Consider the following 60,948-nt stretch of genomic DNA (forward strand, 5'->3'; position numbering starts at 1 on the left):
TAGACTCTCTTCCTCCCAAGTCGTGGACCTACCTCTCTACCTCTCTCTCTCTCTCTCTTGCCCCTCTCTTTTCTCCACACTGTTCCCCTTTATATCGCCCCTCGCTATCTCTTTTCCCTTGATCTTTCTCTCATCTTTTGGTCCACCTCCATACACATGTCCAGAACAGTGATAATTGGTCTAAAAGTATGATGGTTAAGGAGTTAAAACTACAGTTTTGGGCTCTTATCACCAGAACTGTAGTTTTAACCCCTTAACCATCATACTTTTAGACCAATATGAGTAATAATTAAGAGTTAATACCGATTACGTGTTTTGTGCATTTCAGGCTTCAAAGTCCATTATGTGCATAAATGTGCCACTTTAGCGAGATAAAGGAGCAAAGGTCGGTTGCTAAGGAGTTCTGTGAATAAAGGCCAAGATTCAAGGAGACAAAGCCTTTGTAAAGCCCACCAAAAGCTGAAAAGTCAACACAGAAACAAAGGATTGCACAAGTCGGTGAGAACTTCCGAAGGCCGTATCTTTGGACTCAGACCTCAGAATTGGGAGTATCTTATGTCAAAACGACCGGCTCGGAAAGAGCTTTCCAATGGTCCAAGCCTTGACGCAATCAGAGAAGCAAAAGTGGACAAAATATCTATCAAAGCCAACTGCAGCTGAAGAGCCCATTTTGGACTAAAGAAATTGGGTTTTGGTCCGATTTTCCGCCCAAAACATGGCTCCAAGCCCATGCACGATTTTGGATCTGAAAGTATAAAACAAAAGTTTGACTCTTTGTTAAAAAAAGGCGTTAGGTAGTTAAATTAGGTTAGGTAGAAAGTAGCCATTAGAGATTAGTTTTAGATCCGTGGATCTAGTTTTACATTAATTAATTAGTTTATTTCTTGAGTATTGAATCATTGTTTTTATTGTTCATTAGATTAATAAGTAGTTGTTATTCATTCAATCATATCTTGTTCTTATTGTTCTATTAGATTTATAAAGTTAATTACTTATTCTATAATGACATGTTCTTATTATTGTTCTTGTGTTGGGAATGGTAGTATAGAAATTTCACATCAAATCATTACTCTCACCATTGTTCCTTTTGGGTTTGATTAGTTGAATTTAATTTAAGTCTAGACAGTTAAAGAGTGGAACGAATCCTTACTCATTATATTGCATGATTATGTTTTGAGAGTAAGAAGAATTGATTTAAACGTAAGAATGGTAGGATTACGTATTAGTGTTGTTAACATTAATATTTAGAATTCTACTATTTTTACGGTTATCAAATGGCGCCGCTGCCATCTTAATCTCGTTCAAGACAAGAATTCAATTGCTTGAATCCAAGGGGCAATCCCCCATTAAACCCACCCACCCTTGTTCGATTCTAACTGTGGTTGTCTTTTTCAGCATTAAACTTCCTCGAAAAAATTGCCGCGGAGCGCACTCGCGCTTCTAAAGGAGCCTGCGCTAAAGTTCTTTAAGCCGACTCAAAAACATCGTAACTTCGAAGTTTACACCGAGCGCCCCTTCGCGATCTGCGCCAATACGCTGGAAGTTGGCGCCCAGCTTTAAGCAAGCGCACCTGCACTCAAAACACTGGAAGTTGGTAGCGACTGCGCCTTTCATACCGAAGCGACCGGCGCAAAACAAAACACCGAACTTCGAATTTGCGAGACGAACGCAATTTCGCTTCTCCTGATTTTGCCGGATTTCCGAGGTTTGATTCAAATTTTTCAATTTTCAAGTTTTTCAGTGTTCTAACTTGTTATATACAATGAACAACACGCGAACAAGGCGTTATTTATAAAGCGAAGCAAGGGCCTTGTCAATCGTATTCCCTTCTTCCACTCCTCGTTTCTTTTGTCAAAGGAGTTTTAATTCTAGTATAATCGGGCTTGTTTTTCGTAGACATAAATACCACACTTATCTAAGAATTTCACACACACCACCGATATAATGGGTCTGAAGAAAGAGAGACTCCTCTCTCGACTTCTACAAAGCCTTGAAGTGATAGCCCCAAATCTTGCATCGTTCTAGCGGACCCGATTGGGGATTTCGAATCCCCAAAATATTTTAATTTGTTACCCGCTTTTTCATGGTTTAGACCATGAAAAACCTTATCGGCTACATCGAGGGATTGAACAAGTCCTAACAACATTCCACCATCCCACGGTTGGTGCGGAACAAATTAAACCGGAGGGAATTCCCTTTCACCTTAGCCGATAAGGCGGCCTCTTGGTTAATCGCCCAAACGCCAAACTCTGTGGACTCATGGGCTCAACTTGTTCAATTGTTCATGGAACAGTTTTACCCACCACTCAAGACATTTTGAAATGCTTCACAAGATTCATTTCTTCAGCCGTTAATCCTCATGAATCCTTTTCGTGAGGCCCGAATCGCTTTCAAATCTTCTCATTGAATGCCCCCATCATAATCTTGCGAAAAGACATGCTTGTTCGTGTTTTCTTCAAAGGGCTTTCACATTATCATAAGGAGGTTCTAGATATCATGACTGGGGTAGTTTTCTTAGTAAAGGAGCCTTGGAGGCTTATAAATTCTTAGAAGATCAATCTAAGAAGAACAACAATTGGGAGGTAACGATTCCTCCCGGCCCCTCTCTTCTTCTTTTGAGGTTAAATATGATCCCGAAGCTTAAAACTCTTATCGATGCCCTCACTAAAAAGGTAGATGCCATCTCTGTTCAACAACAACCCACTCCAGTCATGAACATTAACTTTACTTCGTTGTAATGTCCATCGGCTGTAATCTTGAGCATTCCGACTTCTATTGTCCTCTTTGTCTATGCACAAACACCACCACAACCATCACACTTCAACCCGCTTAACTCAACATCAAGGACAAGGGAACTTAGGTGACCGTAATAGAGGTTTAGTACCCATAACCCGTAACTATCAACATCAAGACATGAACGCCAACAAGCTTTAATTCCAATACAACCATCTACGCATTAAAGTAGTAGTGACCTTTGTTGGAGAAACAAAATCAAATTATGCAACAAAACTCCAACTTGATGAAAGATCAAAGATGATCAAAACTCTAATATGATGAAACAAACGATGCAAATGATGTAGTCTTTGTGCCAAAAGGTTATTGACATGTCTTCTAACCAAAATAATAACCAAACCGGGCGTTTCAAGTCAAGCAGTGCCTAATCCTAAGTCAACAAACACCGCCTTTGAAATAAAAAAGATTTATTGTAATGGTAATATAAACCAAGGGGACCTCCACAGTGCAACCCTTCGCTCGTATTTAGTAGTTGATAACCAAGTGACTATGCCTAAAGATTACCCGCAAACTAAAAATGATACCATACCAAATACTATAATAGAAACTCAAGACCCTACAACCGTAGAAGTACCGCTTTAAACTACAACCAAAAGTGGAAAACATTACAAGACCTAATAATAGAAAGTGAAGACCCTACACTGTAGAGGTTCCAATATGGACACCTAGATGGAAAACGGCTAGAGATAAAGCAAAGACTAATAATACTTTTATCCCTTCGCTAAAAAATAGCGATAAAAACACCATATCCCCAAAGACTAGTTGTGTTTAAAAAGGACGAGAATTTTGATGAGATTAGGGAAGTGTTTAAAAATTTGACTATAAACCTACCTTTTAAAAAGCTATAAAAAGTCTACCCGACACGCTAAGTTTCTAAAAAAGTTGTGCACCAAGAAGAGGAAAACCAACATACCCCACGAAGCATTCTTAATCAACAATATCCCTCTTTATCTTAACATAACGAATTGTTAAGTACAAGGACCCTCGGTCGCCCTATCAGATAATGCACCTTAGGTGATACCTTCATAACAACCGCTTTATTAGACTGGGGGGCTGTTGTTAACTTACTCCCTTTTTATTTATATAAACAACTAGGTCTAACAAAAAACTTCAACCAACCAAAATGACTTTGCAGTTAAATTTTATCGCTCTATTAAGTATCCCAAAGGTGTAGTTGAAAATATTCTCGTTAAAGTTCGTGATTTTACTATCCAAATTTACTTTGTTATTCTTGACACGTGTTGTTGCTCATGATTCCATTCCCATCATCTTAGGGCTGCCCTTTCTTGGCAACCGCCAATGCCCAAATCAATTGTTGGATGGCTCAATGACTCTTTCTTTTTGGAAATCTTTCCGTAGGTTAACATGTTTAGATAAAAACAGGGACAACTAGGTTTGCCTCAGGTAAGGGAAGTGAAGTCCATTGAGAGTTTTGTACCTCACATTAGTGCGGTGACACTTTAGTCCCCACACTAGTAGATACCCCTCTTATGGAAGAAGACAAGGATCACAATTTCTACTCCCTAGACGAGATAACATCAAGGAGGATTTCCTTCGACTCTTTTTTGCAACCCTTCTTTTGTCAAGAAGTTCTCTCCTATTGACATCCATTCATCTCTTTGACGCCATGACGGAAGAAGAATTTTTCACCCTCTATCCCAAAGGATTCTTCTTACCCACCTATTGAGGAATGTCTTGCATATCTCAAGGCCTCCTCATGATGATATAGACCTAAGAACACTAGTTGAACACCATTCACCCACCTCACATCCTCATGTCACTCATTCACCTTCCATCACTTAATGTTCCTCGCCCTCTACCTTTTCAAAGAACCATTGAGTTTGTACTTGACCTTGGCGTTTCTCCTATGCTTCATAACTATCTAAAACCAACCGTGGTGAAGAAGTAACACCCAAGGACAAGCCACCGACACTTTTTTCATTTTTTTCCATTTTTCCTTCTCAAAATTATCCACATCCTACGATCTTCCACAACCATCAATTTTCCCACGCTCATTTATTTGGCATCCCCTTCAGAGGGAGGACAAAGAAGAAACTAGATGCTCAATTAGGTTTTAGATCTATAAGGCTTTGCTCTCATTCCACTAAGCTACGCCATAGGAAATCTTGGTGCTTAATTCTATTTGATGGTGCATTCCATGTTAATTATTTGTGGAAAGACCCACAACTTTTTCGATTGTTGATATATGGTAAACTACATTTTAATACATATATATTAGATAAAGTCTCGAAAGTATCCGACTATAAAAGACTCATTTTATTCTTCGTGTACTCCATTCCAATCTTATGTTATGGGAGTGCACCATTAAGGCAACCGGACCCTCCTTTTGGAGTGAGTGGTTGTAAGTGTCGATTCTTAGTCTACGCTTCATGTGACTCACGATTTATCTCTTTGCACTTTTCTCGTGGATCGAGTAGTGCTTCTCTATGGAGTGAGTTTCATTTTTATTTCTTTATCGTAATTTTGTTTTGTTTTTCTAAAAATCAAACATATAAAAACTAAATAAAATAAAAACATAAACATATATTAGTAAGTCTAGGGAATCTCGACTTTAAAAGACCCAAGTTTTCGATAATACCAACTTTTTGAGTATAGGCCAAACAAAATTTTCAAACTTAAAAAGAGTTTTCCAATTTTGTTTGGGGGTGGCATATTTTGGTATTCATTTCAAATCATGTTGCCACCCTAAGCCCTGTCATGTTTACTCCAAAGAGAGTTTGTGTTAGTTAGTACGCACTTTTAATTGTGCTTCATATTATCATATCATCTTTACAATATTTCTCAATCACCAATTTTTGCCACGCTTCTATGGTAAATTCTTTCCTTATCTCTTTACACTTTGAGGACAAAGCGTTCGATTGTTTGGGGTGGGATAGAAACATTTGCAAAAATTAGACACTTTTAGGATGTAAATTACGACTTTTATTTATAAAATGTTAAAAATTATAAAAATTAGTTAGTTACATAATTTAATTGTGCTATTGAATTGTTTCATGAACCCCTTCTCCCAAATTGTTTGGGGGTGGTATAGAAACACGATGTAAATGTTAAGCACATATTAGGTTGTATATTACGATTATTTGTCTTAAAAATAATAATAATAAAAATAAAAATAAAAATAAAAATAAAAATAAAAAGTTTATGCTATACACTTAGGAATATTGGTATTGTTTCTTTCTCTATGCTCTTAATAATCTAGAAGTCTCAATGTAGCTTTTTGCATTAGAATAATTTTTTAGAAACTTAGGTTAATATGTAGGTAATAATCTTTGCATCTATCTATAAATATATTACATGAGTATCTATGATTGTTTGGCAAGAAGTTTCTGAAATCTAGGCTAGAGTACTTTATTCTACAAATCCTGTGGAGAATATAGCCTAAAGCCTTATATGAGTGAAACATTTGAGAAATGACACAAGGGAGAAGTATATTCCGAATAGAGAAATCACACGTCCACTTGCTTAACCACTATACCATGTCCTAAGAGAGAATTTAGGCCCTTTTTAGATCGATATAGCTAGAAATTCTGACCTAAGTATATTTTCCGCTAGTCGCCCCACTGAGCCTTTCATTAGCCTTCCATAAACCACAATTCCTTTACCCTGTTACAAAAACAAAACAAAATATAAAAAATATAAAAAAAATCAGCCTACCCATTTTAGAATAAGTCTGAGAATAGGATGAGTGAAGAAAAGAGAAGAGAAAAACCTGTGTAAACATAAATTAGTTAGTTGCTTCAGAAAAGAAAAAGAAAAGAAGTTTCCATCCAAAGAAAAGAAAAGAAAAAGAAAAATAGAAATAAAATAAAAACTCCAAAAATAGAATAAAAGGAGTCTAAAAAGCCAAAAAGAAAAAAGGCTAAGGATGGAAACAAAGTGTAGAAAAAAAAGAACAAGGTTTTCTAGTTACGTAATATGAAGACCCTATTATCTCGGACTTGTCTTTTGAATATCCGCTTCCTTCATTCTTAAACCATCTCCTAATCCCCGCAACACCCTAATAAAGACCTCTAGCCAATTAGGAATAGGTTAGTGGGATAGTAAGTGGCGATGTGTTTGATCAACTTTGGCTTCCTTTGTGTGTCATTGAGATTGTAAGGTAAAGTATGCCCACCGCACACTAGAGTAGCAAAACTTGAGTGGAAAAAATCGAGTGATTTTTGTCTTGACTTTTATGTGAGAACCTACTTAAGGACGCTTATTCCAAAGTTTCAAACGGACCTCATCGTGATTTCATAGCATTACTCATTGTATATATGTTTATTCAGATGATTGATTATTATGCATATATTAGCTTAGGTTTCGGACATGATTATTCTCAGTATTCATTGCTAGTGTGAGATGTATAGATAATTGAGACATAAATAAGGAAACAATAGTTTTATTTCTTAGTCGCCAGTAGTATAGATGAAGTTTGTGAGTACCTTCATGAAAAACTCTCACGAGGCTATAACTTCGTCCACTAGGGAATTCCTAGTGGTTTAAGGCCTTGTTGCATATAGTCAATGCAATCGCACTCAAATAAACGAGAGTAGATAGAACTCCATTTTTGTCACTTATTCTAATTTCTCATCTTTGCTTGAGGACAAGCAAAAATGTGCTGTTTGGGGTGGTTTGATAAGAGCCCAAAACTGTAGTTTTAACCCTTAACCATCATACTTTTAGACCAATTATGTGAGTAATAATTAAGAGTTAATACCGACATTTGTTTTTGTGCATTTCGGGCTTCAAAGTCCATTATGTGCGTAAATGTGCCACTTTAGCGAGATAAAGGAGCAAAGGTCGGTTGCTAAGGAGTTCTGTGAATAAAGGCCAAGATTCAAGGAGACAAAGCCTTTGTAAAGCCCGGTCAAAAGCTGAAAAGTCAACACGGGCGTAAAACAAATAACAAGTCAGAACTTCTCCCGTATCTTTGGACTCGGACACTAATTGGGAGTATCTTATGTCAAAACGACCGCTCGGAAAGAGCTTTCCAATGGTTCAAGCCTTGACCCAATCAGAGGAGCAAAAGTGGACGAAATATCTATCGAAGCCAACTACAGCCGAAGAGCCCATTTTGGACTAAAGAAATTGGGTTTTGGGCCCGATTTTCCGGCCCAAAACATGGCTCCAAGCCCATGCACGATTTTTGGATCTGAAATTATAAAAACAAAAGTTTGACTCTTTGTTAAAAAAGGAGGTTAGGTAGTTAAATTAGGTTAGGTAGAAAGTAGCCATTAGAGATTAGTTTTTAGATCCAGATCTAGTTTACATTATTTAGTTTTACATTAATTAATTTATTTATTTCTTGAGTATTGAATCATTGTTTTTATTGTTCATTAGATTAATAAGTAGTTGTTATTCATTCAATCATATCTTGTTCTTATTGTTCTATTAGATTTATAAAGTTAATTACTTATTCTATAATGACATGTTCTTATTATTGTTCTTGTGTTGGGAATGGTAGTATAGAAATTTCACATCAAATCATTACTCTCACCATTGTTTCTTTTGGGTTTGATTAGTTGAATTCAATTTAAGTCTAGACATTTAAGAGTGGAACGAATCCTTACTCATTATATTGCATGATTATGTTTTGAGAGTAAGAAGAATTGATTTAAACGTAAGAATGGTAGGATTACGTATTAGTGTTGTTAACATTAATATTTAGGATTCTACTATTTTTACGGTTATCACTTACGTTGCCTCTTCTTTGACTCTGACCACTCTGTTCCCACCTACTTCTGTACGGCCTTATCACTTTTACAGAGTTGCGGCCTCGATTCGATGTTTCGCACCTCCCCTTTCTTATACTACTTCGGGCCATCGGACATGCCACCTCAGTAATCCAAAAAGGGGTTAATACAGTTGTAACATCATCATTAGTCTCATAACAAAGCATACAAGTCAAAAAATATTTTGAGAGAACAAATCATTATAATGAAATATGAAAAAACTCGCTGTTGTCCATAATGTTTTTTTATATATATTAATTTGTTACTTGAAATGTCTCACTTATTTGGATTGCTTTATTTTATAGAGATGAGAAAACTACCATTCAAGTCATAGAGTTGAAACTTAACAACCATTCAAGCCATTTAGATAATTTCAACTTAATGGGCGAGGAAATGATAACAAACATCTTGTTAGCTTATATTGTGACCTTTGGATCCGCCTAGTCAAGAGGACTAGAAAGGAAAGCTTATCCTATAAGTGCAAGTCTAATGGAGAGCTGATAAATTGGGCTACTAAAAGGTTCCACACAGGTCTTTTAGTTTGCCCAGTCAAATTTGGCACCCCAAAATAAAAAAACCAATCCAATCGTGTTTTCTGTTTTGAAGTGTTAAATGATACGGGCGGCATAGTTTCTGCCATCCATCCATTATTTTGTAACTTAAGTTGAAATTTTTTTGGATGGACGGCACAGTTTCTGCCGTCCGTCAAAATTTAACACACAGACGACAAAAACTATGTCGTCCGTCTCCCAAACTTATTATAGCCGCTGCTAGCGAAGGTCTTAACTTTGGCTGGGTTTTTTAACTCCTTCCAAATTTAAAACCCTTTTAACAATCATATTTGCCTTTAACAGCCCATATATTTGCCTTAAATAAAGTGACGTACTCACACCCTCATAATGGAAATAAATTAAAAAGTTTGAACAACATCTCAGGAGCAAAGTCTCTTCTCTGCCACGCCATACTATGGAATCAAGCCAACAACTCATTTCATCTTGTGAAATCTCAACTAAAATGTTACAAAATCAGAGTAAAACTCATCTTTTTTCTAAACATCACCTAAACATGAGACATACTTGTCCCTTTTATCTCAAAACTCACCGTCCCTCCAAGTTCTTTTCTACATGGTTTTTGCATTTTATTTTCTTCTTGCTACCATCATCCTCTTTGTCCTCTCCACCTTTTCTTCTTTCTGAAAATCCCTCCAACTCAAGCCATGGCACAACACCATGATCGACTTATCGATCTTGAGGAATCTTTTAAGAGAGTGCTCTCTCTCTTAGGAGCAAAAGTCGCCAAAACTGAGTTCCAAAAAGATGTTTGGGAAGAGCTAGTAGAGCATGGGAGGAACACCATGGCTGTTAGACTATTAGGAAATAGCAAGGCGCACCAAAGAAGGTTATGGAGCTCATAAGAAATTTCTGGGAAATCCCAACAGGTTTGAGGTTGCGATTTTTAGGTCATTATGACAAAAAAGATCTTCTCTTTCTCGCACAATTCCAAGATGAAGCAACACTCTCTGAGGTCGTCAAAAAACAACCTTGGACGGTTATGGGTCATCTCCTTTTAAAGAATTTGGATCCTCTCACTGATGTAGAGAATATCAATTTCGATACTGCCACAGTTTGGGTCCAACTCCATCAACTTCCCCCAGCTCTTGTTGGGAGTAAAAAAACGGTCACTGCAATCGCTGCCAAAGCCGGACAAATCCTCCATGAAACCTACCAAGCTTGCATTGGTTATGCAAGGATAAAGGTTATGATGAACCCTCTTGCACCTCTTGTTCTTGGAAATAACTCCAAACTTCCAAATGGCGAGGAAAAAATGGTGGTTTTTCGCTACGAACAAGTTGAACCTATATGTTTCAAGTGCGCCATGCTAGGACACTATGAAGCTGAGTGCAAAAAACCAGAGGCAACAAACAACCCAAAGGGATGTTTTTGGTTCCTGACAGGAGAACCCACAAACTTGATCCAATCTCCACAAGTCCCTGCATTTCACTGGAAAAAGATGCATGACCAGCAGAATGGCAACAGAAAGGGGTCGCCAGCAACCCAATTGGTGGTCAGAAATCTTCTGATAGATCTAGATGAGGCAGCTAGCAACGAAGGTAGCAAGATAGCAAGAATAGATGTGGAGCACCAAATAGCACCCTTGTCAAAAGAGACGTTGAAGGCATATGCACATGTTAAGAAAACATGCAAAGGCGTCTGTTAAGGATGTTGTGCAGAATCAGGATAATCAAAGAGTCTCACGTGAATTAGTACTTGCTAAAGGGACACACATGGCAAAGGGGGATTCAACACAGAAAAAGTTAGAGAAAAGGTAGCTGACTTGACATAGACTTCTCACAACGTCTCCTTAACAAATGGTGCTCTGACCAAGGAAAAGGTAATGCCAAACCTTCAGGAGAATAGCTGCTTTATCTTCTCTGCAGAGTCTAACAATACCAAGACTCTTAAAATCAAGACTAAGGGCCCTGGTCCCAAATGGCACCAAACCCCAATAAAGATGGGACTTATCCCTGAGCACAGCCCAAATAATCAGGTAAGCCCATTATCTTTCTCAAGTTTGGACTCAAACTCTTTCTCCACATCTCTAGCACAAACCATCGAATCCAAAAAATCTTCACCATTCTCACCTTTTGACTTGCATCATCTCCATCAAACTTTTAAGACACCATCATCAGCACCCCCTAGATTCTTTGTTACTCCGGGCAAGAACAACACATGGGAAATCACCCCGCTTGAGTGTCCAATAGATATGGCTCACACTAGAATAGTGGGCAGTCCAAGCCGTTATAATTATCTTTCGCCAATTGTGAGGGGAGATATGAATAATGGAGATACACATGAGGAGCATATTGGAGCTGACATCACTGTGGGGGTAGGAGAAAAATGAACCCACTTGCAATTAAAGCTAGGACCTCAGGTTTGCTTTCCCTTATTTCCATATTTTATGTCCTCCTTTTTAATGCATACAATTCTACATCTTTATTGAGTTCGTCCATATGCTTTTGGGACATGAATATGTTGTGGCTTATGCTAATAAACGCTCATAATAGACTCACTTTTGACCCTGGCTAAAAAGCTATGGTCCTCTTTACTCAAAGATGCTGCCAAAATTTTTTTAAAGAAGATTTACATTGTCTTTGTCTGGATTATGGTTTGTTTATATGTTGTCCTTTTGTTTCTCAATTCTTTAAGGTATCCCGTTTCTACAACTGAGTTTACTCTAGTGCTAACATGTGACTGTGTAAATAAGCATTTTAATGGTCAATTTGTCGTGTTTGCATGCTGCCGTTTTTCTTCCATATGCAAAAGCTTACTTGAAGCTATTTATCAAAGTTGTAACTCATACACCTCTTGCTTTCATTATCATATCTATTATATGTATAATTCCTCATTTATTTGTAGGTGCTCTTATAATTGTGTATATACCTTTTATTATAATTACACTCTGTTATGCTGTGTAATTTATGTTGCTTGTTCTTTGACATCTAAAATGTTTTTTCAAGTTTGTGTTTCGCTTAGCCCTAAATGCGAGGAACCTTTCGAGATGTCGGTCTTTTTTTCTTATCTTTCTCCTTTTGGTCTCCGCCCGCGAAGGATAAGCATCCTCTTTTGTGGTTTCACCCATTTTGCCTCACCTCATCTTTTTGCACTTTTGGTCTCTCGCGACAATTCGAGAGGTTAAAACCCACATAACCACCCTTAAATCAGATATTTGCTTTCTTTCCGAGACAAGGGTAGATTCTGGTCGGCTTCTCCAAAACACACTTTCGAAATTGTGGAAATCTTTTTATTCTTGTGGATCTTGCCCATTGTAAAAATAATCCACAATTACTTATGGCCACCGTTGTGGCTCATCTTGTCGTTGAAGATCTAAATGAGACCACATGTCAAGCGGAAAAAAGTGGCGGAACTCCTTTCAGCTTTTCTCAAGCAGCCCACTTTCTAGACTTTATGTTCTCTGCAGATTTTGTGGATCTAGGATATGAAGGTGTTCCTTTCACATGGACAAATAAGATATTCAAAAATAATGGAGCTGACCTCATAAAGAAGCGTTTAGACAAAGCTATCTCAAATACAGACTGGAGGACTTTATTTCCGAATGCAAGGACTATAAATCTCCTTATTATTAAATCTGATCATGGACCTATAGTGGTTTACTTGAAGCCTCCTCCTACCCCAACATGGAAGCAATTCCATTTCCAATCGATGTGGGTAAATGAACTAGAATGCAAAAATGTGATATCTAAAGCCTGGAATACCAGATACCGAGGTTCACAATCCTATCACTTTTGCAATAAGCTCAAGAAAGTCAAGAATGACTTAAAAAAATGGAATAGAGATGTGTTTGGAAATATTCACCTCCGCATCCAGAGCATTCGAGAGGAGATTAAAAAGTGTCAGCTCGATCCAAAGACAAAACGAACTGTCGAAAACAATCTAATATAGGATCTTAATCAAGCCTCTCATCTTGAAGAAAAATTATGGAGAGACAAATCTAAAGATATAATGCTCCACTGTGATGGGACCAACTCCCTCTATTTCCATCTATCCACTGTTGTTCGACGAAATCGGATCGAGATCAATAAGATTATAAAATCTTATGGGAATTGGGTTGAAGAGCGAAGTGCTATTAGAGATACAGTTGTGGAGCATTTCAAAACCCTTTTTACCTCTTCAAATCCCCAAACTCATGTTAGAGACCTTAACATTCTTGACACTGTCATCACGGATGAACAAAATAATGACCTCACCAGAGAGGTCACTTTGGAAGAAGTCAAGGAAGCTCTTTTCTTTATGGACCCCCCATAAAGCTCCAGGTCCCGATGGTTTTACCCCTCTTTTCTACCAAAAGTATTAGGATATCATTTCTTCTGACCTCCTTAACACCATCAAGAGCTTTATTAACTCTGATCACATCTTGGCAGAGCTGAACCACACCAACATCACTCTAATACCTAAATGCCAGCGATCGAAAACTCTTGACCAATTTCAACCTATCAGCCTCTGTAATGTAAGCCTCATAATCATCTTCAAAATCCTTGCAAATCGCATAAAACCTCTTCTTGACATTTTTATCTCTCCGTCCCATAGTGCTTTTGTAAAGGGAAGACAGATCTTTGACAACATTGTTCTCGCTCATGAGATAGTCCGTACTCTGAAAAGAAAAAAAAGGTGCATCGGGTTGTATGGCCATCAAGCTAGATTTGAGCAAAGCTTTTGACAAAGTAGAATGGAGTTTCCTTCTAGAAACTATGGAAACCCTTGGTTTCTCCGAGAAATGGAGGAATTGGATTAATCAGTGCATTTCTACTACTTCTCTTTCGTTCAAGATAATGGATCACCCATGGGTTTTCTCAAACCCGAACGAGGTATCTGACAAGGAGATCCTCTGTCACCCTTTATGTTCATTATCTGCATGGAAGTTTTCTCTCGTCTTTTCTCCAAAGCAGAAAAAGAAAAACAAATCCATGGGGTCAAAATCAGTAGGAGTGAGACTCCTATGTCTCACCTTCTTTTTGCAGACGACAGCTTCATTTTCTGTAGAGCAAATATTGCAGAAACACATCATCTCAAGGATATTTTGGAGCTCTTTAAAAATGTTTCAAGTCAAGAGATCAATTTCCAGAAGTCAGGTATTTTTTTTCATTCACAACACCCACCATCGTCATCAACGCATTGTGAAAAGAATTCTGAAAATTTGGAAAACGATCACCCATGAAAAATATTTGGGAGCCCCGTTAATCCTTAGGCGTAAGAGTCGTATTGATTTTGATGAAGTGCTAGAAAGAGTTTTTCAGGGAATGGAAGGGTGGAGAGCCAAGCTTCTCTCCCAAGCCGGAAAATTAATGCTCATTAAAGCAGTTACTTCGGCCATCCCCTCGTACATGATGTCAGTTTTCCAACTACCAACATCTATATGCAACAAGTTGGATTCTCTAAATGCTAGTTTCTTTTGGGGAAGAAAAGAAGACAACACAAATAAGGTGCACTATATCTCCTGGAACAAAATATGCTTACCAAAATCAAGTGGAGGCTTGGGGATAAGGTGTGCATCCCATCACAATATCGCGCTTCAAGCTAAACTTTTTTGGAGAATCCTTAAAAGCCAGACAAACCTTGGGTGGTAAGCCTTCTAAAGAAATACGTTCGTGGAAATTCGATCTTGAGAGTAAAGTGCCATAAACGAGGGGCATCCAAGATATGGCAAGGTATTCTTAAAGCAAGAGATGAGATCCTCCCTAAAATATGCTGCCATATTGGGACTGGAAATAACATTGATATCTGGCTCGATCCTTGGATACCAACTCTACCATACAACAAACCCATGGGACCCCTGCCACCTATAGGCCCATATAGGCGTGTAGCCGACCTCATTGATCAAGAAAACCGCTCATGGAAAAGAAATGTTTTGGATACCATATTTCTCCCAGCCACTGTCAAGGAAATTCTGAAAGTGCCTCTTAGTCGACTAGAACACAAGGACTCTATCAGATGGTTAGAGGAAACAAATGGGGAATTAACAGTGAAGTCTGTTTACAAATACCTCAGTGCAAGCACAAATGCAGATCAAAACCAAAATTGGCAGCTCTAGAAAAGCATCTAGAATCTCAACACAGCGGAGAGAGTCAAATTGTTCTATTGGAAAGCAATCAGAAACAGCTTGCCCACAAGAGAAAATCTGAGAAATCGGAATATCATCTCCTCAGCTACTTGCCCACGTTGTAATAATCAGGTTGAATCTACTCATCATGCACTCTTTCAGTGTGTCATGCTCAGACACATATGGTATGGTTCTAAACTCTCTATCAGAACCAATCATTGGAATAGCGATGATTCTATCATTTCCATCATCACAAATATCACCACTATGCTAAATTTTAAAAATGATATTAAAGACACTCTAAGTGAACTCGCCTCAATCATGTACTTCATATGGACTAGCAGGAATGATATTATCTTCAACAACAAACAAACAAATTTTTTTGGCATCATCTCCAAAGCTTCAACTTTTATCACTAACACTAAGAAGTCGTTTGCTAAAAACAAACATATAAATGTCTGGCCTCATATAACCGATAATTGTTGCTACCTTACTACAGATGCCTCATGGGATAGTAATACTAAACAGGTAGGTCTAGGTTTTGCTATTTGGAACAACTTTAGTTATTGCATTGGTGCAGGACATGACAGAGACAGAAGTGCTGATCTAGAAGAAGCAGAGGCTCGAGCCATCCGAGGAAGCCTAGAGTTTTATAAGCCGCACGCAGATCCGAACATCGCCATTTTGACGGACTGCCAGAGACTTGATAAGATTTTGGAAAGTAAAGGGACAAACCTATCTTGGGGAGCTACTTCGGTGGCTCACGACATTTATGCCAATATTTCTATTTTGGATGATTGTACCTTCTATTATATTAGTAGAAACTCAAACTTTGTAGCTGATGCACTAGCGGAAGGCGACCCCCCCCCTCCCCCCCACACTATAATTTAAACCCTACTACTGCAAAGTCGTTGATTGAATTATGTATGCACTCTCTGGGGAGCACTTCCTAGCTTGGAAGTGTTTCCCTTTTATCTCTAAAAAAAAATGACTCAAGAAGGGAATTATTTCAGTCCTCAAATATTGTGTGACCGTGATAAACGGTGAGATCACCATTCACATGCATGCAGAAACCGTATGAATACATACTACTAGTCTACTACTGTGATATATATATCGTCCTTCCCAACTTATTAAGAATCAAAGCAAGCAAGCAACTCATCCGTCTGTTTGAGCTACTTCCTCTTTTCCTTAAGTTTTAGTCACTTGAGTCACTTCCCTCTCTAAGAGCATCTTTAGGAGAGAAACCAAGAAAACACCAAATTTTTTAACCAAATCAAAAAAACACCAACCAACTTCAAGAGAAACATCAAATATTTGACATCAAATATCGCGATTTTGGATAAACCGTGCCATATAGCCCACATAGCTTTCTCAAAACCGTGCACTAAAGCCCATCTTAAAAGCCCAAGCCCACGCGGTTTTCCAGAAACCGCTGCGTAGTGTTGTTTGCATCACCGCGATGCTATGTCTATATAAACATGACCAAAACCGCATGGTTTATTCATTTTTAACTTTTCTCTCAATTCATAAACCCTCTCCTTAGTAAAAAAAAAAAAAAACCTACCTAAACTCTTGAAATTTTATATGGATCATTTTCAACCTTTTAACGATGATGACGATGAGTATTGGCAAAACAAACGACATTGGCGATGATGTAGAGGTAGAAGAACCCGAGGAAGTACAAGACGGTGGGGGAGAAAAAACCGAGGATGTCATGCCGACTGATAGACATCCCTATGTACTTGAGTATCAATTGAACGACTTTGAATTGATTGGCAATTTAATCCAGATGAAACACTTGATATGCAAGTTGTCTTCTACACGTGATACAAAACACGTGTCGAGTGTAGTGGCTAATTCTCAAGTAATTTAATTAATTTTGATTGAATATTTTGAATATTATTATGCATTAATTAGTTTAGTTGGACCAATTAATTATTTATCTTATATGCATTATTATTTTTTTATAATATCAACAAGTTATTGACTACCGAGTTAGATCGGCTTTACTTGGTGTTAGAGAGTGGTGGAAGGTTCTTAAGAGTTTGGATGAGTTTGTACATATTAGAGATAGTATTTTATGTACACCTTAATTTGGGTCTTTTGGTTGATGTAGATTAAGAGAAGGCTGATTGGGCAGTGGTCATAGCTTTAGTAGAAAGATGGTGGAATACAACTCATACATTTCATTTTCCTTGTACGGAGTTAAGATTCACACCACTAGACTTCATTCACCATGATATTTGGGTTGAGTATCGGTATAGGCCAATCGATACCATTTAATGCAAATTATGAGAACATTGGTAGTATGCTTATAATTTTTCCTCGCTTGGATGCAGATGCTTATGATTCTTCTGGTATTAAGTTATCTCATATTAAGACTGCATACATGGAACCTCTCTTGGATCCTAATACACGAGCGGAGTTAGCTTTGACTATTCTACCTGGTAGTGATGGTGTTGATGTGTATGTTAGGGCTTTTTTTATGTTTTTTATTAGGTATATTTTGTTTCCAAATGGTCATTCTACGGTACGACTTGGATATTATGTTTATGTTTCTGATTTGCATAATATGAGAGATTATGACCTTGGTAGCTTAGTATGCCACATTGATAGCGGCATTAGACAAATCTTCACAGACATTTGGAAGTAGAAGTCCTCAGATTGCAGGATTCACAGGACTTTTGGAGATTTGGTTTTATGAGTACTTTCGTTGTCTTTGTCCTAATATAAACATGATTGTTGATACTCGCCCTAGATTTGCAAGTTGGTCAGGGCCTCACTTGACTCGTAACAAGAGGCAGATTAGAAATAATGTGTGTATGGCTCGTGCTCAGATTGATTTTAGATTATTGTCATCTATTGAGTGGAGACCTTGGCATTTGTCTACTGCCTTTGACGATCCTGTTATGCGGCATGCTTGTGTTTTGTCACGCCACCACGAGTTGTTTTGCCGCATTACGACTATAAGGTTTAGTAATCTTGTGGCGGCATTTGTTGAGAAACTTATTTGGATGTTATGGAGTTTCATGTGCTCCCATACCATATGTTAGTGATGTTAAGTCGTGGAATATAACTCAAGTTCATGAAATTCATGGCAGTGGTGGTCCTTGGCCAAATGTTTCTTCATTTGTTGTTGAGCAGACTACTGATCAGTATTATAGATGGTGGAACCGTGTCTCTATCCGTCCTTATTGCCCCATGTTGGTTGGGTTAGCAATTTCGAGTTTGTGGGCCTAGAAGGGATGAGACGTGAGCTACATATTCCTCATCCGCCACAGCCTATTTACAACCCACAACCTGTGAATGCATATCATCCAGCTCCTGTGTCTGCCACTAATCCTCATATGTTTGCCGTGTGTGGACCTGATGGGGAGGCTACTTACATTTTCCATTCCTGAGGTGCCTCATGCTCGTTTCTATGAGTTAGAGCCACAGATTTATCAATATACCACGGTGAGTTTAGTTGTTTTACTTATCTTCTTCATTATATATATAATATGTACTCATATTGTATTTTCTTGGATTTTCAGGCTGAGGTTCGAAAAGATATATGAGAACCAGATTCTTATGTTTGATGGGATGAGGACTGTCGTATATCATTATAGTCAAGAAAGAGAGGAGGCATATTCTCAAACATATCAACAATTTCAACGTACGTATGACGAGACTCGAAAAGCGTATGAGGATATTCAGCAGTGTACACGCAACAACATCAGGGATATGAGGAACTTCAGGCTGAGGTAGTTAATCTTCGTGCAGACAGAGAATATCTTGGTTCTCAAGTTAGGAACTTAGAGGAGCAGCTTCGGAACATCCAAATAGAAATAGGATAGTCATCAAGTGGTAAGGGGCGTAAGAAGATAACTAAATAAATTTTATGTAATATGATAGGTTTTGGATCATTTTGGATACATAATCATAATCATAGGTTTTGGATCATTTTGGATCATTCTTATCATTTTGGATCATTTTTATCATTTTGTGGTTTTTAGATGTGGGGTTTAACAATTCTTGCTACTGATAGCTATGGAATAATGTAAATACAATGTAGGGGTGTTTTGTTCTTGTTTTATTTTAATTTGTTGGACAACTTGTTTTTGACGATTTCACACTGATGAGTACGTGTATTTTTCACCTTCTTGATCTGTCTCGTTTCTATAATTTTTCGTATTGTGTACAAGAAGATTTGTCTTGGTCTAAGTTAGTTGTTACTTGTTAAACTTAACATCTTGTTTTGATCAATAATATAACACCCCATGTTTTTATTATTTTTTTTTCTATAATAATAATAAAGATAATAATAATAGATAATAGATATAATAAAAATAGGATAAGTGTTAGTGGAAATAGGAGACGTGGATTTATGGGATAAACTCTCGTCCCTATTTCGGGGGGTTTTTTTTTAAACAGAAAAGAAAAAAATAGGGTTGGTAAAAAACAGAGAGTTTTTCATAAAAGAGGGTTTCACAGAGAGGAAAGAGAGAAGTTTCTTGCTGGAGATTTTGCTGGCAACAGGAGCGCGCTACAGGTGAGTAGATAGTTTTCTATTTCACGAAATATGTTAATTATTCTATTAATATTCGATCCTGCCATTGGTAAAACCGCCGTTATTAAAACCGATTAAAATCTGTTGAAAACTCCGAAAAATTGAGATTGAACTTTGGAATCGAGGTTACTAATTAATGGCGGCGAGCCAAAACAAACCGTTGGTCTGTTTCCAATATTGTAGATTATTCAACACTGTTTATATATTAAATTTCGTTGGTTGATGTCGGGTATTGAAGATGGGTCGGATGCTGTCGAAGCTTCAACAAGCGTTAATGGCAGCACACCCCAGTATCGTTTTTGGTATTTTTGTTGATTGTTATGTTGATTGTTTGTTAAATTGTGATTTGGGTCGTGTGTGGTGCTGTTGGGAGTTTGGAAAAGGTAGTTAAGGGAGGCGCGAGCCCCCAATCCTCCTCCTCTGTAGATTTGCATTACTGTGATACTGAGGGTGGATGTTTATGTGATTTTGTTATGGCGAACTATTTTGTTGGTGTTATGGGTTGGTTAATTTAGGTGTGGGGGTAGTGTGGAGGCTTGAGTGTTGATGGAGAGCTTAGAGTAGCCATTAATGGCGGTCGCGTTTTTCCAGATCCAGTTTTGGGTTGACAATTTTAAATTCAAGAATGGAGTTTTAGCTTTTATTAAAGAGGTTGGGTTTTTCTCTAGGAGTCCAACCGCATTCCTCCAGCAACCACCACCAAAACCGGCCACCACCAAGCTCTAATCACCCACCCATTTCAACCATGCGGTTGGACTCCTAGAGAAAAACCCAACCTCTTTAATAAAAGCTAAAACTCCATTCTTGAATTTAAAATAGTCAACCCAAAACTGGATCTGGAAAAACGCGACCGCCATTAATGGCTACTCTAAGCTCTCCATCAACACTCAAGCCTCCACACTACCCCCACACCTAAATTAACCAACCCATAACACCAACAAAACAGTTAATGCATAACAAAATCACATAAACATCCACCCTCAGTATCACAGTAATGCAAATCTACAGAGGAGGAGGATTGGGGGCTCGCGCCTCCCTTAACTGCCTTCTCCAAACTCCCAACAGCACCACACACGACCCAAATCACAATTTAACAAACAATCAACACAACAATCAACAAAATACCAAAACGATATTGGGGTGTGTTTGCCATTAACGCTTTGTCGGCTTCGACGAAGATCCGACCCATCTTCAATAAACATCAACCAACAAAATTTAATATATAAACAATGTTGAATAATCTACAACAGTTCCAACTCAAAAGCAGACCAACGGTTTGTTTTGGCTCGCCGCCATTAACGACCTCGGTCCCAAATGGTTCAATCTCAATTTTTGGAGTTTTCAACAGATTTTAATCATGTTTTAATAACGCCATGTTTTACCAATGACCGGATCTAATATTAATACGGAATAATTAACATATTTAGTGAAATAGAAAACTATCTACTCACCAGAGCCTCATGCCCTGTTGCCCTGGAAAAATCTCCAAAGAAGAAAACTTCTCTCTTTCCTCTCTGTGAAACCCTCTTTTCTGAAAAACTCTCTGTTTTTTACCAACCCTATTTTTTTCTTTTCTGTTTAAAAAAATCTTTTCCCGAAATAGGGACGAGAGTTTATCCCATAAACCCACGTCTCCTATTTCCACTAACACTTATCCTATTTTTATTATATCTATTATCTATTATTATTATTATATAAAAAAAAACAAATAATAAAAACACGGGGTGTTATAATATACACACCTTAAAAGGATCTCGTCCCGAGATTCAAGGTAGAGTGTAGATTAACCAAACAACAGTACGTCAACCAATATAAAAATGAGACATACTTGTATACGCAAGTATACACACCTTAAAAGGAATACACATATACAATATCATATAGATAGACATACTAATATGCAAATCACATACTTTGAAAATGTGTCTATATACGTATTGAACCCAAGAAATACGTGTATACGCTAGCATACACAACTCAAAATAAATAAACATAATTAGTTTCCTCAATTGCCAACACTTAATTAAAATCATTCTTTCACAGTTCAACATATTCATATTTTCCGAGTTAAGTCATACTAAGAAGGCAATGGAGTTCCTCTCACACCGAGGCAGTTAGTTCCACTCTTAGTATTTCCCAACTAACCCAAGGCATTAAAATATATATATATATATATATATATATATATATATATATATATATATATATATATATAATTTTCTTTTCAACGATCTTCCCTGTCAAAACTATTTGTTTAAAAACTCATATGTTTCATCCACCACCTTAGTGTTTACACATATATCAACATTTCTCTCAGTGTCTCACAAACACCACATGTTCGAAAATAAAAATATAAAACGTATAGACTGATTCATATTATCAACGGCCTACACTATGTCCACCATCACATAGGATCAAACACCTACAATGTGAGGCATGCATACTGGCTCACACACCAACGATATACAAGTATACACTGGTTCACACACCAACGATGCATACTAACTCTCTACCATCACATAGGATCAAACACCAACGATGTGTGGTATGCACACTGGATCACACTCCAACGATGTACATGTACACACTGGATCAAACTCCAACGATGCATACAGAGAGATGTTATGTATATTGGATCACACACCAACGATATACATAACTTGGACAATATCAAATATTTCAAATCCAACCTTTATCAAAAGGGTTTCTTTATTCCTTGGATAATTCAAATTTACTCCAATATGAAATTTTAAAATAACAATTTCTTCTTTAGCCAATACTTACTTAAAATCGAAAACTCTGTTATGAAAAACAACACTATAACATCTTTGAACAATTTCGATTATAAATTTCATAAGAAACTAACCGTTAAAACAACCAAAGATTTTATTTTTTTCCTAATCATATCCCAACATTCCACTATAAAAGTACACACAAAACAACAAGCCAAACCAAATACCACAAAGAAACACTCCTACTACCCATTCACCACAATCCGAGGATCACCTAGACCTTCACTATCTAGGCTAACCTAAGCTCTGATACCAAAAATATCACAGCCCGATTTTCTAAACAATTAAAAAAAAATGAATATTTGAAATATAAATATCTCAAACATCACTTGGTTCAATTGTCTAAAACCTGTGCTATAACGGGTGGATACAACACGTCAAAACCTAAAACCCACATCATAAAGAATCTTAACAACAAAAATCTCCAAAATTCCTCAACCATCACTTTATTAAAAGACTTTCTTCCATCCCAATAAAATATCAAACCACTCTAAGAATAACATGTCTTCAACATCGAATTTTCATGTCATATGAAAAGAAAACTACGTTATTACATACTTCCAAAAGATCAGACCTAATAAACTAAACTCCCAGACTGCTCCAAGCGAGAATCCAAATCACACGCCGCGATTCCACTGCCTTCCACCTGTGTTCCCAAGAACACACCCACGTTGCCAAAACAAAGCAAACATGGGTCAGCAAAAATGGAATTTGCTGGTATGAGTAGACTAACCACATATAAACATTATCATACTTTAATTATCCAAACAATCACTTTATATTTTCCCATAACTTAATCATTCTCAGCTTGGAAGACAGGTAGTTCCGTCATTTCAACCGTCATAGCCTGGAAAAACGCGAGTGACATTTTTTGGTATCGGAGCTTAAGTTAGCCTAGATTGGGAAGGTCTAGGTGATCCTCGGAATGTGGTGGTTGTGTGTGTTTGAGTTTAATATGTTTGGAGTACTAATAGAAGTCCGTTTTGTTTTAAGGTGATGGCTGGAGATGACACTAACGTTACTGGTACTGGAAGTAATACTATATCTGCTGATTTGGGAGCAATATTAACTCAGTTGGTGCAAACTATTCGGAGGGTCAACATGCTAATCTAGGGGATCCTTTTGCTAGGAGAAACAAGGATTTTGCAACTTTAGGAGGCCAGAAGTTCAAGGGAGAGAAAGGGGCCATTGATGCCGGAAAACGGGTTACTATGTGTGAGTCCGTGTTTGCTAAGATGCAACTCACTGAGGTGCAGAAGCAAGAGTTGGCTTCTCACCAGTTAGAAGGGTCAGCTTTATTTTGGTGGAGGTCTATCAAGGATAATGTGGATGTGGAAACTATGACTTGGGAGGATTTCCAGGTAAGATTTGAGGGAAGGTTTGTTCCTAATGCTGTTAAGGAGCAATTAACTGAGGAATTCTTTAATCTGACCCAAGGAGGGAAAACTATTACAGAGTACGTGACTAAGTTCAATGAACTATCGAGGTATGCTCCTTACCTAGTGGATACCCAAGTAAAGAAGAACCAAAAGTTCATCCGTGGACTAGAGCCATATCTATCGAGTTATTTGATACCCTTTGATTTAGAAACTTTCGATCGCGTGTTAGATTTGGCATTAAGATATAAACAATTGGATAATAAACCTAGAGATGAGAAGATTAAAGAGAATGCCCCAAAACAAGCCAGTTTACACTTTATTTCTAGTCAGCCACGTCAAGGGCATAGAAAAAGTCAGCATCACCCATATAATAGGCAAACAAGTAAGCTTGTAGATAAGGACGCGAGTGCTTCGCTAAAGAGATTTGATGGTAATTGTTTGAACTGCAGGGAAGTTGGGCATACTATTCGAAGATGTCCTAAACCAAATGAACTAGTAGGCAAATGTTATAAATGTGGACAGCTGGGACACTATGCTAAGAACTGCACTGGTTAATGTTAGGTATGTTTGAATTTGTTGTTTGCTAGTTTCCTTTATTGGTACTTAGCATGTAAGAATTTATCGTATGATTATGAAAATAAAATGTTGGTTGTTTTAACGGTTACCTCTTATGAAATTTATAATTGAAATTGTTCAGCATGTTATAGTGTTGTTTTCCTAACGGAGTTTTCTATTTTAAGTAAATATTGGCTAAAGAAGAAATTGTTATTTTAAAATTTCATATTTGAGTAATTTGGAATGTACCCAAGGAATAAGGAAAACCCTTTGATAAAGGTTGGAGTTGAAAGTTTTATATATTGTCCAAGTTATGTATATCGTTGGTGTGTGATCCAATATACATAGCATCTTTCCTCAGATGCATCGTTGGAGTTTGATCCAGTGTATACATGTACACCGTTGGAGTGTGATCCAAAGTGCATACCACCACATTGTTGGTGTTTGATCCTATGTGATGGTAGAGAGTTAGTATGCATCGTTGGTGTGTGAACCAGTGTATACTTGCATATCGTTGGTGTGTGAGACAGTGTACATGCATCACATTGTAGGTGTTTGATCCTATGTGATAGTGGACATAGTATAAGTCGTTGATGATATGAATCTGTTGAACTGTAAAATAATGATTTTAATTAAGTGTTAGCAATTGAAGAAAACTAATTACGTTTATTCCTTTTAAGGTGTGTATACTTGCGTATACACGTATGTCTCATTTTTATTGGTTGACGTACTGTTTGTTTGGTTAATCTACACTCTACCTTGAATCTCGGGACGAGATCCTTTTAAGGTGTGTATATTATAACACCCCGTGTTTTATTCTTTTATTTTCCTAATAATAATAATAATAATAATAGGTTAAACTGAATATAGATAACTATCAGATACGGATAAAAGCCCGTAGGTAAATGGATAAGTGTTGTCTTTTGTTTTTCGGGGAGTTTTCTCACGTAGAGTTTTTGGAAAAAAAAACACAGCGAGGGTTTTAGAAAAAAATTGGAGTTTTACTGAAGGAAGGAAAGGAAGGTTTTTCCTGGTAGCTGGTTGATAATCGGAGAGCGCTACAGGTGAGTAGAGTTTATCTCTCACCACTACTAAAACTATGATTTTCGCCCGCTTAATATTTACGATTTTCTTCACGAAAGTGTTTCCGACCACTTTTTTTATAATTTTAGTTCTCATCGATATGTTTAGATTTGATTTGAACCGTTGAATCTCTGAAATCGGTATTGAACCGCTGGAACTTCGGAAGTCGCCAATGGCGCTGCGCGAGTCCAAAGTCAGAAGAAATCGCCCAGCTTTGTTATTTGAAATTTTAGGATTATATTTACCGATCCTGGGGTGTGTCGATCCATCCGATAGAACTCATTGGGAGCTTCGACGGAGAGGCGTCAATGGTGGCGGCCGAAAACCCCAAAGATTCGCTTTTGTTTTTTTGTTGTTTTGCTTTGGTGGATTTTCGAGAGTTTAGAGATGGGTGGTCGAACTGTTAGGGTATATGGGAATGATGTGGGTGTAGAATCGGTTGTGGAAGAGCTGCTCTAGCTTTGAAGGTGCGTTAATGACGGCCAGAGAATCGCCCAGACATGAACGAAATCCTATTACATTTATTTGAACTATTTTGGTTGTGGGTTGGGAGTTTGATGAGTAGTTATTGGTTGTGTGTGTGTGTGCTGTCGAGTGGAGCTTGGAGAAGCCATTAATGGAGGCCGAAATTTCTTCCAGATCTAGTTTTAGTGATGTTTAGATTGAATGATTTGGGCTTTTTGTTTTCATTAATGTTGTTGGGTTTCTTATGGGGAGTAAAATCGGTTTGATGGGTGGACGAAAGTGGTGGCCTAATTCAAGCTTCCAGTGGGTACAGTGGGGGAAGAAGATGACACTGTTTGGTCAGTTGGGCCTTGGGCCGAAAAGTTTGTTCTGTTGGGCCTTGGACCTTAGTTTGGTTTTTTGGGCCTTAGGGTGTTTTGTTTGGGGCTCTTTTAGTTTAAGTTGTTTTGGGCCAGATTAAGTAGAGTGTTGGGCCAGTTTCTAATTTTCTTTGGTTTGGGCCTGGGCTTGTGCTTGGGCCGAACTTAGTGGCTGGGCTTAAGTGTTTTGAATTTTGACATTTCAGTTGGGGCTAAAGTAGGGGTGCAAGTGGATATCCAAATATTTGAATCCGATTCGAATTCGTATTCGAAAAATTGGATATTATCCGAAAATTTCGGATTTCGGAATCGCCCAGACATGAACGAAATCCTATTACATTTATTTGAACTATTTTGGTTGTGGGTTGGGAGTTTGATGAGTAGTTATTGGTTGTGTGTGTGTGTGCTGTCGAGTGGAGCTTGGAGAAGCCATTAATGGAGGCCGAAATTTCTTCCAGATCTAGTTTTAGTGATGTTTAGATTGAATGATTTGGGCTTTTTGTTTTCATTAATGTTGTTGGGTTTCTTATGGGGAGTAAAATCGGTTTGATGGGTGGACGAGTGGTGGCCGGAATTCAAGCCGGTGGTGGCTGGTGGGGTGAAGAAGATGACACTGTTTGGTCAGTTGGGCCTTGGGCCGAAAAGTTTGTTCTGTTGGGCCTTGGACCTTAGTTTGGTTTTTTGGGCCTTAGGGTGTTTTGTTTGGGGCTCTTTTAGTTTAAGTTGTTTTGGGCCAGATTAAGTAGAGTGTTGGGCCAGTTTCTAATTTTCTTTGGTTTGGGCCTGGGCTTGTGCTTGGGCCGAACTTAGTGGCTGGGCTTAAGTGTTTTGAATTTTGACATTTCAGTTGGGGCTAAAGTAGGGGTGCAAGTGGATATCCAAATATTTGAATCCGATTCGAATTCGTATTCGAAAAATTGGATATTATCCGAAAATTTCGGATTCGGATATTTTTTTTATGTCCGAACTGGTTTCGAATAAGGATTCGGATACTGACATATCCGCATCCGATAATATCCGATCCGATTTAAAAAATTAATAGTTATTATATATAATTAATTTATTCATTTTTTATTGTACAAAATATTATATAAAATCATAAACTAATAATATAAAACTATAATAACAAAATAATAATAATAAATGACAAATATAATATTTATACTAGTTTTTATAGTGGTAAAATGAATTATTCAAAACAAATAAAATTTTAATTAATTTTAATTTTTGATCGGATATTATCCGATATCCGTTTCGGATATCCAAATCGGATTCGATAATTTTTTAATATCCGCCGGATTCGATTCGATTCGATATCGGTATAAAATTTTCGATTCGATTCTGATACGACCATATCCGCGATCCTAACCTATCCGTTTGCACCCCTAGGCTAAAGTTATGTTAGATTGGGCCTGTGAAAGACTAAACCCTTTGGGCCTTAGTCTTTGGGGTTTTGACTATAGTTGATTGTTGATTAGAGTTAATTGTTGAATGTTGACCAGAGTTGACTTTGACCAGTTGACCCATTTTGACTTTCAACTCGGATTATGATTCGGTCTATTAGGATAGGTCTAGGGCTATTAGCATACATGCTTGGCTTTAGGCTAAGACCTTTATATATACGTGGGTATGTGTATTAAATACTATGTGATATTTCATTTTTATACACAACGTTATGACACTTATACATTCATGAAATTAATAACGCGTAAATCAAAAATACATGAATCAAGATACTCCTTCGTTCTCTAAAATAATATATGTAATAAATTTCAATAATGCGTAAACAATTTACCGCACTCTTTTAGAACTCTCCACGCCTCAAGTTTTGGAATTGAGTTTTATGACTGATGATGTCATATGTTAGGTGGGCATTTATTGAATGTGCCATAAATGGCCCGTTAGCATTATATATGGGTATTCATTGAATGTGCCATGAATGACCCGGGTATTCATTGAATGTGCCATGAATGACCAGATTCTTTGGATTGCCTTAGAGAGGAACTAAGGTATTCGCCTTGCGGGTTAGTGGTATTGATTTGATTATGCGAGTGTGTTTGGGCTTACTTTTGAATACCTAATATAATATCTACATATGCTATATAGAAGTTCTAACTTTCTTTTGCAGGAGGGTAGGACTTAATAACATTTTGTGCAGGGACGCGGTCCTACCCTTATACAGCAGTGGATATCGGTAAGTTTTAATTCAATGGTTTAGATATTAAAACGAGTTATTATAATGAGTTATGTAATGGAAGTCTTGCTTAGGAAGAAATTATGCCGATTAAAATGACGGAACTACCTGTCTTCCAAGCTGTGAATGATTAAGTTATGGGATGATATAAAGTGATTGGTTGAATAATTAAAGTATGATAATGGTTTTATGTGGTTAGTCTACTCATACCAGCAAATTCCATTTTGCTGACCCATGTTTGCTTTGTTTTGGCAACGTGGGTGTGTTCTTGGGAACATAGGTGGAAGGCAGTAGAACCGCGACGTTTGATTTGGGTTTGATCTGGAGCAGTCCGTTAGTTCTTTTATTAGGTCTGATCTTTTGGAAGTATGTAATAACGTAGTTTTCTTTTCATATGACATGAAAATACGATGTTGAGGACCTGTTATTCTTAGAGTGGTTTGATGTTTTATTGGGACGGAAGATAGACTTTTTATAAAGTAATAAAGAGAATTTTGGAGATTATTTTTGTTGTTAAGATTCTTTTATGATGTGGGTTTTAGGTTTTAACATGTATTGTATCCACCCCGTCATAGCCTGGGTTTTTAGACAATTGAACCAAGTGATGTTTGAGATATTTATATTTCAAATATTTTTTTTTTTAATTGTTTAGAAAATCGGGCTGTGACATTTTTGGTATCGGAGCTTAGGTTAGCCTAGATAGTGAAGGTCTAGGTGATCCTCGGATTATGGTGAATGGGTAGTAGAAGTGTTTCTTTGTGGTATTTGGTTTGGCTTGTTGTTTTGTGTGACCCTGAACCTGTCGAACATGGAAACGACAAGTTGACTTTGACAATGATGTGTTAACTTTGACCGTTGAATGTTGACTTTTCCAGTTTTTCACACATTTGATTATATGGACAAATATAGTAATAAAATATTGTCGAAATTGTATAACTTGGTTGGTCATTATCTAATAAAGATTTGACGTTGATATAGCGTATTTTAGACACGTGACAAGATTTATATTTTTTTAGAGACATAGTCATAAAGACTTTTAACTTGGCTATGATTAGGTCTACGGCTATTAGCATGCTTGGCTTTAGGCTAAGACCTTTATATATACTTATGTACGTGTATTACTACTGTGTGATATTTCAGTCTTTTATGATATGCGACGTTATGACACTTAGACATTCATGAAACTAATAACGCGTAAACCAAAAATACATTTATCAAGATACTCATTCGTTCTCTGAAATGATATATACAATAAAGTTCAATAATGCGTAAATAAATTTACCGCAACCTTTTAGAACTCTCCACGCCTAAAGTTTTGGAATTGAGTTTTATGACTGTTGATGTCATATGTTAGGTGGGCATTTATTGAATGTGCCATAAATGGCCCGTTAGCGTTATCTATGGGTATTCATTGAATGTGTCATGAATGACCCGGGTATTCATTGAATGTGCCATGAATTACCAGATTGTTTGGACTGCCCTAGAGAGGAACTAAGGTATTCGCCTTGCGGGTTAGTTGTATTCCTTGAGTGTACGGGAATGTAGCGTTGGGTATTCCTTGAATGTGACGGGAATGACCTAAGGTATATAGGCACTAAATGGTGAGTGTATAAGAAAAGAAATTTATTATTTGATAAGAGAAATTGATTTGATTATGCGAGTGTATTTAGGCTTGCATTGGAATACCTATAGGATATGTACACATATTATATAAAATTGTTAACTTTCTTTTGCAGGAGGGTAAGACTTAATAATATTTTTGTGAAGGGACGCAGTCTTACCCTTATACAGCAGTGGATATCGGTAAGTTCTAATGCAATGATTTAGATATTAAAACGAGTGATTTGAATGAGTTAATATAATGGAAGTTTTGCTTTGGAAGAAACTATGCCGGTTGAAATGACGGAACTACCTGTCTTCCAAGCTGAGAATGATTAAGTTATGGAAAAATATAAAGTGATTGTTTGGATAATTAAAGTATGATAATGTTTATATGTGGTTAGTCTACTCATACCAGCAAATTCCATTTTGCTGACCCATGTTTGCTTTGTTTTGGCAACGTGGGTGTGTTCTTGGGAACACAGGTGGAAGGCAGTGGAATCGCGGCGTGTGATTTGGATTCTCGCTTGGAGCAGTTTAGGAGTTTAGTTTATTAGGTCTGATCTTTTGGAAGTATGTAATAACGTAGTTTTCTTTTCATATGACATGAAAATTCGATGTTGAAGACATGTTATTCTTAGAGTGGTTTGATATTTTATTGGGATGGAAGAAAGTCTTTTAATAAAGTGATGGTTGAGGAATTTTAGAGATTTTTGTTGTTAAGATTTTTTATGATGTGGGTTTTAGGTTTTGACACGTGTTGTATCCACCCCGTCATAGCTTGGGTTTTTAGACAATTGAACCAAGTGATGTTTGAGATATTTATATTTCAAATATTCATTTTTTTTTAATTGTTTAGAAAATCGAGCTGTGACAAATAATGTTTCGTTTGTTTAATATCTACCCATTGAGATTGTCTTTATAGGTTTGTAGTTGAGTGTATTATAAAAATGGGTTGGATTTGGAAAGAGGTGAGTGAAGAGATTGGTTGGGTTAATTAGTTTTGGCAATGGGAGGATGAAGGTGATGGAAAAGCATCTGCTGGTGTATGGGATTACAGGAAGCACCTAGTGTTGTATGTAGATAAAAGAAACTTATAGAAGACAAGGACAGAATAACAGGTAATAACCAAAGGCTGGATTAGGTCATCCTTAAGGAAAGATTTAAGCCCCTTCCAATGGTGCGAAAGGCAACAAAGCATGCCTCTTCCTCACGAGGATTCAATGGTTAACAAAGCAGCCTAACTTTGCACTAGAATAGACTACCCTCTAGAACGACAATATAACTCTCTCTCGGGGCCGACGGAAAGAGAAGAAGAAAAAGATTGAAGCAATAAAGACTTATCCGTTTTGTGTAGGTAAGAGAAGGGTGTATCACGACTTACGCTTTACGTCTCTCTCTTTTACGAAAAGGGTTGAATACTGTTGGTTAATGGAGACAAATGCTTGGCCAGGGGCGATTTCGGCTCTCTACTTTCGAAGTTCTATCTCTCTCTCAGATATGATCCCTCATAGACACAAAGGCCAGTTTTTATAGAGGTGTGATCCGGTTACCAGATGAGAGAAGGAAACCTCACAAAGTCGGTTTCACAAAACCAACTTGGAGTAGAACTCTAGCAAACCGAAACATGCTGCAACACCAAAAAACCAGTTTAGGGAATAGGTAAACCACTACCCCGGGGCGGGTGGGCGCGTGTGTGGCTTTGGGTGAGTCCTCCCTCCTAACACAAAAGCTTTTGTACCCTAAGGGCACGCCCTTATGTTAGAGGTTCACCTCAAATACCTCACTACCTAGTGGTGGTTCACCAATGTGGGACTAAACAACACACAAGTATTTGAAATACACATGAAGATTCCAACACCTAGATGCTAATGGATGCTCAACAAAGACGATCGTCAGATCTCAATGTAAAACTGAAGAAATTGCACCGGGGAAGTTTGTAAGGAAGTGCAACAACACCAAGGAAGTTCTGAAGGAGTGTATTGGAATGGAAGGTATAAGATCCCAAACCTTAATAAGTAACCTTTTTTCCTTAAGAAATTGATGATTTTATGTGATGTTCTGTAGATTCATGTATAATTAACTTTAACAGGTCATATATCAACTGTCTTTGCCTTTTGAATCAATATTTTTACCATTATATAGGATCAAATTTGTACCCCGTTTGTAAAGGAGTCCAAATATTGATGGTCCATCTCTACCTTGATCTTATTATTCTGTACCGTTGATTTCATCAGTCATATTAAGATCTGGTAAGATTGAATTACTCTGTAACGGACAGAAGAAGATTAAAATCTGGTAGTTTGCTATTTCTAATTTGGTTGGTGCCTTGGTGGTGCATTTAACTCAATAATTGATTTATATAATGGTTCAAATGTTTCATGTGCGTCTTCATGAAGTATTGAAGTCTCTAGTTACTTCGAAAAATAAAAGGATAAGAGAGGGGGTTCAACAGGACCAGACGTAGGTCTTTAGTAGAATGATAAAGCAACTAAAAACGATTGAATATTAAGTGGAAAGCGAACTTGAGGCTCAGTGCTTGAGGGATATGCAATACTTGTCAAGTTGTCATATGGGCAGGATTCAAATGTTCTAAATGAATGGTCCAATGTTCTAAAGTTGTAGGCCTTTTGGGTAAGTTAACATTCCATTACCTGTAGATAGTTCGCTACTTCACTAGTCTCTATATAGCTTGTGAAGCAATGCACAACTCAGGAGAGATGGTCTTTTGTCCTGCGCAGTTTAACACGTGTTTAGGCTCTAGGCTCATTCCTGGCGTCACAGATATTGCGTCTTTCACTGCAAGTTTGTCCTGAAGCTATGGCATAGTTACTTTTTACAGCCACATTATAGGATCACAATGCCACCAAACTGAACACATCCAAGTCTGGGTATCATTCTATGAAAATGGCTATGAATTTGGAGACAATATCAGAGTGTAGTAATGTATTATTCTAATATCTACAGAAAAGGATCATACTCTAGTCTTAGTATAATAATATCTACAGAAAAGGATCATACTCTAGTCTTAGTTTGGTCGACCGCATGTTTCCAGATTTTTTGCTAACAAGAAAATTTCTTGCCTTATGCTCTTGCAGCCCTGCTGTGGTGGCAGAGTCAACGACATGTTACACTGAAGAAGTGAAGAGGAAGGGAAGTATCCTTGGAATTACTATCATATGGAACTCCCATCCATGCCATCGGTGCAGAAACGCCCCCCACAGTGAATCACCAATGTACTTGTGCTCTGTTCTATTTCCTGGCTCGAAGTTCACCCTCTGTTAATTTTTGGTCTGGAGAACACACTACTCTTCCTTGCTTAGTATTTTGACTTGTGACATTATCCTTCATGCTGTTACAACATATATGTTTGAAGATGACCAAGGACTTATTGCCTCATGTATTTACTCCTTTTGGGATTCAGCTCACCCAGTTGTAGATGTCCAGTACTCTAGACCTATAGTTCATGGGCTCATGCCTATTCGTGATATAGCACTGGACAAAACCATGGCCTTGGCCTATAAACTTAATAAGATTGGTAGGGGTAGGCAGTGTTCTAAAAAACGCTAGGCGGTAGTCGGGCGGTGGGAGAGCGCCTAGTGCCTAGGCCTTCTAGGCAGTGCCTAGACGGGCTAGGCTAGGGTTTTTTTTTCCTAATATATATAGTAATATACACATATACTACAAGAAATAAAGAAAATCATTTACCATAATTCAAAAAATAAACACAAACAAAAATACTTATTACAAAAATGTGTAATAGTTGAAGAATATTGACTTCATATAAAAACATACTCTTTGTTACAGTGACATAATTTACATTAGACTTAAGTATTTTAAACTCATTTAAATCTTAAGCCTATACGGGCCTTTATTTTTCGACATTTAATCATTTAAAAAAAAAAAAAAAAAAAAAAAAAACCGACTAAAGTGGACCGCCTAGACCCGCCTAATCGGTCCGCCTAGACCCGCCTAGTCGGTTCACCGATTTTTTAAACGACTAGGGCCTAGGCGAGTCGGTTGGACACCGCCTAGCGCCTAGAGACCGCCTAGGCGGCCGCCTAGACCGATTTTTAGAACAGTGGGGGTAGGGGTTGCAATATTAGGAAATGGGAATGTCTTTTTAGGTCTCTCTCTATGTTCTATTGGGGGAAATAATCAGAAGAACCCTATCTAGACTTTCTTTTCTTAAAATGACATTATTCATAGTATAACTTCCATGTTCCATTACAAGTTTACAACACAAACATGCTGAATATCATCCCCGTCATTTCGTATTAGTCTATTATCAATTCAAACTTCTTGTGAATGGTATATAACTTTCAAAATCAGTCAAACTTATTTGTAATGATAAATACAAAGGAAAAAGTAGAGAAAGAAACAAAAATTTCACAAATAAGGTTCATACTGAACCTCTTGACTGAAACAGAGAAAAAGTGCAGTACTCTCATTTCTGAATATTTCTTCAATGCAAGAAGCCTGTCTTTAGTGATGTCTGTATGCCAACTCTATATCTGACAAAGCAGAAGAGCACTCTAACCTAGTATGTGGCCTGTGGCCGAACATGATCTGGGCATCTCGCCATGAACAATGCACCAAAGAGACCTTGAGACACTACATTTATTCAGATTTTTACTCTGATAGTTTCAACCTAGCATAGATCAACGGTCCACAATAGGAGACCTTATAAGTTTTCCTAAACTCTACCCTATGAGATCACTTTTCTTCTATTATTTTCTGCTGCATTACCACTTATTCCCTGCATGCATTCAGAGAAAACAGGAAAAGTACTGTTTCACAGTCCTTTCTTGCTTGATTCTCAAGTAAGCAACAGTGTGGTCAATATCCATTTCTGACGACCCCTTTACGTTAGGTTTCCGTTAATTTCTTCACAAAGATATATATAATAATAAGCTGTGTGTGTTAATCATTTCAGTGTTCAACAAAAAAAAGATTGAGAACAAAAACAGAGAAGAGAAAGAAAAAGAAATTGGGACGGGTGTGGAAGGAAGTGACATATGGAACAGGTTGTCTGAATTCTTGGGAGGGGAAGATGAAGGTGATGGGAACGCTGATGGGTCTAAAAGGAAGAAGGTTATCAAGTCAAACTGCAGAACTGAGGAAGTTGAACCAGGGAAGTTTATCAGGAAGTCTGAAAATGTTATGGAGATTCAGAAAATCTGGGATGATGGAATGTAAGTGTCTAAACTCTATTTTATTGAGTTCTACTTGTTGGTTGTTTTGTTATTTTTTGTTGGTGTATATGTTCTAGTACTAGTATCATTCATGTTTTTATGGGTAAAATAAGTTAATTAATCAGTAAGTTTGATGAAACATTTGAAGGTCTGAACACGTGTTATTTTGGGCAGTTTTTGCTTATGGGTTGTTGGTATTTTAATTTTTTTTTTTTTTGCTTCTTGCTTTCTTTGGGATTGCTTTGTGTACTGAAAATGGCGGCAAGAGCTTCATGTTTCTTGGGCCAAATTAGTTCATTATTTGGGAATAAGTAGGTTTGATGGTTCGAGCATATGTGATTGGGTTTTGCGTGTAAATGGGGCTAATTAAGTGATTGATGGGGATGTTGGCATTGTGGTTATTTTTCTTGTGCATTTGAGTATTGATAATAATGAGGATTGGTGGTTAGTGGGGGTGTTTCAGAAGTCTTTTGGGGTGTTTTGAGTTATCTGCTATGGTCATGGATTGTTGCTGGTTTGCAATTTCTCAGTGATTTTAAGTAAGTTGTCAAACATTACTTAATGATTTAAGCTGATGGTTGATTTGTCATTTTTCCATCATATATAGGCACTAGTATTGTTCGTGTGGTTTGGGTAAAATTTGAGCGTGTTCTTCTGTATATGTGTGTGTGTGGCCAAGTGCTTGTTGAATTTTTGGTATCATTGTGGTTTTTGTTTTCTTTTGATTGTTGTTTTTCTTGGGGCCGGATTAGTTTTTGTGTAGTGAGAAAATGGGGCTTGCTTAGCAAGTGTGTTTCAGAAGTGCGTTTTGGGGGGATTTGAGTATTGTTTTGGTCATGGATTGTGGCTGGTTTTCTATTTCAAGTAGTCCTTAGCTAATTAACATCGACCTTGTGCGAAGACCCCAATTAAGATTACACACCAAAAACAACATAAAAGGTGTCTTTGAAGTAATAAGAAACAGCAACTTCTCGTAAGAGGAAAACAATCTTTCCATAGTAGGCAAAAATTTATTCTGGAACCCCAAGAGCTGATAGCAATTAACAACAACAAAAACAGCCAAGTGCCCCATACTTCACTCTTTTTCAAGTTAGGAAATGCAAAAGAATGTGTGTTTTGAGCATTGAAAAGTCATTGAGAGGAACATAATAAACTCCAGTATGCTAAGATTACAAGCGCCGGAGAAATGACATATTCTTGAATCATGATATCTTAGTGGTGTTTTCTCTTACATTCTCAGAAGATGATGTTGAAATAAGCTCCTCCCATCTAAAATTTTAAGTTGTTTTGAGCTATTGTTGTATATCATACTTAAGTTCATGGTCTAATGTCATTAACTTATGGCCAAAAATTGTCAAAATGATATTGGTGTCTCTTCAGACTGTATAGAGCATAGAGTAGAAAGTAGAAACAGAAACTCATAATGTTTAGTTGTCCTGATATCATATGCATATGCTAGTAATATGAGTTTAGACCTTCAGAAAATCATGATCAACACTGAATAGTTGGTTTGTCTGTGTGTGAATACTGCATTATATTCATTTTTATACATGACATAAGAGGAGGCAATACTTAAACACGTACAGGATACATGAAAAGGCATACTAATAATGTCAAATGCTTTTATAAGCCTTCTTGGTGCGTCTCTGCTGTTGAGCAATGATTCAGGTGTGGTTTGCCTGAAGCATACCTTCAGTGGTGTTAAACAATCTGGCTATCGTAAACTGTCTTATGCGTATAGATGCATATCGTATGCGTATATATGGCGTATACATGCAAACTGTCTTAAGTTTCTAATGGTGAGTTAGATTAGTCTATATCTCTGTCCTGCTCCCATATGGAAATTTAGTCTCAAGTTTCAATCTCTGTCCTGCTCCCATATGGTTATTTTCATCATGGAATATTTGCTTTACTTCAACTATAAAGTATAATAGGTCATATTCTGGTTATTTATGAATTGATAGGCCTGATTTTATATGATAGGGCAAAGTGTTGCAAAGCCAACCCATTTTAAATGGTAATTACGATTGGTCTCATGATCTGTTTTTAGTGGGAATTAATGTTTGTTCATTTTGTTTATTCCGTAGTAGTACCCAGTCTACTTAAGTATGGCCATTGTAAATACCGTGTAAATGTCAATGAAATTTGTTCTCTGGGATACCATTTCATCGTTCAGATAGATCTATTAGCATTTCTTTTTCTGAAACAATCTGTTTTCAATTTTTAATCTGTTTTGCTGAGCTATTTTTGGTGATCCACCTATGGAATGTTTTAGCTTAACCATACGATATGAATACCTTCTGCACCTCTCATAACTTCTTGATGCTCAAAAGGAACTGGATTGCCTGCTAGGAATGTATTCGCAAAACCTACAGTGGTGTGGAATGACCAACAAATGAAAGTAGATAAGAAAACATGCGTATGACTTGTGGATGATTTACTTGTGGTGAACTTCTCAAGTTATTGTGTAATTAATTCTTACACAGGAGGGAGGGGTTCTAGAGACTCAAAAATACTTGAATCAGCCTTGTGGAATACATTAACATGTTGTAGATGACCTATCGATAAGATCATTTGTATGAAAAAGTCCACCCAAAATTGAGTTAATTTTTTTCCATCCAGAAGCTCTCCCCAGTAATACAGTTATGAATCCAGTGCCATGTCAATTGAAACGTGCAACTTGTCATTTAATGTAAGCTGGTTTTTTATTAGCTTATGAAAGTTTTACTAGTTGCTTGATGGTATATATCTGTTTGTACTTCCAGAGTTCTTGCTAATTTATAGAAAACTGTGCAATATCCTCTTGCAGGCCTATGGAAGTGGTGGAGACCAGGTCATAGTGCACTGAGGAGGAAGTGCCTAAAGAGAGGACCAACTCCTATCTTCCCCCTGGTACTACTAAAGTTAGATTTTCCAAGCCCCCCTCCTTCATTCTAGTTCCAGTATATTCCGATGAGGAATGAAGAAAGTTACTATCTCTTCAATTTCTTTTCAATAGCTTGAAGTTTGTGACTCAGTGAAAACAGGTTTGTAATATTTATAAGGTAGACTTTTTATGGTAGTACAAACTAAAAACTACTTTCCCCTTCCTTGGCTGGTTGAATTGTATTGTCTGAAGCTTATGTTATTGTTTGGTCAGCTGACTGTGTTGTGAATTGTGATACACCCTTTCTTTTAGTATCATGACTCGTGAGGTTATTTTGTTAGCTCATCCGCGCAATATGAAACCTAATACACAGGGATCAATAGCTGTGACAATGATCTTTTTAGCTAGCTAAATTAGATTAGTCTATATTTCCTGGTGATAGCCGGATTTCTTCTGGTTCATATGAAATCCAACAACTGTGATACTTGACGAAAATAGGAAAAAGTTAGTCCTATACTTTTAAACTCGTATAATATAGGATAATATACATGTTGATAATGGCTCGCTGTTTCATCAGGTACGGGTTGGAATATCTCCATCAGCGACCAGGTACTGCTGGGTAGATCGCCACTACTAATGGGAATTTCGATAGGTATATGAATATTCGATACTGAAAGCCCGGAGTCTGATATACATCAAGGCAGCCATGGAATTTTGTTGCTGGTTTATTTCTCAAACTTCTCAGTATACACGTCTCCCAAAAGCGCAGCAAGGTGTACCAACAAATAACCTGTGCATTGCCAAAAAGTCCAACCTTATTGGGGATGATTAAATATTGTAACTTTCAAAATATCTACCACACAATTCTTAATTATTTTATGAAAAAGACCTTATTTTATGCGATTCCTAATTTTATTTCAATTTACTCCTATATCTCAAAAAAAAATCCTGGAAATAAATTGAGTAATTGACCATTATACTATGCCCAGATAATTATAGATCTGCTTTTAGGTAATGACCATTATATATAATTTGACACTAGAAATCACTAAGTGGGAATAACATGACTGAAGTTTATATACTAAATAGTATGACTGTTGATAATCACGAATATTTGAAGTCCTCACAACGTACTAATCATGATTCTAATGTCATAATGTCATGTCATGCAATGCAACTCACAAGTATGCAACTGGAAATACATATCAATTTTTTTTTAAGTCTTGAAAACCATCTCTCGAGATGATGGATGGGTTAGCTTGATCTTTTCGGTTTCTAATTTTAACTCAATAAGAACTAAGAAGTGATATAAAATTTTCTAAAAATGGTTTTCTAAAAATAAAATGCAAATATCGACAAAATTTGGTTAGCTGAAAACTTGAAAATACTTTGGCATGGAACAGTGGCGATATACTTATGGTAGTTTCGAGAAGATCACGTGACTTGCGACTATAAAAGCAAACGACAACGACAAGTCTATTTTGTGGATTGCGCGAAAAGAAAAGAAAAGAGAGAAAAAATGGGATGGGTCTGGAAAGATGACGAAGAAGAAGAAGAAGGTGGTATATCTTCTTTTCCTACTCCCGGGCATAGGGGAATTGGCGATATTGAAGATGATGGTTGTTCGATAAAGAAAAGTATCCGATCTGAATGCACAACTGAAGAAGTTGAGCCGGGAAAGTTTGTTAGGAAATGCCAGAAGACTGAGGAGGTTCTCAGGAGTTGCGTTGGAAAGTAAGTTTTTATTATTTGTATTATCACTGTTGGATGTTTGTTTACTTTGTAGATGGTTGGGGTTTGAGAATTGGTCATGATTTGCTCTTGTGCATTGACAATAGATTTGGATTTTGTTGGAATCATTATTTTTCAGCCTTGTTGATTGCCAATAGGGGGTCCTATATTTAAGAACAAAACCAAGAAATCCAACCACTTAGGTCAGTTGGGGAGAGCGTGATAATTGAAGGACATGGCCATTTGGGTGACATAATGAAATCTCGCTGATCAGTGTGGTGGATATATCTTGAGATCCTAAAAAGTATGTGACAACCAAACACCTGATGTATCTTTATAGCAACGTTGCAAAACACAATCTCATGTAAGAGCCACCCCTCCATTATGAATATTGTAAAATGTTTGGCAGTGACATTACAGTTTTGGACAAAGGATTTTATAGTATGCTCGTTCTAGTAGCTAAACCCATGAAGCAATGACTAGCATATCTTAGTATGAAGTCAAAAAACACAATTAAAGCATTGGAGAGTAGATTCAGACGCGCGAAGACTGTTATACACTGTCGATGATGGGATTTAGTTTGGAAATGGAGTAATTGAATCAGAGCAGGATTTCGCTACCTCCCTCATTGTGACAATATAAACGGATTTATCTTCTTTAGTATGAGGGGCAAAAGCTTGTGTCTAGATGATAATGTTAACTCTTAGTTTCAGGCTATGAAGTGCGAGTATGTTTTCCTTTCTGAAATGTTCAATTACTTGATGTGAGCCTTCTTGAGTAGTTGATTTCTATCTAGGCAATGATGTAACACTGGGGGGCCTTATGGAGTTTTTTAGCATGAGCAAGTAAATGACTTGATTCCTTCTTCATAGTAGTTTCCATAAATTGTTCTTCTATCTTGGTGTGTCAAAGTCTCCTGCTGTTGGTTTGATGCTGCTTGTTTTTGTTGCAAAGGATCTCGCAGTATATTATATGTTATATAATGAACATATCTAGAGATAGAATTTTTTTTTCTGGTACTTGCACATAAACTGTTGGTTTATACTTGAGCTGCTGGATTTTTTTTGGAACCTGCATCATGTTGGTACAGTAGTTAAGTACTTGACTGATGAAAGAACAGGCAAAGAAGTTAGATTATTCAAGGGTAGTAGCTCTACTAGGATCTGGAGGCGGAGAATGGGGATGGTGCATGTTGTTGCAGCCCATTAGCAGTTAACAGAAATGATTGACCAACTTATTAAATACATTATTAAATTTACAATTTTCGTTGATTCCTACCATATCTAACTACCTTTTAAAGAGAATTGGATGAGTTACAGGAATCATGGATGAAGCTGATGTTCCACATAATGGACCACTTTACTCTTATACTTTGTGGTTAAATCCCCGAAATCCCCCTTTCAGTTTATGATTTACAATAAAGCCTTACAACAATACGACATGACAAAAGCTTAAGTGTTTTAGGAAAAATTGAGGAACAGCAGGGTCCATTTTGGGTTTTATTTGAGAATTCACTTGAAGACAAGCCCATTTCACATGATCAGGTAGTACCACCAGTAAATTAAAATGGATAGTCGTAGTTTAGATATAAATAAAATAGAAATAAAAACGAAGTTTTAAGTTTTGACTTGATAAGTTATTGGTCGCATACTATTTTGGTTTCTTTTATTGGAGAAATTATTCAACAGTATTGGAAATTTAGATATTAAGTTCTTAGTTGTTTTATTGTATGATATTTAATAACAAGATGTATTTATTTTTGTTTGTTTACTTATTGTAATTGTTTTTCCCTTGGATGAGTCATTCCTGTTTTCATGTATAATTTTTTAGCATAAGAATATCATGCATGCACGCTTCTAGTAACTGTAATTTAGTTTTTTGGTGTTCAAGTTTAGTGTCTCTGTTAACTATTGGTTGAAGCATGAGGCACTGACAAATATCTTAAACTGTTCGATTGTGTTGAGCTTTGCGCTATAAACAGTATCCATATTTATTTCTAAACATGTGATGTTTCAGGCCTGTAGAAGTGGTGAAGTCCAACACAGAGTACACTGAAGATGATGTGACAAATGAGATGGCTAGTGGAGGAGGATCTTTCTCCTTCAACTCTTCAGAAGTTGAGCCCTTCACCTTTCCAGGGCTCCGAAGTGATATTGAAGCCATAGAGAAGAGCATGTTTGGTGGCCTTAATCGTTTTCTCGAAGCAACTGAAGAGATGAGGAACGGATTCTTTCAAGCTTTTGGAGCTCCCCACATCTTTGAGAGGGAATCACAGTCCCCGTTCAAGCGTGAGGTACCAATTGAAGGTCAGTCCGAGAAGAAACTTCCCTGTAGTGAACAAACGACTGATGGATCGGGATATATCGATATCTCTGGGAAGGTAAGAGATGTTTAAGGCATCTTGTTATTCTCTAACTGTTAGTAGTTTTGTCTCCACATCCTCGTCTGGTGTGAAATAACATATATACTCCCAACTGTTTCTGTGGTACTTCTCGTGAACCTCAACTTAACATTTTGCTGTAATTAGATATCTGTGCGAACTCCCTTTTTCCACCTCCTGTTGGTTAAACCTTTTGTTGGATCCAAAGTTACTCATTAATCCTTGTTTAGCCTGCTGTGTAAATCATCAATACATTATAGTACTCTTTACTTATTCGGGTAGCCTATTGGCTCATATGAGCTTATAGGATGTTTCTGTGATGTGACTACGAAGACCTCTTAACTATGCCTAATACTGATACTGACTGATCCTTAACCCAAAGTACTATTTTTACGTATGCATGATGTACAATCTAGTGCTGGAAGCTTTTATGCATAGCTTAGAATGTAATGACTGATCCTTAACCCAAAGTACTATTTGTACATATGCATGATGTACAATCTAGTGCTGGAAGCTGTTATGCATAACTTAGAATGCATGTTGTCGCACCAAGGGAGATAGTATATTTGTAGCTGTTATTACTTATTATCACTTATTAACGTCAGAAGTTCACAACTATGCACACAGATAGTATATTCGTGGTTGTTCATAATAGACATTGATTACTTGGCTGCTGTATAAATGGGAGTGCTAAGGTTTGGTTGACAAAAAGAGTCTAAAATTCAACCGTAGCAACTACATAATGTGATTATAGTCCTTGTTTACACTTGGCATTACTGAATTTCAGTAATGTAGGTAGAGCTGAAGGGCTCACTGACATCATATTTTCATATTAGGCTGGTATTTGAGGATGAAGACACGAAAAAGCTTTTAAGCTCAGGTCAACCGATCAAAATAACAAAGAAAAAGCTTTTAAGCAGCTATTGATCAGATTTTTTGACTTTTGTACGGAACTCCGGAAATCTACGCTTCTAATTATCATTTATATGAATGGAGTTTTATTTGGACACATGAGCCCATATTCACCTAGTTAGATACTTGGATTCGGCTCTGACATGAAGTGAGTGTTTGTCGAACCCGTTTGTAAGAGCTTGGATGCAGTCTGTGTCCATTCTGTTGGTGGTGGTATCCTTTTTCTTAATGAACAGCAAAGGTGGTAGTTAGATTAGCTGCACTTACTTGATGAACTTACATTGGTGCTATATTACCAATGGACCTGGTGCCCTTGTTTCCTCGTTTCTGGTCAATAATTTATGGTAGTGGGATTATAGTCTTTTCATTAGTGGAGTGGGAGTGCCCATGTATTTTTGCTTCAAACCCCACCACCAAAGTGCACGATCTGCTTAATATACTCCCTCACTTATACTCCCTCACTATGTTCATGATACTCTAGATCTAGAGAGAAGAAATAATTCGAAAACATGATCTAAAGCCAACAAAGTGCTTAAAATCGTACAGGATGCCATGATTACCTTCTGATGTTGTTGAGATTGGCGAAGATAAAAGTGGCAAGTGGCAACCACTGAAATTTCAATTTATTGGGTACCCTTCTTTATATTCAACTTGCCTTCTTATTGTAGGAGCAATATTTCTTGTTCAGGTCTTCTTTGATGAAGAAAATAAATAAGAGAAAATGCTCGGTATTTATATAGTAGTTGTTTCCCACTACGGCACTACCAACAAGACATGGTATAGCGTGGAACAGAAGTTGGTGTATTGCTCATATTAATATGCCTCGTACCATTGTCATCCCCTTGTTAAGTAGTTGATTTAGGTTGTTGCTGGGATTAGAACATGTTGAAACTGAAAAACCTAGTAGGTAGTTCTGCTGCCTTCTTTTAAGGTTTAACTGGTCATTTAATTAGTAGTTCATCAGTTCGTCACTCGAACTCGAATTAACCTTTCCCAGTTGGAACGAGCTATTCAATCATTTAGTATGGTATAACAGAGCAATTGCAAATTGCATTGTGATGTCATTACATGGAAAATGACATTTATAAAGAAATCTTTTTATATAAGATGAAATGAAGGAGTGCATTTGGCAACTTGTGTGTATCTTTTTTGTGGGACTCAGAAGATTACTATAAAATTGGCTTCCATTTTTGTTCACGCATTTTAAATACTGTAATGCTCTACGAAGAAGACTGGAAACTGTTCCTCAGTGTGACTGTGAGTAGTTGTGGACTATAGCCTATCTAATTACTTCCTAAGTTCCTATTGATGTTTCTTTAGTTTTGTATTACAAATCAATGTCTCAGGACCAATAAATCCATTATTAAGTTCAGTCGGAACAAGGAAGAATAACAATAATTAATAAGCTCAATCTTTCGAACTAAATAGAACGAGAGTTGCATTAGCGTAAAAACACTTAATATTAAACTAAATGGCGTAAGGAAAGGTGAGTTCCTTTTAATTATGCCTAGACATTGGAATTATTAATCGTTTGAAGCATTTGATTCGTGTAACTAGACTAGAACAAGAAAACTAAGAAACTAACAAAAATATAAGGCAGTTCAACCAACGCAAACTGTCCTTCGTGTAGCGATTATATGATTGTTATGAATTCTCCAAAAAAAATAATATATTATTGTTATGTACGTCTTGACTACTTTACTTTGAAAACCAAAAAAGAAAGAGTGCTCAAAAACATTCTAGTCTGGCAATGGCACAGTAGTTTATAGACATGAAAATGAAAACCTTCAAATCTCAACCGAAATATCAGTATTTAGGTTTGCAAAACGTCCTGAAAAAGTGTGAAAAGTGAGAAATGGTGTAGAAAAGTACAAGATTTTGTTAGAAAATATCAGGCGTTTAAAATGAGAAAAAATAATGAAGATTTTTTCTCTGCTAGAGAGAGGGTGTTGAATTTATTCTTGGTTTGACTTGGCAACCGGCGTGGGGCGGCAAGGCGGAAATTGTGGTGTTCAATCATAAATCATTATCCACTAACAAATCTTCTTTGACATCCAGCCAATAACTACAAGTCAAAAACCCGTGTTCCAAACTTTCAATAAACAGTTTGAACCGATGTTACTGTAATGATTCTCTTAAGGGTGCTCTCACATGTCGTTGCATGTCTTAATGATTCTGAAATTTTATTAAGATCAAATGAGATTATCCACAACTTTGTGTTGGGTTCTATAGGGACAAAAGTAATAACATAGAAGATGTCACCTGAATAAAACTATAGATCCCTCAAGAAGTAACAACACACAGTATACTAGACCAAGTTATTTCCTAATAAACTTTAAGCTATTAGTATCAAGGATTTAAAGACTTTAATTCTGATACAAGATCAAGAAAAAATAAAAATAAAATTGATATGCAAATTCACCAAACTACTAGCCAAAGCCGGCCCAACCACTAGTGCACACTGAGCCAAAAAAAAACTACTAGTGTAGGCTACAAGCACTGCTTCTTGCAAAGAAAGCTACTAATTGAGCTGTAATCCAGAAGATTAGTGAAATGAATAACTTCACTAAAATAAAGCCAGCCTAAACGCGTTTTCTTACCAAGGAAAATTCCCACCAAACAGAAATAACCGTCAGCCCACGTTTTAACAGAAAAAACAAACATTTTTAGAAAAACACACACTCGAAACCAACCTTTCCTACATCTTCTTCCGCTGTCTCTCTTCATCTCTACTCAACTTGACTTGGTAATATAAACAGTTAATATACAAACTCTTGTCTCTATCTTTCTCTCCAAGGACCCTATCTTCATTCTCACCTTCCAAGTCATTTCTTCTACTCCATTACTTTGCAGGCCTTTTCTTTCTCTACTTCTAGACACTGCTTGTATCATCGAACTCTTCATTTCTAGCTTCTTTTGCTGGATAGAGTTTGAAGTTCTACCTTCTTTGTTTTCTCTGTATCTTGCCCTGTTGAACATCACCAGTTTCTTTTTCTGTAAGTTGCTAAATAAGGTAACTATCAAAATTTTACTTCTTTGGCAAGAATTACAGTTTCTGCTATGTTTGTATTAAGATATGGGCATCTATGATTTTGGAGAAGTTATCTGTTTTATTACTTGTACTGAGATAATATTGAGTTGGGATTCAATGTTTTGAGTAGAGCAAGAGTTTGGGAAGAGAAAAAAGATTGCTTAGGTGAATTAAAACATGGGGAATACATGTGTAGGACCAAGTATATCCAAGAATGGATTCTTTCAATCAGTTTCAGCCGCAGTGTGGTGGACTCGATCACCGGATGATGGTGGTGCCTCTATTAATGGAGAAGAAGCACCGTCTCATAGAAAAAACCCTGAACCTGAACCCCCTTTACCTGTTCAGAACAAGGCACCGGAGCCAGTTAAGATGCCGAAAGAAGAGAAGAAACCACCTAGACCACCGGTTCCAAAGCCTAAGAAACCCCATCATAGGAGATTACCAAGTGCAGGACTTCAAGCTGAGTCTGTGCTATTAAGGAAAACTGGTCATTTGAAGGAATTTTATAGTTTAGGTAGGAAACTAGGACAAGGACAATTTGGAACAACTTTTCTTTGTGTGGAGAAAGATACTGGAAAAGAATATGCTTGTAAATCGATCGCGAAGAGGAAATTGATTACTGAAGATGATGTAGAGGATGTGAGAAGAGAGATTCAGATAATGCACCATTTGGCTGGTCATCCAAATGTTATATCAATTAAAGGGGCTTATGAGGATGCTGTGGCAGTTCATGTTGTTATGGAATTATGTGCTGGTGGTGAACTTTTTGATAGGATTATTCAGAGAGGGCATTATACAGAAAGAAAAGCAGCTAATCTTGCTAGGACTATAGTTGGTGTGGTGGAACTTTGCCATTCTTTAGGAGTTATGCATCGAGATTTGAAGCCCGAGAATTTTCTCTTTGTGAACCAGCAAGAGGAAGCACATCTCAAAACTATTGATTTTGGATTGTCGATTTTCTTTAAGCCAGGTATATTCCATAGGCTTTGCTTTTGGTTTTATTTGTGTCAATTACTGTACTTCTAACTAGTTTTTCCTTTCACAAAACAATTTTGGGATAATTCTCAAGTAAAACGCACATAGATTATTATTTTTTTATTTTCTCTTCGGCTTTGTTGTTTTGGCTGTTTCGATAATGTTTGTATGAAAAGAAGGGGCGCATGCGCGCTCAAATATACCTAGCCCAACGGGCGCCCACGCCTATGCCGTGAAAAAGAAATTAGTTTTTTTTTCCAATTTTTGCGAAACAACAATATTGGAAGTCGGTCAAGAAGAGAGCGCGCGCGCTCCAATATGTCTGGCCCAAGGCGCGCACACGCTCTAGCCTCTACACACCAGGTTCCGAGATTTTGCCAATAAATCGAAATTGTGTTTTCTACACTGAAATTTCGGCCCACTATAAAAAGAAGAGTTTGGGTTTTGACCTAAAAAACAATTTCTAAGTGAGATTGTTGAGATGAACTAACAACTTCTTTATGAGGTTGTTGAGGCTAACTTTTTCTTTGTGAGAAAGTTGAGAACAATTTCTTTGTGCGGTTGTTGTGGCTAACAATTTCTTTGTGAGATTGTGAGATAACTAAACCAATTGGTATAAGAGCCAAGTTTACGACCTTGGTTGAATGCCTTTGTTGGTAGTTTGTTGTTAGTCGCAACAATTGGTATAAGAGCCAAGTTTACGACCTTGGATTTTAAGTTTTGATAAAGAACCATAGTGCTCGAAATTGGTGTAGACAAGGTGTTCGATAAAATTTCCGAATGAGTTTTCTTGTGGGTTACTTTATGTGATTTGTAGAAATGGCTCCCAAAATGTCAATAACAAAGTTTAAAAAAGGAAAGTTTGATAAAGAAGCACAATAAAAGACGGCGAGGGTGATGTCGAATGAGATGACTTCCACAAGTAAGTGGAAGGGTAGTTCTAAGAAGCTTTTAAAACATGTACGGTGCTACAATTGCAAGAAAAAGGGACATTATCTAAGTGATTGTTCTAGCCCGAAAAAGAATAACAAGATGAGTGGTAATTTGGAGAATGAGGACGTTAGTGAAGCAAGTCTTGCTTCCAGCTTTGATGGGGATGATAGAAGTCTTTCGATGTCTACACAAGACGACCACATGACCGAAAAGTGAATTCTTGATCCCGGGTGTTCCTACCACATGTGTCCCAATAGTGGTTTGCCCTAATAGGAAGTGGTTTGCTACCTGGTATGAGAACTATAAGTAGATGGTGATGGTTTGGTGGGGTTTTAACTGATGTGAGGCATCTTCCCGAGTTAAAGAAGAACCTCATTTCCGTTGGTACATTGGATTCCAAAGGCCACAAGTTTGTGGAAAATGGTAGAGTCCTAAAGATCCTTAGTGGCTCTTTAGTCATTATGAAGGGTTAAAGACATGGAAACTTGTATACTTTGTTGGGTAGTACAATGATAAGCGATGTAGCAGTGGATACATGTGATGATGATTCTGAGTGCACAAAATTGTGGCAGCACCTTGGGCATATGGGCCAAATGGGATTGTCTGAGTTGTGTAATCGAGGGCTACTGAAAGACTTAAAGAAACCAAGTATGGAATTCTATGAGCATTGTGTCTATGGCAAGTAGTGCAGAGTCAAGTTTGATACAAACAAGCACAAGACGAGAGGCATCCTGGATTATGTGCATTCGGATGTGAAGGGACCCTCTAGAGTGGCTTCTAAGGGAGGTAACCAGTATCATGTCTCCTTCATCGATGATTATACACTCTATGTGTGGGTATATATCTTGAAGTCCAAGGATGAAGTTTGCGATACATTTATAAGGTGGAAAGCAATGGTTGAGAAACACACAGAAAAAAGGTGAAGACTTTGAGGTCTGATAATGGTACTGAGTATACCTATGGTCATTTCAAGGAGTTCTGTGAGCAATAGGGTATTGCTCAACACTAGACAGTGAGGGGCACGCCGCAGCAAAATGGGATGGCAAAGCAGATGAATAGAACGTTGCTTGAAAGAGCGAGATGTTTGCTCTCTAATGCCAATCTTAGCAAAGAGTTCTGGGCAGATGCAGTGGCCATGGCATGTTACTTGTATAATAGATCACCAGTTTTGGCGATAGACTGCAAGACACCTTATGAGGTGTGGACAGGGAAACCAGCTGATTATGATACATTGTGCGTGTTTGGATCTAGTGCTTACTACCATATGAAAGATAGTACACTTGATTCTAAAGCTAAGAAAGCTATGTTCTTGGGCTATGCAAAGGGAGGAAAGGGATACGGATTGTGGTGTCTTGAGAACCTCAAGTTCCTGGTCAGCAGTGAGATTACCTTTGATGAGATTTCGGTGCTACGTATATTTTAGCAGGCTGGAGAAGGCTAGAAATAGTGGTGATTCTATAAAATCTCAAGTGATTGAGATGGAAGCGTCAGAGGATGCTATACAGAGTGAGGTTCTTAATGAAAGAACTATTCAACAAGAAGTAGAGCTACAACAACCTGAGCAGCAAGCTATGGCAAGATTAAAGCCAAAGAAAAGTGTGAAACAAGTTACGAAGTATGGGTATGATAAGCTAGTGAAGCATTATGGTCGACCAGACTCGGTTGCCTACACACTAAATATCGAGGGTGATGAACCAAACGACTTCGAAAAAGTTGTTAGAGATGGTCATTGCAAAGATTGGTCGGTGGATATGCATGAAATTGTAGAGGCTCGTGACAAGTTTTGCACTTGGGAATTTGTTTTATTGCCTATGGGCAAGACAACTTTGGGTTGTAGAAGGTTCACTATGGAGTTGACTTCCAACATTGGTTGGAGGTACTCCACAAATGGTGGAGGCTCATGCATTGTTAATTGATATTATACCTTTCGTAGGCATGGCCCTTCGTGGGCGTGATTGCTCTTTGTGAGCATGACTCTCTGTGAAGATAGCTCTTTGTGGGCATGACGTGCTCTTCGTGGGCAAGACTCTTTGTGGGTGGTTCTTCGTGGGCATGGTCCTTCGGGCAGTTGATGGTGAGTTCGAGATGTGGTTTGAATACTAGTGATTATTGGTGGATAATGGATAGTGTTCGGCTCGGTTTTATGTGTTAAAACCTCACCGAGGTGGAGAATGTTGTTTTGGCTGTTTCGATACTGTTTGTATGAAAAGAAGAGGGCGCGTGCGCGCTCATATATACCTAGCCCAAGGGGCACACGCGCCCATGCCGTGAAAAAGAAGTTAGTTTTTTTTCGGTTTTAGAAAAACAAGAAGATAAAACATTCTTTGAAGATTACTAGAAGTCGGTCAAGAAGAGGGTGTAATGTACTAGCTCCAATATTACGTGGCCCAAAACGTTAACAACAAACTCTAGCATCTACACACCATGTTCCAAGATTTCGCCAGTAAATCGAGATTGTGTTTTCTACACTGAAATTTCGGCCTACTATAAAAAGAAGAGTTTGGGTTTTGACCTAAAAAACAATTTCTAAGTGAGATTGTTGAGAGGAACTAACAACTTCATTGTGAGGTTGTTGAGGCTAACTTTTTCTTTGTGAGATAGTTGAGAACAATTTCTTTGTGAGGTTGTTGTAGCTAACAATTTATTTGTGAGATTGTGAGAGAACTAAACCAAGAAGAAAAGAGAGTGAACATTCTTTGTGAGTGTGAGTGATACATTCTAAGTAAGTGTTGAGTGCTTCTCTTTGTAATCTTGTATCTAGTACATCTAATCTATCAAAAATTTGCCGTGTTGAGTGCTCCGATACCAATTGTTATGACTAACGCGGAAACGATTAACAACAAACTACCAACAAAGGCATTCAACAACTCCCAAGCAACACCCAATCAACACAATATTAATACAAGACATATAGACTAAATAGAGAAGATAAAAACATACTCACACAAGACCAAATTTTACATGGTTCTTCTTACAATTTGTTAATAATGAGTCCTTAAGGCATTTCCAATGGAGAGTGTATATATACACATTTGATAGATTAGATGTACTAGATACAAAATTATCCAATGCAAAAAGAGGAAAATTAAAAATTGAGCACTCAACACTCACTTAGAATGTATCACTCACACTCACAAAGAATGCTCACTCTCTTTTCTTCTTAGTTTATTTCTCTCACAATCTCACAAAAAAATTGTTAGCCACAACAACCTTACAAAGAAATTGTTCTCAACTAACACACACTGTTACAAAGAAATTTGTAACTTTTAAGAGTATCCTTAGCCCTCACTCCTTACACGCACTCTTTCTCTATCTCATAAACTTTAGTAGACTATACTGTTTAGTCTCCGAATTTTTCATTATATCTATATATATTGTGCATGATCACGAAATGACAGTTTTTTCCTCACAGGTGAAACTTTCACTGATGTTGTTGGGAGTCCTTATTATGTTGCACCAGAAATTCTTCGTAAGCGCTATGGCCCCGAGGCAGATGTTTGGAGTGCAGGAGTGATCCTTTACATTCTTTTGAGTGGGGTGCCTCCATTTTGGGCTGGTGAGTATCTGAGGAGTTCTACTCCTAAATGAGCACTAGATGCATCCTTTCTGTCTCACTAGACCTGGATTCTGCTAATAATCTTTATATTTTCTCTCTCTCTTCTGTTTTCGATCGACTATGTAGAAAGTGAGCAGGGGATATTTGAGCAGGTCTTGCATGGTGATCTGGACTTTTCATCAGACCCATGGCCTAGTATCTCTGAAAGTGCGAAAGATTTAGTGAGGAGAATGCTTGTTAGAGATCCCAGAAGGCGACTAACCGCCCATGAAGTTCTTTGTAAGTTTGTGTCACTATACCTTCATATGTGAATAACATTAGAGTCTCTATCTGAGAGGGTGTGTGGAAGTCATATTCCTGCATATGGCATCCAAGTTGTGCACAATGCGCTATTCTAATCTACTGCATAAGGTTCCCAGTGACAAGGGTCTTCCTTTTATGAAAATCAGCCAAGTCAATGCAAACAATCACTTTCACAGTTTCACCAAGTTTTTTACATTCTAATTAACAATTCGATCCTAAAAGTATAATCATCCTTGTAGTTATTACTGAATGGACATAGCTAAGTAATGCCCCTCGACATCTAGTATACTTAACTTGAATCAGAAAGATCAGCGTTCTGTATTGTCAAATAAACATCTGGTTTCCTGTATTCTGAATTATGCAAGGACCTAAGTTACATTTCACAATATTTTAGATAGAACAGGGGAAAAATTTGAATCGTCTTTCATGGGAGACTGATGATACCTACAAGAAGAGATTTTATCGAAGATACAGTCTATCCACCATTACTGCAAAAAATTCTCTCTCTAGATATATCGTATATGTAATCAGTTATTCATACGTAATCAAAGTCGTTGTTACTTTATAACCCGCCAATGTCTTTACATGGGATTCGATTTTACAGTCCAAGCATGTGGAGGATGTCTGTTATGGGTCGCACTGCATCTTTGGAAGATATCTTTCGTCTTAACATTTGGCTGTTTTATATTGCAGGCCATCCATGGGTCCAAATAAATGGGGTAGCTCCTGACAAGCCTCTTGATTCTGCAGTTTTGAGCCGCTTGAAGCAATTTTCTGCGATGAATAAAATCAAGAAAATGGCTCTTAGAGTAAGTCTGTGGGACGTATAAAAAGTAGAACATGTGTCAAACTTCGCACAATAGTTGTAGTTAAACCATCAAGTATCTGAATGTGTTGTTCTCTACACATTACAGGTTATTGCTGAAAGCCTCTCAGAAGATGAAATTGCTGGCCTAAAAGAACTTTTTAAGATGATTGACACAGATAACAGTGGCCACATCACTTTTGAAGAACTTAGGGATGGATTAAAAAGAGTTGGTGCCAATCTCAAGGAATCCGAAATTTATGACCTATTGCAAGCAGTAAGTAACAATGCAGTTATTAAGTGTTCATATGCTCTAGACTAGCTATCTACATGTGTTCTTTGCTCTATTTACTTCTGTGAGAAGTTTCAAATGGTCAAATTAAACTTCTTTTCAGAATACTGGAGCCAAGAATCAGCTGCTTAAGGTTTTCCTTTATAATCATTTACTTTTGTCTAAGGATTACTTCAGAATCTAGAGTCTGCCCTGTATAAAACGTATATTGAGTTCACATCATATACACTACTAGATGTATGATGTATGTATCCTTTATCAAAAGTAATTTGATTGGATCATCACAACTCAATGCGTACTTCTGAAGGCTCAAATTTATGTAATCGGCCTTCTAGGCAGAACTGGTGTACCAATGCTGCAAGTGATTATTAATTCCTTGACGGACAATTTTCTCCACAAGTTAGGTTTCCTTTCCATTTTATACGTGATGCCTACAGCCTACAGGATGCCTTGTGTTTATGTTGTATGTGTATGTATCAGTTCATGCTATGTAGTAGCTACAGTCACCTTTAGCATGCATAATTATTATTCATTATAAGAAGACTGTACTTACACAGTTCGATAAACCCAGTTTCATGTAAATGCTCAGAGTTAAAATTAACCCATGAGAGAATGTTACCCTAAAATGACTGCACACAGCCTGCTACATTATGCACATTATTTCACCCTTAGGATGAAGTATTTGAGAGGACTATCTCACTGGTTTTGAATTCTTGGCTTCGCATGTTAGATGGGATTCTGATATATAAGTAGTAGCTAATCTTGGCTTGGAGTTCTTTTGTACGGTCAAATTGTCAGAAATATTCCAAGTTCAGTTGTCAACAAATGCGGAGGGCACGTACTGTTTTACTTATCAGTCTGATGTGTCTAATTTTTTCAATTGCAGGCAGATGTCAACAATAATGGCACCATCGATTATGGGGAGTTTGTAGCTGCAACATTGCATCTAAACAAAATTGAGAAGGAAGATCATCTATTTGCAGCATTTTCTTACTTTGACAAAGATGGCAGCGGCTACATAACACAAGATGAGCTTCAACAGGCTTGCGAGGAATTTGGCATGGAGGATTTTAGCCTCGAAGAAACAATTGGAGAAGTGGATCAAGATAATGTAAGTGGTTTCCTTCCAATATATATTCTGAAAAGAATACTAGAAAATGTAAGTAAGTGTTTCTCTTCATTCCGTGCCAGTTAAATAGTAAAAGAAGCCAACCTCATTGCATCTTGAAAAATTGTATGCACATGCCCTAAGGATTGGAACTTTTTGAATTAACCACACTAAAAGGTTTGTTTTAAGCAAACATACGATATACACTCTATATATATGTATGTACCATGCATGGAAAAAGTATTATCTTCACCAAAAGATGCCTTCATGATGGATGTTGTTCTGCTTCTCGTCATGATGTGAGCTTTCAAACTTTTTAAGTATTAACAGGTTCAAGTTTCTCTGCTGTGTAGACTAAAACTTCATACGATTTAGCAATGGTAAATTTTTTTGTTTTTTAAACTGATATTGACTTGCACGTATATGATCATGTTGATCTTTACAGGATGGACGCATAGATTACAACGAATTCGTGGCAATGATGCAAAAAGGAAATCCTGCTTTCGCTGTAAAGGGCCTGCAAAATAGTTTTAGCGTTGGGTTTAGGGAGGCTTTAAAGATTTGAGTTAAATACTGGTGAGGCTTCAAATTTTTTTTCTTTTTTTTCCCCCATTGTTTAATAGTGATGAGTTGAATAGAAGTTGTAAAGATCAGCTAACGCTGATGAATGCAGAATGCAGTACGTTTGGCACATTTCTAAAGTTAAATCTCATTGACCATCCCCAATCCTCCAACTTGGTTAACCATTTCCTAGTATTCAATTCAAATTACGAAACGTTGATATCTATCAAATTTCTCAGTAGGTGATATGTATCAATGAGTATCTGTTAGGCTCGTCTAATTGCTTAAACATGTCATATAAGCTATTTCACACTTTTGCTTATTACAATCCTCGCATAAATTATTCACTATCCGAGTCAAATAGGCAGAAAACTGTAAATTGGAATTCAATCTTTATGTTGGTTAGAATCTTTATGTTAGAATAAAATATGGCTAACGGAATTAGACAAAGCTAGAATCTCAGTTAGCAATATTGAGTTGGCTTCGTGTTGAGACTTGAGAGTAGGCCGGTTCTCACTTCAAACGAGTCAACTTTATAGCAGTTTTACAACTTGAATTTTATCCTAAAATAAAACACTATCGATGGGTCACTTGTTATTAGTCAACAAACATCTATTCTACTCTGTAATGCGGCGTGGGCAAGCGAGCCATTTGCCGTGGCAAATTCCGTTCGCACCAATTCAGACGATTTTACCCTCTATTTCTATTTTAAAAATACAAGAAAATAGCTAAATATAAATGTAATAGTTGTTTTATTTAGGGGCTAAGAGGTAAAAAAATGAAACTTGCTTTATTGATGGCGTGGCCAAAATGAAAATACAAACTATTGGACGATTCTGTCCCTATTTTACATCTTCAATTACAAAATAATTGTTTTTATATTATTTTAATATTTGTTATGTTTTACTTATATTTTTTTGAAAAAGTTGCAAATTGTCAACAAAACATCCTTTTTGAAGTCGATTGGACAAGGGGCGGTGGATGGTTGGTCTTGTGTATTATCGAAAGAAAAAAAAAGTTCTTGTGTGTACTTAAATTCTTGAGTAATATAAAACAAATATCACATACTGAGATCATTTTATAATAGCAAATCCATGACTTTAAATACAAATATAAAGGACCCAATCATAAATCTAAATTGTGGCGCTATTTGATAGGAGAAGACCGCACAACTGTCACAAGCTTGAAGCTTCATGTATGCTTAGGTCAGAGAATTTCAAAAAAAATCATTGACGAGTCGAATTTAGCTAAAATCTCTAGATATTTTAGAACTCTCTAGATTTAGTATAACTTTCGGTGACAAACAAAATAATTCAACGAAGTTTCGAAGAAACTATAAATGTCTATGCTTCATAATATTCTCTCACAAACTACGGGAAAAAAAAAAATTGCTTAAGTGTCGCACGAATTTTAACATATATGAAAAAAAAATCAATTCATATCATGTTTACTTGTTTACATGTTCAATGGAGAAATCATTTATCAATGAGTATGATAATATTTTTGCACAACGCCTCTTGTTTTGAGGGTGTTATTAACAGTTCAACACTATGTAACAGATTGTCCACGAGATGTATTTTTGTGTTAACATTTTCTGTTACTTCTACTATATATATTATGTTAAATAATTTAGGGCAAACATTCTAAGAAGATTTATGTTTAATACACTGTAACAATAGTATACTACCAGAAGCATTAGAAAAATGCTTACACACGACATGACATATGGTTAGAGTGTTAGACAGCTTGAACGAGAATATGTGACATCTAATCATCAAGGTTGTCAAATTTTCAATAGATCGGTTTGGGTCGAATTATGAAAAATCCAAATCAATAAGATAATTGGGGTACTTACATTTAATTAATTAGATTAAATTTTAAATTATAAAATTAATTAAATCGAATATATATTAAAACTATTTTTATTTAAAATTTAAAATATATATTACAATATTGATTTCGAAATTAATTAAAATTATCCAAATCAATATATATTCAGAACTGAAAATTATAAAATTAATTAAATTTTAAATTAAATTGATTAATTTCAACAACACAATTGATAAAATATATACAAAATTAATAATAAATATTATTAAAATGTTATCTTATCAGTTTGGATTCATATCGGTTCGGTTGAAAACAAACCCAAACCCAAAATCAAACCAATATTCTATTTGGATTCAAAATTAAACTCATTACCAAACCGAAACTGAGTTATCAAAACCTATTGAGAGCCCTAATCTTAGGTCACATCTAAAACCATTATGCTGGAGATCTCCTGCATAAGAGTTGTGCCCCATTAATTTCATGTCTCCTTCGAGCACCAAGTGACCCTCCAAGTGACCCTCGTCAATTCATAGTTCCATACATGGATTGGCTTTGTTGATTTAAACTGTTCACCATAGATATCTATTTCTGATCAAGAAGTACATAAAAACAATAACAAAATTAAATTAAGCTAAGAAAGTTTCTTCTCAATATGTTAGAATTGTTGGAAAATTGCCAGTGAGAATATCACTACAATGAATATGAAGAGTATAACTTGGTCGCAACGCAGATATTCTCAATGTGCATTAGTTATTAGAATTGCCTCTAATGGAAATTTGATAAAATAATCAACTATACAAAAAAATCGTCAGATTATTTCAAATGCTAAATGGATCACGGGTTTATACATGAGACCTGTCGTGTATTTCAAATTCATGGATTGGCCTGAATTTGTTGAAATTAGGCTGACTCTGCCAGCCAAGCCACGAAGGGAACGCATCACCTACTCAAACCATACTCGGTAGATTTAGTGACTTGTCCTTTATATTCCAAGTGGAAATGATTGAGTCATTATCCAACGGTCCAGATCACTCAGACAGTTTAAACCCGTTCGCACGTTCTGCCAGTTCACACTGTTAGGTAACACATCAGTACGACAGTTAATGGGCCCAACGCATGTCTGATCGAACTCCTCATGTCGAACCGTGTTTGCGATAACGACGGAATCCCGTTCGGTGCCATGCTTCACGTTCTGCTGAAGAAGCGGGTGTGAAATCATAAATGAGTCTTCATCTATTATTATTCACGCTTCTTCTATCTTTTCATTTTGCTGAGATTCCATTTGGACATCACTCCTCCAACAGACCATAATGCCCTTTTTCCCCAAGAAAGTTATTTCAATTTACGATGACATTTTCAGAAAGTTATTCCAATTTTACAATGACATCTTCTTTTGGAGTAATGCTTTTGCAAACATTCTTATCCAAACGAATCACTTTTAGGTTTTGCTTTTGGGAATACTTCGGATTCCACAAGATACACTTGAATCACTTTCAGCGAGGTAGTTTGTATGCAAGTCATACTAAGTGCATGCCCTCGGCCCTCATAGTATTATTCTTGTTTCTAATGACATGTGACAAATTTATAATAGCGAGGGGTTTCTCTTTCTCGAAAGAGTATCCTCATTGAATAAACTTGTTGGTTCACAAATTTCGGGCTATATTTTGTATATGGGCAAATAGCATTCTCCAATGGGGAAATAAAAATAAGGTAATCGTTAGTGCATGACCTCATATTGTGTTGGGCAGACTCTAAAAACAAAAACAATTATTACAAATGTTGCTATTGGGCCTAAAGGTTGTTTTGTGTTGAACCTCCTCAAATCAAAGTGAATTTCACTTGTTGCAACTTTTTTAGTCATTCTCTTCTCTTCTATTTTATTCTCTTATCTTTTCTTCTATTATCTTCTCTTCCACCATCATAAATCTTAAACCATAAAGAAAACTGTATTCTAACACTAATACTAAATACTATGACTGAATATGCATATGTACATAACTGAATATATGGCTGAATGAGAAAATTCGAACACCCTATATATCTTAAAATCCAAAATTTAGGTCGATTCGTTGTCTTACCAAAAATGGTTTGGTCACAATGCACGGACCGAGTCCACAACAATAAGTCAATGTCGTTTGAAATTTGGACTTAGAAAAAAACTTACGTTTGTGGTCATACCGTTTGGAGTAAGTTCCCAACGATATGGCCACACCGTTTGGACTAAACCACAAACGTAAGTTTTTTTCTAAGTCCAAATCTCAAACGACATGGACACATCGTTTTGGACTCGGTCTGGGCGGTGATGACTGACCGCAGCCGTTTGGTGTGCACAACGAAAAGACCTAGCTAGGCCGTTAAGCTTTAAGGTGTTGTTCGAATTTTCTCATTTAGCGTACACATGCATATTCAACCCTAGTGTTTAGTGTTAGTGTTAGGATATAATTTTCTTTATGGTTTAAGGGTTATGATAGTGGAAGAGAAGAGAATAGAAGAAATAGAAGAGAAAAGAAAAGAAGATAATAGAAGAAAATGGCTGAAAATGTTGCAACAAGTGAAATTCACGTTGGTTTGGGAAGTGCCCAACACAAAAACAATTTTTGGGGCCAATGACACATTTGTAATAATTGTTTTTGTTTTTGGGGTTTGCCCAACACAATATGGAGTCCGGCAGTAACAGGACTCAATAAATAATGTTGTTGTCTATAAGAGTACGTTTAGCAACAGGTTTGGTTGCAAATAACTTATCAGAATTAGAATTCTAAGAGCATTTCCAATGCAAGTGACTATGAGAGCATTCCCAATACAAACAATTTTTTTTCATCTCCACGTAAGACTATTTGCCCTCTTTGCTAATTTTCCGGTGAAAAGCAATAAAATGTTGCCCAATGTAGAGGTGACTTTAAATCTCGGACGGAATGTTTGATTCCGTCTGAATATACAAATTGAAAAAATGGGCGGACGGAATGAAACATCCCGTTTGAAAGAAAAAAATAAAAAAACAAAAAATAGGTTGAAAAAACATGCATGACGGAATGTTTTCATTCATTTCGAAAACAAAAATTGAAAAAATATAAAAAAACACGCGAGACGCACAACTCAATGAAAATCTCAGTAGCAAGTGTTACCCTCATTGTGACTTAGTTACAAGTCACCGACTTTGTCACCCTTGCATTGGGTAAGGGTTTTTTGGTATTCAAAGGTGAAAACTCTCAATTTCCTCTCATAGTGACTTACATTAAGAATGCTCTTGTGGAAAATTGAGAGTTTTCACATTTGAATACCAAAAAACCCTTGCCCAATGCAAGGGTGACAAAGTTGGTGACTTGTAACTAAGTCACAACGAGGGTAGCACTTGCTATTGAATTTTTCATTGAGTTGTGAGTTTCGGATGGAATATTTTATTCCATCTCGTGTGTTTTTTTTTTTCGATTTTTTTTCCCGGACGGAATATTTCATTCCATCTCACGTGTTTTTTTGATTTTTTTTTAACTTCGGACGGGATGTTTTATTCCATCCCGCACATTTTTTCGATTTTTACATTCAGATGGAATCAAACATCCCATCCGAGATTCAAAGTCACCTCTGCATTGGGCATCCTCACATTGTTTTTTACCAAAACGGTAGCAAATAGGGGAAATTGAGCCTACGTGGAAATGAAAAACACTGACTTGCATTGAGAATGCTCTTATGGAGCCAAAAACCTTTGCCCAATACAAATGTGACAATGAGGGCAGCTTGTAATTTAGCGACAATGAGAGTAGCACTTGTTACTGAGTTTTGAGCTTCGAACGAAACATTTTATTCTAGGGGGGTTGTTTTATTTTTTTTTTTTTTTTTTTCAGACGAAATATTCATTCCTGCCGTGTTTTTTCGACTTTTTATAATTTTTAAACTTCGGACGGGATGTTTCATTCCGTCCGGCGTTTTTTTTTTACGGAATAAAATATTCCGTCCGAAGTTTATAGTCACTTCTACATTGGGCAACCATTGACAGTTTTTCACGAGAAAATATAGCAAAAAGGGAAAATAGTCCTACATAAAGGTGAAAATTTGTTGTTTGCATTGAGAATGCTCTAACAAGACTTAGATTCTCACTTTGGTGAGAATTTGATTTTCATCCTAAAACCATGTTAACTGGGATTCTCACAGTAGTTAAGGGTAATTAATTTCTCAAATATAGTTAACAAAGAAGTGCACATTTAGAAAAAAAGGGTTTGTGATAAAATATTTAAGAGTTTTAAAGAACCCTTATTTAATTAAATGACACGTGTACATGTTTTTGAATGGACTTAGATAATTTTTATGGACAACCAAACAACTCTATTTCTCACATTATCATTGAGAAT

The 60,948-nt window shown here is 36.9% G+C and overlaps 2 protein-coding genes and 1 long non-coding RNA gene across 5 annotated transcripts; all 3 read left to right on the top strand.

Moving 5' to 3' along the window:
• The first annotated feature begins 31,979 nt into the window (after positions 1–31,979).
• On the top strand, positions 31,980–39,085 carry LOC147485899 (uncharacterized). 3 transcript variants are annotated; one of them, XR_015201341.1, is made up of 5 exons: positions 31,980–32,115; positions 33,220–33,412; positions 35,058–35,316; positions 38,126–38,342; positions 38,760–39,085. It is a non-coding gene; the product is annotated as an uncharacterized LOC147485899 (long non-coding RNA). The 3 variants fall into 3 exon arrangements; XR_015201342.1 differs by having other exon boundaries at positions 33,220–33,357; XR_015201343.1 differs by having other exon boundaries at positions 33,220–33,344.
• Positions 39,086–39,627: 542 nt separating this feature from the next.
• Positions 39,628–42,568, top strand: LOC147485900 (Mal d 1-associated protein). The gene is made up of 2 exons (XM_086571602.1): positions 39,628–39,916; positions 41,930–42,568. The coding sequence occupies exons 1-2, from the start codon at positions 39,702–39,704 to the stop codon at positions 42,306–42,308; spliced, it is 594 nt and encodes a 197-aa protein (XP_086427728.1). The 5' UTR covers positions 39,628–39,701; the 3' UTR covers positions 42,309–42,568.
• A 3,032-nt stretch (positions 42,569–45,600) lies between these two features.
• LOC147485901 (calcium-dependent protein kinase 10-like) lies at positions 45,601–54,937 on the top strand. Its single transcript, XM_086571603.1, has 7 exons — positions 45,601–47,209; positions 51,560–51,703; positions 51,830–51,982; positions 52,700–52,815; positions 52,921–53,088; positions 53,990–54,214; positions 54,657–54,937. Exons 1-7 carry the CDS (start codon positions 46,414–46,416, stop codon positions 54,774–54,776), a joined length of 1,722 nt encoding a protein of 573 aa, XP_086427729.1. The 5' UTR covers positions 45,601–46,413; the 3' UTR covers positions 54,777–54,937.
• Positions 54,938–60,948: the final 6,011 nt, after the last annotated feature.

Source organism: Coptis chinensis, chromosome 7, assembly GCF_015680905.1.
Source record: "Coptis chinensis isolate HL-2020 chromosome 7, ASM1568090v1, whole genome shotgun sequence".
Classification (NCBI taxonomy): Eukaryota; Viridiplantae; Streptophyta; class Magnoliopsida; order Ranunculales; family Ranunculaceae; genus Coptis; species Coptis chinensis.

Bases quoted from the DNA above. Each gene is read 5' to 3' on its own strand.
- LOC147485901 (XM_086571603.1), top strand. From the start codon at position 46,414: ATGGGGAATACATGTGTAGGACCAAGTATATCCAAGAATGGATTCTTT. The intron at 51,704-51,829 runs GTGAGTATCTGA...TCGACTATGTAG, and splicing joins GGTGCCTCCATTTTGGGCTG to AAAGTGAGCAGGGGATATTT. The intron at 54,215-54,656 runs GTAAGTGGTTTC...TGATCTTTACAG, and splicing joins GAGAAGTGGATCAAGATAAT to GATGGACGCATAGATTACAA.
- LOC147485900 (XM_086571602.1), top strand. From the start codon at position 39,702: ATGGGATGGGTCTGGAAAGATGACGAAGAAGAAGAAGAAGGTGGTATA. The intron at 39,917-41,929 runs GTAAGTTTTTAT...GTGATGTTTCAG, and splicing joins CTCAGGAGTTGCGTTGGAAA to GCCTGTAGAAGTGGTGAAGT.